This window comes from Thamnophis sirtalis, unplaced genomic scaffold (genome assembly GCF_051295495.1).
Source record: "Thamnophis sirtalis isolate CommonGarterSnake01/CBP01778 unplaced genomic scaffold, rThaSir2_p1.2 scaffold_7, whole genome shotgun sequence".
In the NCBI taxonomy this organism is placed as follows: Eukaryota; Metazoa; Chordata; class Lepidosauria; order Squamata; family Natricidae; genus Thamnophis; species Thamnophis sirtalis.
In genome coordinates this window covers 74,158,484-74,230,572 of record NW_028261387.1, presented here as the reverse complement: position 1 = coordinate 74,230,572, position 72,089 = coordinate 74,158,484, and the positions used below count along the sequence as shown (strand labels likewise).

The following is a 72,089-nucleotide window of genomic DNA, read 5'->3' as shown; positions in this document are numbered from 1 at the left end:
ATTGAAAAGGCAGAATATTTCTCTGGATGTGAAAAGGAAGAAACATGTTTTAAAAGACAGAATAGCTGCCTGCAGCTTCCTGCCCATCCCCCTTTGTCAAAGCCTGAGCTAGTCCACTTTACATAATAAAGAGTTCTCCCCTTCAGCTCCAGAATGACAGGATTAAGGCATGATAATATTGGCCCTTTACCCAACTCACCACATGGCATCTGAGAACTCAACCAAACCTGGATTCAAAACGCAGCCTAGAGAGTTGCCCCTGCATGGCCCCATGGGAGTCTGACAACCAATCAGAATTCAAGATCAAAGGCCAGAGAGGTCATAAAACCAGGGACTTAGCTTCTCCTTCTTCCCTTTTTTTCCCCTTCTCTTCTCCAACAACATTGAAGCATGTGATCACCTTTTCTGTTCAGGACTCAAGCCATGTGGTCCTGTCCACCATTAAAGCCATCTTTCCAAGCAGCCTCCATATCTCCAGTGTCTTTTTCCCCACTTGGAGCCGAACCCAGAAGGACATTTCTTCCAACACTTCCTTATACAAAAACTTAAAACACTTGAAGGAAGTTGCCAAGTTTGAAAAATACTGACTTAGAGGAACCACTGTAGCGTGTGTGTGTGTGAGAGAGAGAGAGAGAGAGGGGTGGGGGGGAGAGAATATCACACAAAATATTTTGATAGTGGACACATTTTGAATTTTGAAAGCATGTTAGACCACCGTAAGTTGATTGATCCATTCATGAAATTGCTATCATTGTAACATGCAAGTCCCAGAATGATGAGGCAAAAGAGAGAACCCCACAGGCATTCTGCTACGTTTCCTCAAATGACCTTTATATCATAACATGCCTTGCGTATGTCTTCACTCTTGAAGACAGTTGCCTGTTTTCATCCAACAGGGCTCACTCCAGAATATTCTGAATTCCCACTGCAGGTTGAGTTAAAAACTGCTGAACCACACATTTTTTCCTTGTGTGATCCATGTGAACTGATTCCAAGACAAGGAACCATTAAATGTTGGGGTCTCTCACACAGACTTTGTAGTTGGCACCAGTGTTTTGTATTCCAGGAAAAGCCTTCTGAGAGTCACATTGATGAAGGAAATTGAGAAATATGAGGCTTATTGCAGAGTAGAACACAGCATTAAAATATGGTATAGAAATATATATAAATATATATAAGCATTGCTGAGTCCTGTCCGTTTAGACAGCTGAATTGATAAAATCCTTGACCAAACAACATGTGGGCTGAAAGGGGGGGGGCAAAATGCACTCTTGATAAAGCCACATGAATAGAAAAGCAGTGAGGCAGCAAGCTTAAATGTGACCTGACCTGCATTCTGACACTCTTTCACTGCAGGACGCACAGCAGCACATTTTGGCTTTCGATCTGAAATGGTCATCTGTGAAAATACCACATACTGTGGCAAGGAGATTAAATTTTTGCCTACAGAGAGCTTTGAAGACAGTCATTTCTAATTATTAATGTTGTGGTGTAGCTATTACAGTCAAGGCCATGACTGCTCCCTATGTCTGCAAGTAATGTGAATATGGACAGATCAGCCCCTGGATTTTACAGCTGGTGGGACCTTTTGAGGGGCAAAGTACTTCTGACTGACCCTGTTTGCACAGCACTGTTAACTTGTTCTGGGAGCAAAAATACTGCCTCATGCAAACACTCTTAACCCAGTTAATTAACCTCAACAACTAACTCATAGGGCGTTAGCTTCAATGCTAAGCTACCCCAGGACTACACTGACTCACTTGCCCTGGTCAGTAGTGTCAGGCAAACTGCTAACTGGGGAAATAATTGTCCTTTCCCACTTCTGAGGCAGAACTGAAGCTCTAGAATTGCCCAGGAAAATGGGAGTTCACCAGACAAAAGTCTTCCATTGCCTGTTCATCCTTTATTTCCTTGGTCTACCCTGGGGATGGATGAAATGGAACTGAAGATGTTGGTGGGATAAGGCCCATCTGATACAGCCTCTGATGGTGCTAACCTTGAATACAACCGGAGAAAATCTTCTTTACCCTGGTAACCAAAATAATACAAATACTATGGTATTCACCTTCTTTTGCAGTTTCTGAACTGCATACTTCAAAATGACAGATCCCCAATTAAACAAGCTAATAGGACCCCCCCCCCCCAAATAGGAACTCTTGATTATTTCCTGGGAGAAATACTAATACACCTGGGAGTAATTTGCAGCTGGCAACCAAATTGGAAACTATAATGGCCTACTGGAATCAGTATGACTTCCCAGGTGGAAAAAAAATACTATTTTGAGAAATGAGGGAGCATGATTTATTGGTGGATTGGTGGAACCTGTGGATTTTCTTAGCAGTAAAAAAAAATATGCCACAACTAAGAGCTAATGATTGGCTTAATCATTCAGGATGGAATAATAATTGAACTTATTTTTGCAAATGCAAAATTGTAAATGGGTAAAAACTGTGATATGCATTTAAGATGAGTGGTTGAGATTTTTTTATCTAATAAAATGATTTCTGGGGATGTTGTTTTAAAAAACAGTTGGTAGGAAGGGATGATGTTCCCGACACTATTGCTGTATTCTGATTTCCTTGCCTAAGTCTGCTTATTTCCCATTACTCTCAGATTAATGCAGGGATCCCTATGCCCTGTGTAGGATGATTGTGCCCCAGCTCAGCTTCCTTGCCTAAAAAGAAGCTTTTTATTTAAATAAGCTGCTGTAAGCAGTAATTTACTTTTCGAACCAGGGATGTTGGCACATTAAAACTGAGTGTAGGTTTAACTGCATTACCAAAGTTCTCTTGACCTTTGACCATAACATATAGGCACCTGCTGTGAAGCATAGGCTTGTTTAGTCAAATTGCCCTCATTTGTATTTGTGCCTTTAATAAAAGATTGGACAACTAAACTCAGCAAGTGATTATTTTCACACATGTGTAAAATTGCTAGTTAATAGGTAACTACAAAACAAGTTGCTATTAAAAATACAGTTACAATGACTGCAGTGAAAAGTCAGAAACCTGAAAACCTGAGTATATTTTAAAAATCTTTTCTATATTGAAGGAAAATTGAACAGTATTTTGAAATGGAAATGAATACAGTATACTGTAAAAGCAAATCAAAGTATCTTAATTTGATTGAGCATTTTACTTTTGGTAAAAAGTAAAATATTGTCTACAGCCAACATATGTCACTCTCCTTTCCAACTAAGCTCTGATCATTGTTCCTTCTCCAGCTACAGAATTTAATATATATCTTCTTTATTTAATGAAAAGAGGACAAAGGAAGGAAAAGAGTAGAACAGAACTATTACAGTAAAATTATATATTATAAGCCCTGATTTGTATTTCATCTTTAAAAAGGTATCTTCAATGACAAAGAAAATACCTCGCAATATATTTTCCTGTATATATCTGCATATACATATACAGTCACTTGGACATATATATATGGGGTTCCTACTGAAATAAACTACAATTGACTTGGCTACAGTGGTCTGTACAAATTAGAGGATGCATTTCTTAAGAAGATCAAATAACCCTTATATTTTTCTTCTCTCCTATTAAAAATCACAAATTAATTTATAGCTCTGATTCTTTAGAAGGTATATCTATATGTGATCACTAAGAGTTGACATAAACATGCTAGTATATACATTTAATAAATAAATAAATTAAAATGATGGCTTTTAATGATAAAACATCAAATACAAAACTTAAAGAAGTAAAGGCAATGCAATTGAAAAATTCTTCATTTGTGCAACATCTGGGCAATGTAAATATCACAAAGTCCCTTTTGTATATACTGCCAGAGATATCCTAGTTGTTAAATGACTTATATAACAGCACCAACATCTTGAAGTAGTGAGGTGACCAGATTTAAACATTGGTAAAGTGGGACACCATTGACCGGGGGGGGGGGTGTTTCTTGATTAAAAATTTAAAAAAATCAGGACTTTTTAAAAACGCCACGGGATGCAGGACAAATTGTTAAAAATCAGGACTGTCCCACCAAAAGCGGGACGTCTGGTCACCTTAAGTAAATGTGAAAATCAATGGGAAGACGGTGAGCATCACAGAGAATAAGTATCATGATTTTGATGTGTATTATTTTATAACTTTGCCAAAGTAATATTCTAGCCAATCTAAAGTCTTCAAAAAGTATCCCACAACACAGGAAAGAATTTATACATCAGTGGGATGCACAGACTCAGATGTTTCATTGGAAACTAAGAAGAAAATATTAGAATATTGTTTGTTTCATCATTAGATCATCCTTTTATTTATTGTTGTGTTCTTTGATGCACCTAATATATTGATTTTTAAGTGCTGTATTGTGGCCATATCATTTTAAAGTAAATTAATAAACATTTTATATTGGGCGGTTCAGACTCAATGTTTTGACTGATCAAGATGTACAATCTAAACTGCTGCTATAGATGGTAGAATCCTACAACTGGGCTCTCTTCTTTTCTGGGGATTGGCAGGGGTATGTCCTGCTGATTGGTGATACGGGAGAAACAGTGAAGTGCAAAGCTAGAAGAGTCAACCAACCACTTTGCTTATCATGTGCTGCATATGAAAAATAGGGAAAGCATAATACTGGCATGACTGCAAACAAATGCCATAGAAGCTGAATAGAGATCAACAATGGAGGCAGTAGCATAGTAGGACTAATAGTACAGTTTTATGTAGGTAATGTTATACATCAGCAGTTGGAAAAGATCCTGTTCCAAAAAGTTGAGCATAGCTTACCTGGCACTTTCCAAAGTCAACAGAGCATTCTGAGATGCCGTCCACAAGCAGTTTCATTTGTGACTGTATTGTGAGTTGAGGATTTCCTTCTTTCCAAATTAATCCAATAATTATTCAATCAAGCCTTCCCTGTGTACACCTCCAGTATAAGTTGCCGCTTCAACACACTGTGATAGAATTGTTTTACAGCTACTATACAATTCTATCCCTTCCCGCTAGTATTCCCACCTCTCTTACTGTTTAGTTATGTAGGAAGAACAAAGCTTGATTTTTGTCTAATCTTACTTTTGTCTGTCACAGTTACAAGGTTTGTTTATTAATCTCTAGAACGTGTGCTAACATGGGGTGCTGCAGGGCTCGGTCCTGTTCCCCCTCCTATTTAACATCTACATGAAGCCACTGGGTGAGATCATACGTCGGCACGGGATTAAATACCATCAATATGCGGACGATACACAATTGTATCTGTCCACCCTGTGCCAACTCAGTGAAGCGGTAGAAGTGATGTGCCAGTGCCTGGAGGCTGTCAGGGTCTGGATGGGAACGAACAAGCTTGCACTCAATCCCGACACGACTGAATGGCTATTGATGCTCCCTCCCAAGGATGGTCCAGCCATTCCATCTCTCAGCCTGGGGGGTGAAATTATTCGCCCCTCAGAGAGGGCCCGCAATTTGGGAGTCCTCCTGGACCCACAGCTGACCTTAGAACATCATTTGTCGGCTGTGACCAGGGGGGGCTTTGCCCAGGTTCGCCTGGTGCACCAATTGCGACCCTATTTGGACCGGGAGGCCCTTTGGATAGTCACTCACGCCCTCGTCACCTCAAGACTGGATTACTGTAACGCGCTCTACATGGGGCTGCCCTTGAAGAGTGTTTGAAGACTTCAGTTAGTCCAGAATGCAGCCGCGCGAGCGATTGTGGGTGCACCTAGGTACACCCATGTTACACCTATCCTCCGCAAGCTGCACTGGCTTCCCATTGGTCTCTGAACACGCTTCAAAGTGCTAGTCGTTACTTTTAAAGCCCTACATGGCATCGGATCTGGCTACCTGAGAGACTGCCTCCTGCAAATTACCTCCCTAAGACCGATTAGATCACACAGACTAGGCCTTCTCCGGATCCCATCTGCCAGCCAATGTCGGCTGGCGACACCCCGGGGGAGGTCCTTCTCTGTTGCAGCTCCGGCCCTCTGGAACGAGCTCCCCGTTGAGATCCAGACCCTTACTACCCTTCCGGCCTTCCGCAAAGCGACTAAGACCTGGCTGTTCTGGCAGGCCTGGGGCTGTTGAGTTGTCCAGCCCCACTTCAGGTTTGTGACTGTTGTGCAATTTTAAACTGTTGTTTTATTTTTTATATCCCCACCCCCCTTTTACTGTAAGCCGTCTTGAGTCTCTTTTGAGAGTGGGCGGCATACAAAATTTAATAAATAAATAAATAAATAAATAAATAAATAAATAAATTATTATTATGTATAACATAAAAATGGGGAAAGAGAGTTGTTTTCTTACTGTGGAAGGGTTTTTTCTAACTGTAAACACATCAGTGAGACAGAAGGCAAATCCAGCTGATAATTGTCCCTCGCCCTCTGATCTTTCTATGCTTTGATCTCTTCTTCTATTTCATGATAAAACATGGCATGAAAGTGGTATTTTTTTTCCTTTTGCCTGTAGCTGAGATTCTCTTACTAGCTCCCTTGTTGAAGTGACTGGTTTTGCATTGCCTCCCTGTTGTCAATTTTCTCTCTGTTTATGGAACGGAAAAGCTGTGATGTTTGATTTTTTTGTAATGTTCCAGTTATGGTAAGGTTTGCTTATGTATAAATTGTTATTTTATTAGAAAAGTTTTGGGAACCAAACAATTCTCTTAAATTACAACTGTTTGCTGCACATCTCACCTTCTTATTAGCCGCAAAGTCATGTCTAACCCATCGTGACCCCATGGACAACGTTCCTCCAGGCCTTCCTGTACTCTACCATCCTCTGGAGTCCATTTAAGCTCATGCCTGCTGCTCCAGTGACTCTATCCAGCTACCTTATTCTCTGTCGTCCCTTTCTTCTTTCCCAGAATTAGACTCTTCTCCAATCCTTCCTTCTCATTTGGTGGACAAAATATTTGAATTTCATCTTCAGGATTTGCCCTTCTAAAGAGCAGTCAGGGTTTTTCTCCTCTAGGACTGACCTTGCAGTCCAAGGGACTCGCAGGAGTCTTCTCCAGCACCATAGTAAAACACCTCACCTTACATGCATAAAATAAGTGAACACGTGTAAATAAATCCTTGCATCTGGACATTTAGAAGCATTCATAATCCCCAACTGGGTTATTTTAAAATATTGTATGAGTCTAGAGACCTATTCATTTCTGGGTTAGGATTCTGCTCCTATTAAGCAGAAATAACTCCATTGTTCTATGTGATTTACTTTAATTCAGACAGTTCATGTTGTCCCAGTGGTGGGTTTCAAATTTGTTTAGAACCTCTTCTGTAGGTGTGTCCTGCTTTGTGGGAGTGGCTTGGAAGTCATGTGACTGGGTGGGAGTGGCTTGGCAGTCATGTGATTGGATGGGCGTGGCCAACTTGTAAAATGTGGTGAAACTGACTTCACAAAGCTCTTGCTTAGCAACCAAAATGTTGGCTCAGAAACTCTAGCATTTGAAGCACGCAAGTCTTAAAGCTGTCAGGTTACAAGACCCTTGCACCCCTAACCCTTTAGAAAAAAAACCAGGGGTGTTCAAACTTGACAGCTTTAAGACTTGTGGACTTCAACTCCCAGAATTCCTCCTCCAGTCATGTTGGCTCAGGAACTCTGGCATTGAAGTGTGCAAGTCTTAAAGCTGCCAAGTTACAAGACCCTTGCACCCTTGCACACTTTAGAAAAAAAAACCCAGGGATGTTCAAACTTAACAGCTTTAAGACTTTAAGGTTTAGATAGGACTCTTAAGAGGTGGGCGGGGAAATTGGTGACCCAGCCAATCAGTGAGCGGCGGGCGGGGCAAGTGTAGTGCAGATGGGCAGGGGCAGGGAGCTGGAGCCAGTTGTAAACAGCACGGTAGATTTGTGGAACCTCTTCTATAGAAGAGGTTAGAACTGGCAGGAACCCACCCGTGTTGTGCATGGAAAAAAATGATTAATATATGATCATTGTCTGAAGAAGCCTTGGATTACTCTACAGAAGGAAGTCTTTCAAGGGATGCCCATATAGTTTCAAATGCCCCTATGAGTTCTGAAATTTTCCCACCATAAGCTATAATTACATCCTGGTTTAGGAGTTGCAATAAATTTACACATTTTCCCTTCATTCCCCGCCCCCCATAAAACTCAATGTTTTTTTTAAATATGTAAGTTAGCCTTTGACATGGAAAATATACCTGCTGTCATAGCTCTAGTAATACAGCTTTGATATTTGTACAGGTTCTGGCTAAGATCTTTTCAAATAGAAGGATCTTTGTTACACAAGAGCAGCACTGCCAATTGTTGCCAAATTGTCTCAGTGTAGAATCAGTGCTTCCTCATTCTGAATGAAGAGGTTGAACCACTGCCTGGCTGCCACCAGCAGAATAAGTGAATGGCCGGAGAGCATTAGGATCATATTCTAAATGGGTTAATCAATAGAAGTACTGTAACCCAAATATTCATTTAACAAAGCAACTTAAGTATACACATTCAGTCTTTTGCAATGGAACTCTTTGTTTACAGGATGCCTTATCACCTGTTTATATATAACCTTTGACATATATGTGTTCCACTGCCCTTTAACCCTTCTTTTCATTCAATAGTCTCATATTGTTCTCAGTGGCCTTTGAGTACTGGTGGTTCATCTTAAACTCATCTTGATTTGCTTTTTGCCAGTTGTGGTGCAAAATGAAAGCTTTTAATTAATACCAATACAGTATAAAACATCTCAATAAATCTCTCATTCTATCCCTTAAGATGTGTCCAGGTGGCACAGTGGTTAGAATGCCACTGGGTAGGGTAACTCACTGCTCACTGTCAGGAGTTTGATCCTGACCAGCTGAAGGCTGACTCAGCTTTTCTTCCTTCTGACATCAGTCAAATGAGGACCCAGATTGTTTGGGGCAAGATGCTGATTCTGTAAACTGCTTAGAGAGGGCTATAAAGCACTATGAAGCAGTATATAAATCTAAGTGCTATTGCTATTTTTGAGACACAAGAGAATGTGTATTCTAACTATTCCATCACATGTACGATGTTGTATTTTCCTTTCCATTTGCATTGATGATAGTGATGCTTGATTTAAATTATAATGCTGCAATTTAAATTGTGTTATATGATTACAAATGCAACTTTTCCCATTGAAATCTCAGTCAGACATTTATGTGTGTGTTTGTGTGTGTGTGTGTGTGTGTGTTGCAATTGTGCTGATAAATAAATAAAGGGAGACTAGTATATATCTATTTCAAGCTATTTAGCTCTCATCAGCTAGCCATACCCCTACTGGGAATCGAACTGATGAGAGCTAAATAGCTTGACATAGATCTATACTAGTCTCCCTTTCATTTATTTATCAGCACAATTGCAATACAAAGGCAACATTAAAAAAAATGGCTTTATGCCTGGATGGCTCCCAGAGTGAGCCGATAGACAGAAAAGGGAAGCAGTATGCTCCCTCCCATATTTGGGCATACCAGGGGTTGTGACACAATACATACATACATACATACATACATACATACATACATGTGTGTGTATGTATGTATATGTGTGTGTATGTATATATATATATATGTGTGTGTGTGTGTATGTATACACACACACACACACACACACACACACACGGTAAGCATTTACTTATTTATTTGTTCAATTTATGAGCTGCTTCAATCACTGCAATGACTCCAGATCAGGGGTGTCAAACTCATGGCCCGGGGGACTGGATCTGGCCCCGCAGGGTGCTTAGATCTGACCCACAGGACCACCCTGGAAACAGCCCATTTTCACTGGCAGAGCTTTAGGGCCACCACAGGCACACCTAACACAAGTGACATGTAGCTGGCCACCCCCACCCTGCCTCCCGAGGTCAAACGCAATGCCCTCAATGTAATCGAATTTAGCACCCCTGCTCTAAATTATTGCTGTCAAACTTGTGGCCCGCGCTGGCCACGCCCAGTTTAGCAAAGGGGGAAAAAGTCCCGATACTTCACATGACAACACGAGTTTGACAGCCCTTCTCTAGATGATATATAGCATATTTTAAAAGGTAGGAAAAAACAATGACAGAAACTCTGAAAAATGTTTTGTTTTTCATCCTTTTAGATAATATTACTGTTTCTTTTAACCTCGTGAAGCTGTCCAGAGTTGCTTTGTTCTAGAAAATTGTCAAAAATCAATACGTAAATGATTAGGTGTTTATTTTTATCAAGCACAGACAAAAGATACCAATCTATATCTTCAATTTGGAATTTGATGATTCTGCATGGGCTCCCATCACTCTTCCAGTTATGTTGGACATCAGGTCCCATAATTTCTACATTGACTGGCATTGGCTTGGAGTGTCCTGATTCTGAGGACATTTCATCTTTAGTTTTGAATTCAGAACTGTTGTGTCATTTGGGGGGCCCTGTGAGACTCCTGGCTCTTGCTGGAAGAGCAAACAGTACCATGCCAAGATGCAAATCTATCTGGTGTAATAATTATTCTTGTTCCTAGGTTAGGAAGCCCTGCTCACTGCTATTCATTTGTCTCCTGTTTGGACTATTGAAAAGCACTGTCCATGGGATTGCCTTACAAGAACATGTAGAGCTTGCAAATGATCCATAATATGGTAGCGCAGAAAATATGGGTTCACAATGGCATATCCATATAACACTGCTGCTACGCAAATTGTGTTAGCTTCCTATAAAATTTCAAGTTTAATTCAAGGATTTAGTTACTGCTTTTAACACTATCCATGGGATAGGGCGCAATTATTTGCCAGGCTGCCATTTTCTGATTCTTTGCCTGTCCCATGAGATCTGGCAGGGTGGACATGCTTCAAGTCTCCTCTATGAGAGTGTCACCCAGGAAACATCTTCTGCTGAAGTGGCCAGCTTCTTGGAATAGCAAATCTTCTGTGATGCAGATGGCTCTAATGCTGTTGGAATGCCAAAAAAATTTTTTTCTTCTATTGGGCTAGTTGGATGAGTTCATTCTGTCCTGGTTTTAGAGTGGAATATATTGGCAATTTGGCTTCATTTCTTTTCTTTTATAAGCCCACCAGTGCTTTCTCCAAAAATTGAATGGTGAGGGATGGCCACTGTCAAGAATGAAGACCTACCCATGCAGACAGACAGACAGACACACACAGGATTCATGCTGAACAGAAATAGTTTTTTTTAAAGTGGGGAACACATTTACTACAAGTAGTTCTTGACTTACAACCATTTGTTTAATGACAGCACTGAAAAAAGTGACGTAAGACTTCACTACAACCATGGCAGAGGTGGGTTCCTACCAGTTCGCACCTATTTGGTAGAACCAATTCGTCAAATCTACTGAACCGGTTAGAAGAGGTTCCACCAGTGGACCCGGAAAGCAGGCCACACCTACAGAAGAGGTTCCAAAATTTTTTGAACCCCACCACTGGTCCTTGGATATGATTATTCTACACTATCATGCTCATATTTATAAAACTCAGTGCCTCTATAAAAGGTAAGGATGACTACTGCGTTTGTGGTGCAATCAGAAAATTGCGTGTGTTGAAGTTGTTTTAACGCAAACCAAAGATGCCTTTTAAAAAACAAGTTTACATCATATTCTTATGCATGTCAGTGCTGTGTGTGAGGTAATTTAAGGTGGTTCCGACAAGTGTTATCGGCATCTTCATATCCGGTCACATGGGTGGCAAGCCACTTCCATCCGGTCACATGGGTGGCAAGCTACTCCCACAAAGGAGGCCACACCCACAGAGTAGGTTCGAACAATTTTTGAAACCCACCACTGAACCATGGCATCATCCCTATGATCATTTTTTAATTAAAATGCAGGTCTTTGGGAACCAATATCTATTTACAACACCTGCAGCATCCCAGGGCCACATGATCACCATTTGGGAACTTCGCAGGCAGCTTCCAAAAAAGTTCTATGGGAGAAAGCAGGATTCCCTTAATCACTGTGTGATTTGCTTAATGACCAAGACAAAAACGGTTGTAAATTGGGCATGACTCACTTTGTGATGAAAATTCTGATCCCAATTGTGATCAGAGCCTGAAGACTATCCATATTACATCTTTCATTTCCCATCTTCTTGGCCTTCTGGTATTTTCTGTCCTAATTCATTCATAAACTTTCTGAGACTCTGGGGGTTTCTTTATTCCCCAGAATCAAGCAAAAGAAAGTGACCATTTCCGGACTGAACATTATGGCTTTGGTGGAGGCAGAGGGGAAGGCATGAAAAGAGCTGCAGATCAAAGTGTCCTTGTTGCATTTGGATACCTGCCCTGTGGAACATCATGTCCTCTGATGTACCGTGTCTTTCCTCCCCTGAGATAAAACCTCGGTCCTGGCACTGTAGCCGGTCAACCTTAAGCCAGTCCCGTGGGGGTGTTTGTCAGGATACGGCAGAGCTGGGAGCTGTAGTGAAGAAAGTGTGGTATATCCGCCATTATTTGGTGCTTCTGTGTGCTCCACTGGTGGTGCTGCCCATCCACTTCAGCCTGCCCCCCAGGGTAACGCCTTGCCTGCCACCCTTTCTAGGGTATGACTTGCACTTCTGATTACCCTCCCCCCCGGCCCATAAGAAGCTTCTTTACCTTTGTGCTTTCTGTGCCCTGATCTCGGACTCCGTGTTCTTACAAGCCATCTGGAGCATGCTAATAAAGAGTTACCACATCCGTCCATAACCCACTCAGTCTAGTTATATTTACAAGTGAGTTACTAGGTTGTGTCAGATTAATTCCAGACTGCAAGGTGACAGTAAGTGAAGAAAACACACTTGCTTGGAATGTATGATTTTTCACACTTATCATTGCATTACATCAATACATCTTATATCTTCAGGGATTATATCACTATCTCTTGGGAGTCTGTGTTCAAGTCAGGTTGATCTGATTCAATGTCCCAATATATATGAAGTTAATATGGGAGCAACCACAATTACAGTGTCCCATTACTCCCCACAGGTGTGTATCAGTTTACAAGTACAACAAGAATAACAGTAATATTCAGTGATACAGTTCCAATCACAAAATCAACACAATCTGTAGAGTGCAAAGTTGTACAGCTGCTTTTAGGATCTTCAGGTGGAATAGAAGAGGCCACCACTCAGGCCAGAAAGACCAAAAGTTGCTATTACTGCAATTAGAAAAAAAATAACAAAAAAAAACCCTTTGCATACCACCATGACTACATCAGTTTTTAGAAATGTTCATTCTCAGTAGTCTTCTCCAGGAACCACTTTCCACAGGTGTAGTGATTTGCCCTTTGTCTCCAGTTTGGGCTCCTGCTTCAGTGGTTAGCAGGGCTTGGTAGGGTGTGTCCCAGGCTTGGCTAAGTTTTTTTCCTCATGTCAGGTTTTATCAGGACTCAATCACCAGCAGCAAATTCGAGAGTTATGGTTTGAGCTAGCTGTTTCTGAGGTAAAGAAGAGGAGAAGCCAATTATACAGTTCTTTACAGACATATTTTTAGTCTCATATTGTGGAATTTTCCCCATTATGTCAAAGTGTGGAAATCCAAACATTATTTCAGAAGGCAGACGGTTTTCAAAATTCAGAATATCTCGTATAAAATGAAGTAATCATAGATATAGTCAAATAGATGATTAATAATGATAATAATGTATACATATGTGAGATTTTATATAAATTGCAAGTGAGGATTATGGAGAGATGCACAAAGGTTTGTAACTAATTGACACACTGTATGTAACTGGAAGATGGTTTTATATTTTATGTTTTATTTGTGCCTGTGTAAAAAATAATAATAATAAACTATTTTTTTTAAAAAGACGGTTTGGCATTCCACAGAACATGACATTCCCACTGCCTCTATGATTGAAAAACTTTTTTAAGTAAAATGAGTAAATTTCATATATTTGTCACAATTCACAGCATCCAAAAATTTCCAAAAACAAATCACATCATAATCTAACTACATTGTAAAACTCAAGTCATATACCCTAATTTAGATTTACATCAGACAGATTCCTTTCTGGCAGTGTTTATCTTTTGTTATTCCTGATTGGCCTATCAACAGCACAAAAGGTGTGAGGATTGCTCTGGCAATTTGAGTTAGTGCCAAATCCTGGAGGAAACGGGGATGGCATTTATAGAAGAAGGAAAAGGACCCATAAAGGGTCCAGATCCCAATGCAGGAAGGACACAACTGACTGCAGGCACATGCTTTCACAGAGGCACATGTGCCACAAATGCCCAACAACCAAATGCTCAAAAGGAAAACACCTTTACAGCAGCACAACACATATACATACTACAATAGAACAAATGTCTTCCAAGCCACGTGCATTTGGCCTTAACAACAGCAGATCGGACTGGATAGGTTGGGAAGTGGGGGGCTGCTTTATCATGCGAATCCTGGATCCCCTCCCCTGGAGCTCAATTAAACAGAAACAAAGTCAATCTTGCTTTCAAACAGAGGGAGAGAGGAAACATGCTTTTCTAACTCTGCAGGATCTGCTTTTTCAGTATATCAGAGGAGAAACAAAGAGTCTAACCTGTAAGCATTCTCCCACAAAAAAAACAGGTTTCTCAGAGCAGATTGAGCCAACTAGGTTGTAGAGGCTACTTTTCTCATGCAACTCTTGCCCCCCTTTTAGCACATTTTCTTAATCACAACAAAGTCCTTCATCTCAGGAGAGTTAATCAGCCTTTCTCACTGAAACGGGATGTTTGCCTTTGCTCCAAGAGGGAGTTGGGGGAAATCCCGGCAGCTATTCTCAGTTAAAATGCAAACAGAGTTTGGGATTCAACTCCAATGTCCTTTTTACTTGGGGGAGCTCAAAGAAGCATAATCTTTTTACTATTCTGCCTAAAGCATTGTAGGATTGCTGGGGCATGTAGTTAACTCCACGTTTAGGAATCTCATTCAGATCAAGTTTATTATCAGGCATTCTTAATAGCAAAACTCACAGTTCAGTGTTAAGATACTTCTGACTTTCCATAATCTGTCCTATCCCGTGATGTAAAAAGATGATGATTTCGCTCCCATGCTGAGCAGAGACACAAACATTACTTCTCTGGTTCACAAAAGCGTTTAAAATGACCGGCTATACTCTCTGCAGACAGGCAGAAAGCCCCAGTGGCCAATCAGAAACACAGATGTGATTCTATGTCATGGAACTACATTTCCCATAAGGCAGTCTCTGTCTACATTTCCCAGGAGGTAGTTTCTTAAAGGAGACAGCTCTTAAATCCTACACTAGCTATATACTGCTGGGGCAACACACCCTTGCTCCGGTCCAGCCCGCTACTCCCCCCTCGCCCGGTAAAAATCCTGCCTCCTCCTCCTCCTCCTTCCCCTGAGATAAAACCTCGGTCCCGGCAATGTAGCTGGTCTCTCTTAAGCCAGTCCCGTGGGGGTGTTTGTCAGGGTATGGCAGCGCTGGGAGCCATAGTGAAGAAAGTGTGGTGTATCCGCCGTTATTTGGTGCTTCTGTGCGCTCCGCTGGTGCTGCTGCCCATCCTCTTCAGCCTGCCCCCCAAGGTAACACCTTGCCCGCCACCCTTTCTAGGGTATGACTCTCACTTCTGATCCCCCACCCCATAAGAAGCTTCTTTTCCTTTGTGCTTTCTGTGTCCTGATCCCGAACTCCAGACTGTCACCATTGGCAGGTCTTAGTTAAAGCAGCAGGGGGAAGAGTAGTATGTCCTCTACTTTGCTGAACTAATATCTCTGCCTTAATTGTTTCTTCAACTTTTGTTAAGCAAAAGTAAAGCAATATTAGCTTTAATTAAGGGCCTCCCTTTCGTAAAGGACTTGTTCTCTGGAACAGCCCAGAGATTCTGAGAAGCAACTCTTTGACATTGGTCCCTGTTCCTCTTCCCCATCTCTTCTGGTAACTTGATTTTTTCCCTTCCTTTTCCTCTTTATCAACTGTCCTGCTTGCCACTTAATCTGTGCTCTCTCCGGATTCTAAAATATTACTATCATACTTCTGTGGTAATAATTACTGGTTTTCTGATTCCTGCAAACTTTTTTTTTTTTTTATTTCAAATATTTTTATTTTCCCTTAACAATTCACAGGAGCTTAAAGTTGTTGGCGCTTCATTTTGGTCTCCTACAATTTATTGATTGTACACCCCAGCCAGTATGAGTTTTGATGACCGAAAATCATAATGACTCAAAACAGTTTTAATCCAGTCTGTCTGAAGGGCAGCAACTTTGAGACAATTGACGTTGCTAGCTAAGAATCAATCTTTCAAAATACAAACTGACTTTCACTTATAGTTGTTGTGTATCATATACACCAAATGTATTTCCTCTCTTCTTTTCCAGGTTTCTTCCCCTTTCCCTCAGCATTTTTATTACTATTTGCCTCAAAGGAGTATTTTTTCAAATCATTACTCTCTCTGTAGAAAAAATAATATTTCTGTGTCTTTAAAGTTCCAGTTCCCCTCTGCTATGTTAGAAGACTTGCAGCTGTAGGAGAATAACTCTTCTCTACCAGCCAGTCAAGAATACTGTGGGCCATGTATTGTTCTCTCCAAAATTAATTCTCTCCAGCTAAACATTGTAGTCACTGTTTTCTGGCCTGTTCTGGTATGATTCCCTGGTACAAGATTGTATCTTAAATCTGAATATTTTAATTGAAGAAGACTATTTCAAGTTATTGGAGAAACCTTCATTCCATTCTGTAAATTAATGGAAAATCACAGTTCTGGAGTGCTTTTTCATTACAAAACTAATGTAGTTACTTTGGTTCAAGAACTGCTTCTCATACCTAGAGCTTGGTCATTATTGTTTTTTCAGATGCCAAGTCCGGACAAACATTTTTGTATCAATAAAAAAGAATATTTGTAGTTGACATAAGGCCTCCTTGGTGCTCTCTGAGCTTGGTTGTTTTCTTACAGACCGTTTCATTACCTGTACTTGGTAATATCATCAGTGCTGTGACTTTTTTGTTTCCTCGCTTCAAGTGAACCTGATTAATAAAATAACATAGTTTTATTCCAATTTTTGTCTTTTCTTTCTTGGTTATTGCTTCCAAGATATCTTGTTACATTATATATTTTGATCACAAAAGATGTTCCAAAGAGAATGCTCAGACTAGAATAAGTAAGTCCTGTACATTTTAATATATAAGCAAGTAGTTTAAGATTGTAATCTAGTGCAATTTATTTTTAAGAAAAACTGTACAAAACAATGTGATCAAGAGTTTTCTAAGCAATTATTTGGCTCACTTTCTAAAGTTGTCATTCCATGCATCATCTGCTGTGTATTTGTATATTATTTTTGGCTATTTCATTACATCTATAGATGATACGTATTCATGTACAATAATACTAGAGGTGGAATAGGATTTTTTTTTAAAATAGAATCAAACAGAGAAATATGGTACAGAATTTTCTTACAAATGCTAGGATTATCATCCTCTTCTTTTTCCTCTTGCCAAGTTCTAATTGAGATATTCAGAGTTTTATTGGCACAAGGGAGACCAACAATTAGGACACCCAGTTCCAATTCTCTGAGAAAGTTCCTGTTTCATCTGCAGCTTTAGTCTTTAAATGTTTTTTAGGTTAAAGGATCTGCAATCAGAGTGCAATAAAATCCAGCACTAGTGCTTTCAAGGACTGTGTCTCTCACTGTATATTGTATTTTGACCATTCCTGAATATGTTGAGGACAACGTTGTGGCGCTGCTTACACAATTTAATGTTCTTCAGCTAAACTGCATTCCCATCAATCAGATAGAAAGCTGGTAGTATTTTTCCTTAGACCATGAAAATCATTTTTTTCTACAGGTAGTCCTCATTTAGTGTCTGCATTTAGGTCTAACAGCTCAATCATTAAGCAAAGTGGTTGTTAAGTGAAAAATCATGTGACTGCAAATGTGCTTATGATTTTATACAGGATGAGGTATATTAACTGACCATAATGTGAATACATGACTGAGAAAGAGAGAGATGCTGTGAAGATGGTAAATGTGGACCTGAGGCACAAAAGTTTTTCCAGCAATTGTTGTAATTGCAAGCAGTCACTGTCTGAGAGAGCTACTAAGTGAGAAATACCTATATCAATATAACTCTTAATATCATTGGACTCCCTGTTAAATTTCCTCATCCATTGATCTGTTTGCTTGGCAGAGCTATAAAACTCACAGGGAATGAATGTTTTTCTTTTTTTAGTGCCTTTAATAGCAATAGCAGTTAGACTTATATACGGCTTCATAGGGCTTTCAGCCGTCTCTAAGCAGTTTACAGAGTCAGCATATCGCCCCCACAGTCTGGGTCCTCATTTCACCCACCTTGGAAGGATGGAAGGCTGAGTCAACCTTGAGCCGGTGAGATTAGAACCGCTGAACTGCAGATAACAGTCAGCTGAAGTGGCCTGCAGTACTGCACCCTAACCACTGTGCCACCTCGGCTCCTTAAGTCAGTCTGCACTCCTGCCACTTTCTTAGGACATTTTCAGAAGTTGTTTGCCATTGCTGCCTTCCTAGGGCTAAAAGAAAGTGACTGACCCTAAGTAACTAAGTCAACTTTGCCAAAAGCAGAGCTGGAATTCCCGATATCCTGGTTTCTAACCTGGTTAGAAAGTTTCTTATACCTTAGCCCTACAGTGAAGCATTATATTGTATTCTTATGTTAGGACTGAAGTAGATATAATCTAAAATGAGTTTAAACCTGCATGTAGAATAACAGAGTTGGAAGGGATCTTGGAGGTCTAGTTCAATCCCCTGCTTGGGCAGGAAACCCTTATACCAGTTCAGACAAGTGGTTATCTAACCTCTTCTTAAAAACCTCCAGTGTTGGAGCGTTCACAACTTCTGGAGGCAAGTTGTTCCACTGATTAATTGTTCTAATTGTCAGGAAATTTCTCCTTAGTTCCTTAGTTCTAACTTGCTTCTCTCCTTGATTACTTTCCATCCATTCTTGTGTTTAAAATAATGCCAATATTATCAGGACAGTTTAAAGGACTGATAATAAATGAGATCATAGTGGCCAAGGAGACAGGTATAATTCTTTCCTGCAATAATGCTGAAAAGAATCCCTACTCTGAAGCTGACACTTGTGTTTTAGAAGAATAAAACCATTGGCATAAGTGAATGAGGTTTCTACTGCAATAAGTCAAGTTTCTGCATTTGCAACCAGAGAAGAAAAAGGTTGACCACTTCCTGCCCTACCGTGTTCTTTCTTTCAATTTGTCCAGTGCTTTTAAAGCCTGCGTGTTTGAAGGAGAATCTGATTGTGGAGAAATGTGAGGTGGGATATTTAAACTTTGAGTGCTGAATTTTGTTCAACTTCTTCTGTTATGGATTATTAACATTTTAGTGTAATAAAAATAATGGGTTCTTTTCTAATGCACATTAGAAATTTGGGTTTATTTCCTACTCAAGAATGCTAGTACTGTATAGTGCAGGGATGTGAAACTCATGTTGTCACGGCATTGTCACTCGATGTATTGTGACTTTTCCCCCCTTCGCTAAACCGGATGTGAGCGTGGCCAGCATGTGACACATCTGGCTTGCGGGCTGCGAGTTTGACAGCCTGGTATAGTGGTTAAAGATGCTGTACCAAAAGAAGAGAAACCCAGAATCCAGCCCTTTCAGAGGCATGGAAGCCAGCTGGCTAATCTCAGCCCAAATCAACATCAAGTTCTACAACAACCTGTGGAATAGTAGAACCCCTTGTCACATCAGATATTGAAACCTTTGCTATGTGAACTGAAGCAATTGTAGGGCAAACCAAGCACTCAATTGAGACATGCTAGGAAAAACAACATTTTAATTTTTTTAAAAAAATCTGGCCTTTATAGTTTTTTTTAAATAAATAACTCCAAGTGATAAATATACCCAATACTATTTCTTACTCCTATTTTCTCAACAACAACATCCCTATGTGGTGAGTTGGACCGAGAAGACTAGTCCAAAATCCCCCAGCTGTGATCCACAATCTAGTTTCCATCTAGTTTCTAGCCTGATAATGCTTTAATCATCACACTGCCTCAGTTTCCCACTCAGAGTTTTGCCACACATACATTTTGCTAAAATAAAACTGTAGGGACTGGTAGAGTTCTTCCAAGCGACATTATGCACAATGTTATTTATCAAATTCTTATGCCCCTTATCTTGCAATGCAGGCGACAATATGGTAATATCATCAATGTACCAAGCAATATTAGCAAAAATCCCTGTCCCATGAAGCTTATAATCTAATTGCAAGCATGCTCCGCAATTGGTTGGATGACAAAGTTCATATGTTATCTGTCCCAGCAATAAGACTATCTATTCTATAGGTCAATAGCACCATCCATATTTAATATAACATCTCAGCAGTAGCTGGATGACGATGAAAATCTTTAGTATGAATAATCTTAATGTCTGTACTTTTGAATGAGATATACCAGACAGTTTAATTACAGTTTTCCTCCAAAAGGTGTTCTCTAAAGGTGTCTATAGGATGCCTCCCGAGATTTAAATCTTTGGCTTTTCTTCTATCTTTTTGAGGCCAAAGACTCCTGGCTATTTATTTCCCAGCCTTGAGTATTGAGAACATTGGCCACGTTTTCTTTAACAGCAACAAAAATATCTGTCTGGGCTAAGAATTAAGACTTCCCAATTCAATAGTTTCAGCCTTAGAGTATGATGAACTTAAACTTTCATAGTTTTTTTTTCATGACCTCACATTTGACTTCATAAATATGGTGCCCTAAATTCCTGGTGAATATAAAAAGTCCCATTTTGCTTTTCATTTATAATTCAGTCCTTTATAAAGAATTTGTGCCGATGAAAAAGGGGCAAGCTGATTTTTATCTTGGAATTGCCTTTATTGTTCATGTGTGATGAGTGTTTTGTTTACATCACATATGCAACATCTCTGGAAAAGGGATTATGAAATGTACAAATAAGATATGAAAATTATATAAGGCAGAAACTAGAATTCTTGTGTTTTCTGCAATACCAGTGGCCAGATATACCTCCCATAAGTTTACAGATCTCACCAACAAAATCTAAAGGAGTTTCTGCTTTATTTTTCTTGAATGGAACCAGAAACACCTTGCCAATCAAAAATCCTAAGAAAACAAGTCCTTGACTCCCAGGAAATATATTCTTTATCTGAGACAGTTCCTACTGAATTAATGATGTGTAATAACAAAAATAATTAAGAAAAATATTAAACACTAACTACTGTTTATATATAATTACAAATAAACATGATAAGAATTTAAAATTTAATATCAAGGAGGCAGATAACTTCCTCCTCCGAAACCATTCTTTCCTGAGTAGGAGAAAAGAAAAAGAAGTAAGGTAAGTAGTACATTTTAAGGCAGTATTTTTCAACCTTGGCAACTATGCATTTCCCAGGAGTGACTGGAGAATTCTGGGAGTTGAAGTCCACGTATATTACAGTGCGAAGGTTGTAAAACACTGCTTTAAGGGAAAGTCTAGTTTAAATGTTGAATGTACATATCCACTCTTTTTCCAACATATAATTCATAGAAGAATGCAAGAAATCGGCACCATTTTCTTGAAATACAATTTCTATGGAGCTCTAAGCTTCCTCTGCATTGTTCCTATTTTGTGCCTGGCTGTGATTGATGGGATGAAACATCCTGCAGGCCTGAAATCTCTCCATGTCTGCATACAAAGGTCTCATACAGAGATTTATGCTATATAAAGGAAATATTTTCTGTATTCTTTAAATAAATAGATTTCTTTAGTTTGGGGAAATGCCTTGTTTTTTTTAGCAGCCAAATATTCTTTGTTGGGCTTACTGTGGGACCAATTTCTGATTTTGAGAATCAGAATAGTTTTGTATGGCCACACCGAAAAGGCTGCTGTTGAAAAAGGAGAAATATACAGGCTGTATATTTTAAAATGGTGTCTTGAAATGCCAAAGGTGTTAGGAGAGGTGACGGCACAGTGGGCCAAGGCTGTATATTTTAAAATGGTGTCTTGAAATGCCAAAGGTGTTAGGAGAGGTGACGGCACAGTGGGCCAAGGAAATTCATATGGTGGTTGGATCTACGGTATGCAGCAGGAAAGAAAAAAGGTCTGTTAGGCATATTTTTCTAAACAAATGAAGCCTGGTAGGATTTGAACTCTAGAATTTTCACTTGCTAGGGAAGATGAAATAACCGTTCTGCAATGAATGAATTGTAAATGCAATCTCTCTCTCTCTCCTTCCCCTCCCCTTCCAACAAACTGCAGAGATTTCCAAGTTTTTTGATCTGATAGACACTGGGGATTTGGGGTGCTGGGTCCTGATTATCACCTTTCTTCCTAGATATATTGTGAATTCTTTCCTCTTGGAATATGATACTTTTGTTATGATTGAATTCATATATCTGCCCAGACACAGGACTGCAAAGTTACTTTCTGATTGTTACACACATATTTAACCTTAGTTTGATTGCTCAGAGTTGCAGTGGCATGTAAGTTTCATAAAACAAAAACATTTCTATTTATTTCAGTATAAAATGTCAGGTGGACTGTTGAATTTGGCATAGTATATGAAGGAACCTGTTGGGAACCCTAATATTCATGAACCTATTAAGTATGCTGATGAAACTTTCCATTATATTACTGCTGGGACTTGGATTATACCCTGATTGAAAAACAAACAAATAAAGCTTTGCTGGATTAGACCAAAGTCTTGCCTAGTCTAGCACACAATTGCATACAGTGTTGTTCATTTATCTCAAGTGATACAGAAGCAAAGCTTAAAGTTCCAGCTTCTTCCTGTTATTCCAGTAACAGATAATTCAGAGGCAGTTCCTGAATTTCAGTTCCTGAAAGTGGAGGCACCACATACCTAATAACAGTGGTGGGATTCAAATAATTTAACAATCGGTTCTCTGCCCTAATGATTTCTTCCAACAACCAATTCTCTGAACTGCTCAGAAAGTTAACAACTGGTTCTCCCAAAGTGGTGCAAACTGCCTGAATCTCACCACTGCCTAATAAGCAGTAGCCAGTAATTCTCCATTGATTGTTGATTCTGTTTTGAAGTCCTTTGCACCTAGTGGCCATCAGCATGTCTTCTATTATTATTATAGTGATTTCACAATATTAATTCTGCCGAAAAATGCCTTTTTCCTCTTTATCCTGACTCTTGCCAAATAGCTTTATTGGCAACCCCCTACTTTTAGTGTTTGCTTTGCTGTGAGTATAACACAGAGATGAGTAATCTATACCCTAGAATTGTATGCACAGACACAGACACAAACACAGACAAAGGCACAGACATGCACATATACACACCCACAGTGTATTGTAGAAGTTTCACTGATCACTTTTGCTGAACATCAGTTGCAGGTTTCCAGCTATTTTGAGTTGGCAAATGCACAAATATTGCAACGGAATCCACAAAAAGGACTTAAAATAGAGATGGAATTCTAATACCCATATTATCATCTTGCCCACTGTCCTGTAAAGTTAAAGAGGATGGCAGTCTACAATAGCATAGCCCAAGGTTTATTTGGAGATGGAAGGGAATATACCCCAGTTTTGTTAGTCAGGTTATTAATTGTAGGCAGTGTTTTTCAAGCTTGGTACCTTTAAGATGTGGGGACTTCAAATCCAAGAATTGTTCAGCCACCATGTTCATCTGTTTCTTTACTCTGAAACAATCTGAAAAAAAGGAAGATTTTGGAAATTCTAAGATTTGAAATTTCACTGGCTAATACCTAATAAGAAAATAATTCATTTGCACCATTATTAAACAATTTATTTATTTTTCTATTTTAATTGTGTTTACTTTTATCTTACTCTACCACATTCATAGTTTACAGTAAGCTATGTTTTAGCTATTCTTGATGCAAGAATTTTATTTATATATCCTACAAATAATTAACAAGATCCAATATAGCAATAGCAATAGCAGTTAGACTTATATACCGCTTCATAGGGCTTTCAGCCCTCTCTAAGCGGTTTACAGAGTCAGCATATTGCCCCCAACAACAATCCGGGTCCTCATTTTACCCACCTTGGAAGGATGGAAGGCTAAGTCAACACTGAACCGGTGAGATTTGAACAGCCGAACTGCAGAACTGCAGTCAGTTGAAGTAGCCTGCAGTGCTGCATTTAACCACTGCGCCACCTCGGCTCTTATAAATAGTCATTAGTCATATAAAATGGCTAATCACATTACTTATCTCCCACCACCATACAACATGTAATAAGTACTTCAGAACTGGGTTTTGGTACTTTCAATTTATTTGCCTTCTTGTCACCAACCATTTCAAGTTACCATATTCTGGGAGTTGAAGTCCAGACATCTTCAAGTTGCCAAGGCTGAGAAACAATGTTCTATTGCATTGTAAATAGTTGGAAGTCACTGTTTTTTTCCTTTTCCTTTTTACCTTGTACCCCATTTCCCCTTCTTTCTGATCTTTATTTTCATTTATAAAAATGAGATTACAACCTCTAATAAATATGTAAAATGAGAGAACATTGAAAGGGTGAAATCATTATGGACTCTAGCCTACTGGGAAGCTGAGTTTCTCAGTCACTCATCTCATCCCAATCCAAGGTGGAGTTATACCTTTCCATCAATGAATTAGAGACGGAGACCGAATACGCCACAATAAAAGGGCACCACACTCAGATTTTGGCAGTGTCCCCATAAAATCACACTTGAGCAATCAATGGGGAACAAGGTCAAAAGGGGGCATCAAAAGATATTTTTAATGTAGGCTTCAATGCCATTAAACGAAGAGTCAGAGTAATTCAGAGTAAACCTTTTGCTACATATTCTAAGTGTTAGTAGCAAGAACATTACATCTACTGGTACTTATCTATCATTTCAGGGAATGTGATATGCATCTAGACTCTACTAATTCTATACAGTGCTTCTGAAAAGGAGCAGCAATATCTTCAGAAGCAGCAGCTCCCATTTCAATAAATTCAACACATGCATTATTTGAGTATTATTCCCGACCACATTCCTTAATGTTAAACCTCACCTCTCATCTTTTCCAAAAGAAAGTCAGAGACAAGTGAACTCCAGAAACTTTCCCACACTTAATATATGTGTTCATATATATTGTTGATATAGTTTATGTATGTTAATATATACTATATACTTTTTTGGGGGAGGGGGAGAGAGATTTGAAATTGACTACAGATAGGCCTTGACTTAACAACAGTTCATTTAGTGACACATTCAAAGTTACAATGGCACTGAAAAAAGTGTTTTTCACATTTATGACTGTTGCAGCATCCCCATGGTCATGTGATCAAAATTCAGATGATTAGCAATTGACTCACTCATATTTATGATGGTTGTAGTGTCCTGGGGTCATGAGATCCCCTTTTGCGACCTTACAAGCAAAGTCAATGGGTAAGCAAGGTTCATTTAACAACCGTGTTACTAACTTAACAACTGCAGTGATTTGCTTAACAACTGTGGCAAGAAAAGTCAGAAAATTCACTTAACAAATGTTTCCCTTAGCAACAGAAACTATGGGATCAATTGTGGTCGTAAATCGAGGACCACTGTACACTGCTACTAAATATCCTTTGAGAAGAGGTAGGGAGTTTACCAAACAGACCACTGTGATTATTGGTATTGAGGCCTTCACTTGAGCTTGCACAAGACTCTCCAAGGAGACCCACAATTTGTTCTGATATTGAAAAAGTTCTTGTCACAACTTTTCTGCCATCTATATACTATAATTCTGGAAAAAATGATGCCATACAGTGACTGGGTGGGTGGGATGGGGAGGGAGATAGAAAAAGAGAAAGAGCACAGAAGGAGGAAGGCACAGAAATAACATAGTCTCTTTTAGAGCATTCTATAGATCATTGTCCTCTTCTATAGTAAGATGTTACTCAGCTCTGAGTTGTTCAGCTGGAACCCAATCATCGTTGCAATTGAAAACTCTTTGCCGTTGTTAAAGTTACAGCAAAGGTAGACATTAAGACATATTTTGAGTAATGATTCTCTTAATATTGGTATTCTGTCTGCACTGATGGGAATAGAAGTCCAAAATAACTAATTAGAGTTTAGAGTTTTAGAGTTTTATTAGTATTTGTAGGCCGCCCTTTTCCCTGAGGGGACTCAGGGCGGCTCACACAAAACCGGGAAGGGGGAATACAGACATTAAGATAGAAACATATAATAAAATAGTAGGCAACATACATTCATCATTCGGGAGGGGTAACTATCCTTATCCCCAGGCCTGACGGGCGAGCCAGTTCTTCAAGGCTATGCGGAAGGCTTGGACGGTGGAGAGGGTACGAATCTCCACGGGGAGCTCGTTCCAAAGGGTCGGGGCTACTGCTGAGAAGGCCCTCCTCCTTGTAGTTGCCAGCCGACACTGGCTGGCCGATGGGATACGGAGGAGGCCTAATCTATGGGATCTTATTGGTCGCAGGGATGTAATTGGCAGAAGGCGGTCTCTCAAGTATCCAGATCCACTGCCATGTAGGGCTTTATGGGTGACTAATAGCACCTTGAAGCGCATCCGGAGATCGACAGGTAGCCAGCGCAGCTCGCGGAGGATAGGTGTTATGCGGGTGAATCGGGGTGCACCCGCAATCACTCGCGCGGCTGCGTTCTGCACTAGCTGAAGTCGCCGGATGCTCCTCAAGGGCAGCCCCATGTAGAGCACATTGCAGTATTCCAGCCTAGAGGTCACAAGGGCCCGAGTGACTGTTGTGAGAGCCTCCCGATTCAGGTAGGGTCGCAACTGGCGCACCAGGCGAACCTGGGCGAATGCCCCCCTGGTCACAGCCGTTAAGTGGTGGTCAAATGACAGCTGTGGATCCAGGAGGACTCCCAAGTTGCGAACCCTCTCTGAGGGGTATAAAATTTGACCCCCCAGCCTGAGTGGTGGAATATTAGCCAAATCTTTGGGAGGAAAACACAACAGCCACTCGGTCTTTTCTGGGTTGAGCACAAGCTTGTTAACCCTCATCCAGTCCATAACGGCCTCAAGGCCCCGGCTCATCACGTCTACCGCTTCATTGAGTTGGCACGGGGCGGACAGATACAATTGAGTATCGTCCGCATATTGATGGTATCTAATCCCGTGCCTGCGGATGATCTCTCCCAGCGGTTTCATGTAGATGTTGAATAGTAGGGGGGATAAGACCGGGCCCTGAGGCACCCCATAATTTAGGGGCCTAGGGGACGATCTCTGCCCCCCCACTAACACCGACTGCGACCTGTCCGAGAGGTAGGAGGAGAACCACCGTAGCACGGTGCCTCCCACTCCCACCTCCCGCAGTCGTCGCAGAAGGATACCATGGTCGATGGTATCGAAAGCCGCTGAGAGGTCAAGGAGGACCAGGATGGAGGAATGTCCTTCATCTCTGGCTCTCCAGAGATCATCCATCAATGCGACCAAAGCGGTTTCTGTGCTGTAACCGGGCCTGAAGCCTGACTGGAAGGGGTCTAGATAGTTTGCTTCCTCCAAGGACCGTTGGAGCTGGAAGGCCACCACCTTCTCAACAACCTTCCCCAAGAAGGGAAGGTTGGAGACTGGACGATAGCTATTAAGAACAGCTGGATCCAAGGATGGTTTCTTCAGGAGGGGTCTCACCACCGCCGCTTTCAGTGTGGCGGGGAAGTTCCCCTCCCGAAGGGAGGCGGTTACAACCGCCTGGATCCAGCCTCGTGTCACCTCACTGCAGTTAGTAACCAGCCATGAGGGACACGGATCCAGAACACAGGTGGAGGTACTTACAGCTCTCATGGCCTTGTCCACATCCCCGGGGGTAACGTCCTGAAACTCAACCCAGAGCTGTTCTACTTGGTCCCCCTGTGCCTCGGCTGGAACTGCGGGGGTGGAGGACAAGTCCGACCGAAACCGAGCAATTTTGTCCGCTAAGAATTGGGCATACTCTTCAGCTCTGCCCTGCAAGGGTTCCCCCGCCTCCCTTTTGTTCAATAGGGAGCGGGTTATCCTAAACAGGGCGGCTGGACGGGACTCAGCGGATGCTACCAGGGTGGCTATGTGGGATCTTTTTGCTGCCCTAAGTGCCCTGGTGTATTCCCTGGTGCAGGTGGTTACCATTGCTCGGTTCGATTCGGACTTATCGGACCTCCAACGGTGCTCTAGGCATCTCCTCCGGCGCTTCATCTCCTGGAGTTCCTCGGTGAACCAATTAAGGGAGAACAATAGCAATAGAACTTAGATTTATATACTGCTTCATAGTGCTGTACTCTAAGCGGTTTATGGAGTCAGAATATGGTCCCCAACTATCTGGGTCCTCATTTTACCAACCTTGGAAGGATGGAAGGCTGAGTCAACCTTGAGCTGGTGAGACTTGAACTGCCAAATATTCTTCTTTTTCCTCTGTGGTAACAGATTGTGTAAAACATGTCTTGCGTAACTGAGGAAAACACAACTCAGCTGGCAATTATTATATGGTTGGAAAATTAACCCAGTCACAAGACTCGTAGGAAAGTTTGCGTTTGTAACAAAAAAAGGTCATTCTGAACAATAATTATTTTTTTAAAAGGACGTTTGAACTAATTCAGAGGCTGGATCAAAACTAATTGGTCGTTGCCATAGAGAACAGTAAGGCAGATGTCAACGCTGGTAGAATCAAGAAAGATGCTATTTACATCTTTTTTTCTCTTTCCATGGGAACTGATGCCCTTTGGCCAAATTCACCACACGGCTGTTTTGTGCAGTGACTTTGGTTCCCAATTTATGTTAAAACTGAGAGATGGGAAATTTGGTTGCTTTGATAGATATGTTTGAAAATCTGTTTGGAAACCTAAGGAACAGGTGGACAGCACAAACAAACCATTTGTGAGGACTGGAAATTTCCATTCCCCCCCCCCCCCCAAATTACATATGATATCTCTTTGCAGGCAGTTTTCAAAACTTTAGAATTACATTGCCTAAAGTTGGAGATCCTGTGATTGTGACTTCTGTATTTGAATAAAGATTAATCACCTCATATGGTTTGTGGAAATGTAGGCGATGTGACTTGGAATAATACTTATTTACTAGCACTTTATTTCAGTCATTGACCAATAAAAGTGCTAGTCAATAAGTATTATTCCAAGTTTCTGTCTCTGCATGCTGCACTTACAGTAAGTGGGTGATTAAGTAGATTTCTTGGTTCAGCTTGTGTAGTTTCCATTCCAGTATATGCCCAGCACTTCTGAAATATTGAATGATGAGCTAATGATAATGTTTTTCTTTCTTTGGCTCTTTTCATGCTTTGGTTTTTTTTGCCTGAATGGCTGTTTTGTTTTATTTTCTTATCTGATTCATTCTACCTGATTTCTCTACATTAATGAAATTAATTCTTCTGACGTATATTGTTAAACCTGAAATTTTCTTGCAGTCATAAATCAAAAAAAAAAAAAAAAAAAGAAACCAATTGAGTACTCATGTAGGCAATAAATAACTTATCATACCGGTACATGTATAATAAACCACATTTCTGAAGCACCTTTTGCGTAATTTATGTTTATAGTCAAACTTTATGATAATAGATCACTATTATAATAAGTATGAAGGTATGCAGTGGCTTCAGTCTTCAAAAGGAAATTGTACCTAGTTCTGCTGAGCTGCAGAACTGGCATGTACCCATAGAGAATATCAGCATTTGCCTAGGCTGGCACAATGGGTAGGGGCAAGAAAAGCAGGCTGTAAGCGATAGAGACCCTCAAGCGGGTGCTGCTTAGGATAACTAATAAGCACCCACTGATTTAAACCCACCCATGGCGTTAAAGAAATATTTAATCTTTGTTTCTATCTAAGGGTTCATCTGGGTGCAAACGTTCAGCCCCCACCCTTTTCCCCAAGGGAACCAGAGATGCCTCACCACAGATATGCTTTCTCAAAGGCAGCTACTCTCAATGCTGACAAATGTTGATGACAAGAAGGAAGACCTACAGACTAGACCAGTGATGGCAAACCTTTTTGAGACCGAGTGCCCAAACCGCAACCCAAAACCCATGTATTTATCTCGGATTGCCAATACAGCAATTTAATTTGAATAGTTTAGTTTTAGTTTAGAAAAAACAACTCAAACGCATCTTTTCTCTGAACCCTCCCCCAATAACAGCACTTACAGAGTATAAGAAGCACCTTTCCCCCCTAAAAGAGCGTGGAAATGTTGGTGTGTCTTATACACCGAATACAGCCATTTTTGCCTCCTGAAGCCCTGCCCCCACATCCCATTTTTTGTTAAAAATGGATGAAAAACAGGCCTTTTTTCACCAAAATAGGGGTGTTTTTGCCTTCCCCCCCCCCCAGAAGCACTCTGCAGGCTTCAGCAGGGGAGCTGCTGGGGAAAGGGAAAAATGCCCCATTTTTGGTGAAAAATGTGCGGGGTGTGGGAGGGCGAGGGCTTTGGGAAGCAGCTAGCAAGGCTTCCAGCCCCCCCCCTCACCCCGCACTAGCCCAGCATGGTGTTAAATGGCTTCGGAGGTGGAGGGCTTAGGAAGCAGCTAGCAAGGCTCCCCCACCCTCACACTAGCCCAAGACAACTTACAATCAAGCCGGCGAGGAGCAGGAGCAACAAATGGAGATTCATAGAGCAGCCAAACGTTCAGCTTCTCACACAAGGTAAGAGGAGCTGAATCAACTTTCGGTTTCTGCGCGCATGCGCAGGCACCAATCAGCCTCTTGATGTACGCTGCTCAAAGGCACTTGTTGAGATGGGCAACTATAGAAATAATAAAATAATAAATAAAACAAATAAAATAAAATGTCTTAACTAATTTTTCAAGTGATTTTGGGATAAGCCTCATTCAACCCAATGGGTAAACTTGAGTAAATATATAAATCTCCCTTTGAAACGATGGAACCTTCATGATTTAGAAACATGGAAACTGGATTACAATGAAGATATATCTTTTCATTTTTAATGTATTTCCCACTTGGGGGAAGGGAAGTGATGAAAATCACATATTGCTAAACACAAATGTCAAAGATTAAGTCACAGTGATAACTCTGTAGCCAAGAGTCACAATCAAGAGCGAAATTATCTCTGTGACCATTTAGCACAGTGGTAATCAACCTGGTCCCTACAGCCCACTAGCGGGGGTTCCAGTTTTCATGGTGGGCGGTAAGAGTTTGCTGTAACTCGGCTTTATAAATTTTATAAAGTAAAGTTACTTCCGTACTTTATAAATCAACATTACTGTGGAACCGGTTAGAAAATTTTACTACTAACAGAGATACAAAAGTGGGCGGTAGGTATAAAAAGGTTGACTACCCCTGATTTAGCACAAGGAGTGAATGAGAAATGATTCTAGATAAAAAGTTTCACAATTCAAAACCTGTGTTAGGATAACTAATCAGCAGCCACTGATTTAAATCTACCCATGGTGTTAAAAAAATATTTAATATTTGTTTCTATCTAAGGGTTCATCTGAGTGCAAATTTTCAGGCCCCCCCCTTTTCCCCAAGGGAACCTGAGATGCTTCACCACAGATATGCTTTCTTGAAGGCAGCTACTCTCAATGCTGACAAATGTTGATGACAAGAAGGAAGACCTGCAGTCTAGACAATGGCCTAATAAATGAAAATTGAGTCTGAAAGAGGAGGCTTGATGAAAACATGACAGAAAGCACCCGCCATAGGTTTTAAGGAGAGGGAGGGGCGGTACCATCAGACTTGCAAATTTCTGTTAAAATAACCAATAATAATATATACTGCAATGGGATTTAAATATTTTTCATACCTGAGGTTTTTAAAATGTAGTTTTACCTATTAGTTCTGTGCCACTCAGAGTCATTTCGATGAAATGAGCAGCTCTATAAAGGTAAAGGTAAAGTCGTGCTAGTCGTTCCCTACTCTGCTCATCTCTATTTCAAACCCGAAGAGTCAGCCCTGTCCGGAGACATCTCCGTGATCATGTGGCTGGCATGACTCAATGCCGAAGGCGCACAGAGCGCTGTTACCTTTCCCACCAAAGTGGTCCCTATTTTTCTACTTGTATTTTTACATGCTTTTGAACTGCTAGGTTGGCAGAACCTAGGACAAGTAACGGGAGCTCACTCCATTACGTGGCACTAGGGATTCGAACTGCTGAACTGCCGACCTTCTGATCGACAAGCTCAGCATCTTGGCCACTGAGCTACCATAGCAGTTAGACTTATATATCACTTCATAGGGCTTTCAGCCCTCTCTAAGCAGTTTACAGAGTCAGCATATTGCCCCCACAGTATGGGTCCTGATTTTACCCACCTCAGAAGGATGGAAGGCTGAGTTAACCTTGAGCCGGTGAGATTAGAACCGCTGAACTGCAGATAGCAGTCAGCTGAAGTGGCCTGCAGTACTGCACTCTACCCACTGCGCCACCTCGGCTCATTACCCATGTCCCTACCGCAGCTCTATACATTTGATAAATAAATAATTTTTTAAAAAAATCTTGCAAAAAAGTTATAGTGCTCCCAGCTGCGTTAATCTGCACTACTTTGCAAGGCTAACAGAAATCTAATTTGTAGCATTGCTGTTGTAATCAATGAAAATAAAATAAGAATTACAAATGTTTTTTGCAATTTTCCAAGTGATTTAGAAATCTTTTATAATGCTTCCCCCTCCCCCTTTTCCCCCCTCTTCATTGCAGGAAGGAAAATGCCTCTATGTCATTTTGGTGATGGCTATATATTGGTGCACCGAAGCGCTGCCTTTATCAGTGACTGCTCTTCTCCCTATAATTCTATTTCCTTTCCTTGGAATTCTCCCAGCCAGCAAAGTTTGTCCTCAATACTTTTTAGACACTAACTTCCTCTTTTTGAGTGGCTTGACCATGGCAGCTGCCATTGAAGAGTGGAATCTGCATCGTAGAATTGCATTAAGAATCCTTATGTTAGTGGGAGTCCAACCAGCCAGGTAAGTAACTACAGAAAAAACTAAAACTAGAGTTTAGTTGTGTGCAAAATAAGAAAACAAGGGTTGACTCGCATTGCACTTGACATAGTGATCTATCATATAGCAGAAATGTGTGGATCCCAAATACATATTATTTGTTATATTTATTTCCTATCTTTTCTCCAGGAACAAAAGATGGCATAAGTTTGTCTCTGTTTCCACTGCCTTCCTCCCCAAAACAACAATGCTGTGGTATAGATTGCGCACAATCATGCCGTAACTTTGCCTGCCCTTTAACCCAAGTTTTCTTAGATTGAGCCTAATGCCATTATGCCACCTTTTGTAAACATGTCAAGTTTGGATTTAGTCAGGTTCTTTTGTATTTGTTGAGTTTGGATGATGAATAGCAATAGCAATAGCGTTTAGACTTATATACTGATTCATAGTGCTTTACAGCACTCTTTACAAAGTCTTTACAAGGTCAGTTTACAAAGTTTACAAAATTTACAAAGTCAGCATGTTGCTCCCAACAACCTGGGTTTTCATTTTACCAACCTTGGAAGGATGAAAGGCTGAATCAATCTTGAGCCGATCAGGATCAAACTCCAGGCTGTGGGCAGAGTTAGCTTGCAATACTGCATTCTAACTACTGTGCCACTGTGGCTCCTGTAAATTTGTATAAAAAGACTTCTATAGCATTTGCAAATAAGCTGGTATGGTATGGTGTGAGGTGTGGTGTGGTATGGTGTATGATATCATATGGTGTATGGTGTGGTGTGGTATGGTGTATGATATGGTACAGAGGTGAGTTCCTACCGATTCGGACCAGTTTGGCTGAACCAGTAGTAACTTGGCGGTCTGGGTTGCTGGAACTGGCGGCGACCCAGGTCTGCCACACTCCCGAACCACTTCTTTCGGTGGAACCATCTTGTTTTTACTTTCTGCACATGTGCAGAGGAATTTTGTTGCACTGCGCATGTGTGCACAGAGCATAGGAAGCGCGCACACAGCTCCTTCCTGAGCGGACCGGCAGTAGCGGCAACCGGAACCCACCCCTGATATGGTATGGTGTATCGTGTACGGTGTACAGTGTATGGTATGGAGTGCCCAGACAGCTCTGGGTGGCTACCCACATAGGAAAATACAATAAAAATAAACACAACCACTTGAAAGACTATGATAATGTAGCCTTACAATAAAGTAGAATTAGTTCATCTGATTGTGTTCCCTGTCTGGTTTACCTGGGAGAGCTGCCATTAGTCTTGCAAATCTGAAAGTACAGAATTCCCACCACCACTTTTAACTGTTTGATCCCAAGGGTGGGTCGTTCCTAAGTTTCTTTCTCTGATCGCTAAGTCTTTGGGAACTCCTGCCTCTCTTAACTGATTATTTCCTAGGCAACATCTCTTCCCCAAGATCACCCGCATATTCCCTTACATTTTGAGACTCAGATTTACTTCTTTGCGATTTCATTTAGAAGTACCCCACTTACACTTACGTTGGAGTTTTCGGTGGAAAGAACTTCTAAGTAAACATCCCTAAAATTATACCATTCAACTGTCCCCTGCCTCTGGAATAGTCTCCCTTCAGATTTCAGGATGACCCTGGCCATGTTGCCTTTCACAAGATTGCCAAGTCTTGATTGTGTGCCCAGACCTGGACCCTCGAATCTGTTAATGCTTGTAATAATACCCATAGTAACTGCTTTATTTAGTGCCATATGCATTCATTTTGTACAGTTTAGTTGGTTTTAATTGTTATTATGTCTTATGATGTACACTGCTCAAAGTCACTTGTTGAGATGGGCAACTATAGAAATAATAAAATAATAAATAAAACAAATAAAATAAAATGTCTAAACTAATTTTTCAACTGATTGTGGGATAAGCCTCATTCAACCCAATGGATAGACTTGAGTAAATATATAAACCTCCCTTTGAAATGATGGAACCTACGTGATTTAGAAACATGAAAACTGAATTACAATGAAGATATATCTTTTCATTTTTAATGTATTTCCGATGTGGGAAAAGGGAAGTGATGAAAATCACATATTGCTTAACACAAATGTCAAAGATTAAGTCACAGTGATAACTCTGTAGCCAAGAGTCACAATCAAGAGTGAAATTATCTCTGTGACCATTTTTAGCACAAAGCATGAATGAGAAATGATTCTAGAGAAAAAAGTTTCACAATTCAAAACACGTCTTAGGATAACTAATCAGCACCCATTGATTTAAACCCACCCATGGCGTTAAAGAAATATTTAATATTTGTTTCTATCTAAGGGTTCATCTGGGTGCAAACTTTCAGCCCTCGCCCTTTTCCCCAAGGGAAGCTGAGATGCTTCACCACAGATATGCTTTCTTGAAGTCAGCTATGTCTCAATGCTGACAAATGTTGATGACAAGAAGGAAGACCTACGGCCTAGACAATGGTCTAATAAATGAAAATTGAGCCTGAAAGAGGAGGCTTGATGAAAACATGACAGAAAGCACCCGCCATAGGTTTTAAAGAGAGGGAGGGTACCATCAGACTTGCATAATTCTGTTAAAATAACCATTAATAATATATACTGCTGATGGGATTTTTAAATGTAGTTTTACCTATTAGTTCTGTGCCACTCAGAGTCACTTCGATGAAATGAGCAGCTCTATAAAGTTAAAGGTAAAGATTCCCCTGCATATGTTTGCTAGTCGTTCCTGACTCTGCTCATCTCCATTTCAAAGCCGAAGAGCCAGCACTATCTGAAGACGTTTCCATAGTCATGTGGCGAGCATGACTAAAAGCCGAAGGCGCACGGAATGCTGCTACCTTCCCACCAAAGTGGTCCCCATTTTTCTACTTGCATTTTTACATGCTTTTGAACTGCTGGGTTGACAAACGCTGGGACAAGTAACGGGAGCTCACTCCATTACGAGGCACTAGGGATTCAAACCGCTGAGCTGCCCACCTTCTGATCGACAAGCTCAGCATCTTGGCCACTGAGCCATCACGTCCCTACTGCAGCTGACATTTGATAAATAAATAAATACAAATAATACATTTAAATAATAAATTCAAAAGAAATCATGCAAAAAAAGTTAGACTTCATATCCCCAGCTGTGTTAGTCTGCACTACTTTGCAAGGCTAACAGAAACCTAATTTGTAGCATTGCTGTTGTAATCAATGAGAATAAAATAAGAATTAGAAATGTTTTTGCAATTTTCCAAGTGATTTAGAAATCATTTATAATGCTTCCCCCCCCTTTTTTTCTTCATTGCCTTCTCTTCAATCAACACTGTCAGTGTTGGTGGGGATTCCATGTAGTGTTAAGCCCTCATTTTGCAGGTTTTCTCAGGACCCTACTCTCTTCCCATCTCACACCTATATGGGATGATGGCATCAGTTGGAATGGGTTTAATCATCATCAGTATGCTGATGATACTCAATTACATATACTACATCTACACCAGGCCAAGCAAGTGATGACATAAAGGTTTTGTCTACAATTCCAAAGAGTGTGAGGGACAGGAGGGGGAAGAAGAGGCTCTGATTTAGTCCTAGCGAGATTGAATGGCTACAAGTCTTAGGGCTCACTAAACCAGAGGATTTTCCAGCATTTGCTGTGGCTGGGATGGTATTCTCAGAAAAAGTATCACAAAGAGTGTACATTTTCTCAGAACCTCAGCTCCAACTTGACAAACAGGTGGCATAAATCCATTACAGCTGTTCCTGAATTGAGAGACCCTACTTATCATGCCTTGGTCACTTCCTGTTCAGATTACTGCAACACAATCTATATGGAGTTGTACTAGAAGACTTATCAAAAGCTGTAACAGGTCCAGAATATGGCGGTGTGAATAGTTAGGAGTTCACTAAGCTATTTTCGGGTAACTTTACTTCTGCACAAGGTGCACAGACTCCCAATAGGCTTCCAGATGCAACTGAAGATGCTGGATAATGATAGTTTCATAGTTTCCTTTGTGGTGTATGTTTGGTTATAATCTCTTATTAGTTTGACACAGAGCAACACAAGGTACCCACAATTACTCATACTGCTGCAAGATTTCCTAGGACAGACTTGCTTAGAAACATAATTCTCACTGAAAATAATTGCAAAACATCAAACCTGTTTAACATATTCTATGGATGTGACTCTCACCTGGACAACAGGAAAGGTGTTTCTATTCTCACAGGTTTCATTTTGTGCTTTAATCCCTGTAAATAAAGTCAGAGAGCCAGTCTGTCCTGGTGGTTAAAACATCAGACTAGAAACTAGGAGATTGTGAGTTCTAGTCCTATCCAGCACAAAATCAGTTGGGTGACCTTGGACCAGTCACTTTCAGCTGTGGAAACGAAGCAATGGCAAACCACTCCAAAAATCTCTTGCCAAAAAACCTGCAGAGACTAGTCAAGGCAATTGCCAAGAGTCAGAAAGTAAAATAAAGGCATTTTTGAGTCAATCTTAGTTCCCGGTGAGTACATGAACACACTTGTATTGCTGCCAATACAAAAGAGCTTTGTCATTGCCTTCTTTTAGGATCTCCCTCCCCCAATTGTTTAACTTATTCAACCATCCTGTGGTTTTTGGTATCTTTTATCCTAATACAAATTGGGTCTGTCCCAGCTCAGATTTTTTGAGATCAGCCAGGATTGGCTAATGTTGACATTTGGTGGGTTTTTAATATTTGTGTCTGGTTTTAAATCCTTTTCCTGTTAATCCCTTATAATTTGTGTTGTGCTCTGGCTCAGTTTTGCTTATTCACAGTCAGAACAGAGATGGTATCAGTTATAGTCCAATATATATAGAAGTATAGAGAGTAAAGAAGGGGATCTTGATGGAGCGAATAAAGGCAGCAAGCAGATAAATATTGTGGAAGCCCAAATGTGGCAGAGGAGATCTGAAAATGTCTCAAACAACAACCCTTCAAGTGAATTCACATGGACATAAAAAGACAGGACAAGAAGCACATTCAGACTTGCAAGACTCTGTTACTATAGCCATTCTTAACAAAAGTAGTTTTAGGCATATCTGACATCTGTTTCTGAGTCTAGCTATCTGGTAAGACTGACAGTAAGGCACCTAATTAGTATATTTAGTATATGCTGGTAGGTGATATTGCACTGTATTGATTAATCTAGAATGATGTCTCCATGGCATTTTCTCAACTGAAATAAAAAAAAAGATTCTATAAGATCCTGAATTTTAATCTATTCTCGTCTCTTCTTTCAGGCTCATTTTAGGCATGATGCTAACAACTTCCTTCTTGTCTATGTGGCTGAGTAACACAGCCTCTACTGCTATGATGCTACCAATTGCATTGGCTGTTTTAAAGAGCCTTTTCGGAGATAAGGAAACATCTAATGATTGCAATAGGGTAAAAGAAGAAAATAAAGGTAAGTCTGATGTGTTCTTAAAAGTATACATCCATTTTTGGCGTGCATGTGTATATGGTATTGTATAGTATGGTATGGTGTGTATATGGTATATGTATATGTACAGTATATGTATACGTATATGTATATGCAAAGGGGTTCAGTGGCTCAGGGGTTAAAGATGCTGAACTTGTCAGCTGGAGAGCTGACAGCCCGGGTTTAACCCAAGAGCTATGCAATAAGGTGAGCTCCTGTTACCTACCCCAGTTCCTGCCCACCTAGCAGTTCAAAAGTGGGTAGATTAATAGGTACCATTTCAATGGGAAAGAATAGCATTCTGTGCATTTGGCCACATGATCACAGAAATTGTCTTCAGACAACTCTGGCTCCCTCAGCCAAGAAACAGCGATAAGCACTGTGCCCTAGAATCTTTATATCAGAGCGGGGTTGCTCCCGGTTATGACCAGTTCTGGAGAACCGATAGTGGTAATTGGGCATGGGTTGCCAAACTGGTAGTGATGACTGGCTAGCCATGCCCCCGAACCGGCCCGCTTAGATGCTCACCCTACCTTGCCTTCGCCACGTGCATCCACACAACTGCCTCATCCTGCCTACACACAGTAAGCAACATTCGCGCTAGCCTAGTCCTCCTTCCCCACTGGCCAGCATTTTCCAAACCACCGCTGTTGCAGCCTGGCAAACTTCGCATGCTGGAGAGGGCAGCAGCAGGAGGAGAGGACAGTGGGAGGAGAGGACAGTGGTGGCAGGGAGAGCAAGATTAGCGTGCTCCCAGCCATGCCCTGTGGTGCCTCCATTCACTGGCTCAGGGCAGTGGCTCAGCTGCAGCCTGGACGAGCTGAGGAAGTGTGGAGAGCCTCCTGTGTGTTGCAGAGTGAGACCAGCCTTTTCCTGTGCCTCCGCGTCTCCTGAAGCTGCCACCGTTGTAGCTGCAACGGGCACAGGGGCAGCCTGGAAAATGGCACAGGGGTGTGGGTGAAGGCTGGGAGGGGGATGCAACATGCAAGGGGCTCCCTGCAGCCTCAGCTCATCTGGGCTGCAGCTGAGTCCACTGCCCTAAGCCGATGGAGGCACTGCAGGGCGCAGCTGGGAACTCACTAACCTTGCCCTTTCTGAGTGCCGGACTTTGCTGTTGCCATCGACCCTGCCAGCTTGCCCCCATCTGGCTTCCAAATTAGGGGGCAGCCGCCATTTCCCCGTGCCCTCCTGATTGCCAGCATCTCCAGGAGCCCGGCAACAACGTGAGAACAGAGCACTTTTCAGCTCTGATTGGCTGGCAAGAAGAAAGAGCCGCAGTCGCTGCCATCTTCATGCATACACGTATCATTTGGACATGCAGGTTCAAGGTATGTGCATGCACAAGGATGGTGACAGCTTTCTGTCCTCACCCGGCACCACCATGCTCCCGGGGGTTACCCATTTACCTACGGGGTCTGCGGTGGCTGAGAAGTGAACCAGGCAGGGTGCCACTTGCACTCCACGAGACTGTCAGACTGGAGGAAGGAAATGGCCATTCAGACGGTCCTGCCCAGCATCCCTGGCCCGGGACCCTTTCAGAGACAATGGACCCAACAGAGGCAAGCACTCCTCTCAGTGGGGCAGCCATGCTTGTCTGCTCCTGGCCCAAAGCCTCACGATTCCCTGTTCAGCCAAGCATGGCTCACCTGTACTGGGAAGCACCTGATGGCACCTGGTGGCACCCTCATGATGGGTGTTCGGTTGTGGTGCTGCATCCTCCAGCCCGGATAGAGCCAGAGCCAACTGAGCACTCTCTGCACATGGGCCGATCTGGAGCCTCAAGGCCTCAGCTTGAAGGCACGCACCCGGGCTAGAAGTGCCACGCAACTGCCCACCCATTGCCATGGAGACCCACCAGTGCTGCCGGTGCCTCCTGGCGCAGGTGAGCTATGCTTGGCCGGGTGTGTGTGTCACGAGGCTTTGGGCCAGGAGCAGACGAGCACAGCTGCCCCACCGAGAGGAGCGCTTCCCTCCATTGGGTCCATTGTCTTCAAAGTGGTCCTGGGCCAGGGATGCTAGGGCCAAGCCCATTGGCCACAGCTTCCACTTCAAGAGCAGACTGTTCAACTCAACCCCAGAGCTGTCTGGGAGACAGTGAAGAGCCCCGATCTGGCACCCTCCTGCTTGTCAAAAATGTTCACCACTATTTTGGTGGACGTGGCTTAATGTGGGGGTCATGTGACTGAGTGTGCATGAGTGATGTCAAGTTGGCCGTGCCCACTCAGTCACTTGTCCCCCCCCCCACCTAGCCATGTCCACTGAACTGGTCGAATTTTTTTTGAAACCTGCTTTATATGTATATGCATATTAGTTCCCATGGTACTGCAACAAGGAATAAGAAGGACATTAGGTTTTCAGATGTACACAGTATTCAAAGCGCCTGCCTACACACAGACAAGCAGCATTCTCACCAGCCTAGCACCCCCCCCCCCTCTGGCCAGTGTCTCCCAAAGCCACCATCATCACAGACCTATTTTCAATATAGGAATGATGGGTTTATGATATTTTCTACATGACATGAGGGATGTCAAACTCAATTTCATTGAGGGCCACATCAGGGCTATGTTTGACCTTTGTGGACCGGGGTGGGTGTGACCAGGGTGGGCGTGGCCAGCATGATGTCACTTGTGTTGGGGATGCTTGTGATGGCCACAGCGCTCTGCCAGAGAAAACGGGCTCCCAAGCTCTGTTTTTGGCAGCTAGGGTCTCCTGCATCCCTCTGCCAGTAAAAAACGGAGCTTGGGAGGGCCAGATCATGGTCCCCCTGAACCAGGGGTGGGTTTCTCGCCCCGTTCCAACCGGTTCGGTTGGAATGAGGCCGGCGGCGTCCTCGCGCACGTGTGCAGCGTCCTCGCACACGTGTGCGGCGCACGCATGCGTACTAGCGTCTGTGTGATGCTCCAGCTACTCCTGGAGGATCGCGCAGGCGCTGTATGCGTCCTGCACATGCGTGGAAGCGCAGAATTCATCAAAACTGGGTAAGGAGCGGGCGCGGGCACGCGGGCGCGCGCGGGCGTGTGGGGGGCCTTCGCCGTTCCCGGAAGTTACTTACTTCGGGTTCGGCGACCAACCGGTTCGCAGGGACCGCCGCGAACTGGTTGAAATCCACCCCTGCCCTGAACTATGTTTTCACTGGCAGAGGCACTGTGTGTCAATCCTTCACTATTTCCGGGGTGGCCCCGTAGACAAAATCTAAGCACCCTGTGGGCTGGATCTGGCCCGTGGGCCTTCAGTTTGATACTCTTGTTCTATATGGTAGCAAATTAGCTAGCTCACTGTGTCAGGTTTTGGCTTGACACACAGTTTGCTAACTAAAGCTTTTTGTTATTCTTCAAGGATAGTCTCAGAGTTCTGTGCAACCAAGACATGGATAACTGTGGCCAGATCCAACCACCTCAGGTTCAATCGTATCTAAGACAATCCTTCCTGGCATCATGACCCTCAGTAGATCTAAAATAGCCAAGGACAAGAAGTTCTTGATTATAGACCTGCTGTTCCAGAGAACATAATCCTTTCCGTAATGATTTGAACAAACTCAAAAACTAGATTGTGTCAACATTTGCCCAGTTTGAGACATACACTTTTGTACAGTCGAATGGAAAATGCATCCGCGGTATATTATTGTTTTAATTCCTTCCCTGTTGTTCTAGTAATGAGCTGAAACACCATTTTATTGCCTAAATAAGAAAGAATGCCAGGATTGGTGAAATGGTGAACTATAAAACATGACAGTGCAAAAGTCACAGGTTCACTGAGCAGTAAGACACATACTTTCAACAAGCCGAGTGAGCAGGTTCATAGACTTTGTCCACCTTGTGCTTTTTTGTAATATCCTGTCTGTCCTAGTATGAAGAAAGAAGTAAAAGAAGATGACAGTTCCAAGTGGAAAAGTTTATACAAGAAGATTTAGGGTCAAAAGAGCACAGGTTCTGTTACAATTAAAACTCTATGGGGTATTTTAAACCCTAGTGATCCTAATTATGTCCCTCTGCAAAAAATAAGATTCTAATAAATACAAAAAACAAGCATTTCACTGAAGTACAATACCAATAAGTATATTTTTCTAAAAAAAAGGCAACAAAGTTAAAGATGATTTTTGTTAATTATGAATCTTGAAAAATCCCAATAAGATGAATAAAATAAATATGGCACCATCAGATGTAAAAGTTTCCAGGGAGTTTGGAAATAGATATAGTAGATATGCAGTTGCATATCTGCTATATCTGCTGTAGTAGATATGCAACTGCAAGAAGATTTATTGTTTCTTTAAAAAAAAAAAAACGCCAAAAACATTAATGTAATATTTATAATATCCTTGGTGCTCTTTGAGCTTGGTGCCGTAAACCAAAAAGCAACCAAATCATATTCTGAGCCAGTATAATTTGTGAACTCTCTTATGATGCCATGATTGCCCTGTGGGTACTCAGCAAACTTTTAAAATTACCTTAGAACCTCAAAAAAATCAAAAAGTAATATTCCATGCAGCATAGTGAGACTAGCAACTCTGCTTCTACAAATGGCAGAGATCAATGTATATGGAATTTAAGAGGTGATTAGATACATTAATGGAGCTCTAAAGTATAAAACATAATTTTATGAATGACCAGAATATGCCTTTTTTGAAAAGCAGATATCAAAGAAGACCACTTTTGATAATGGTAGGAATCAATGCAAGTCACATACACTGTATAATAAAGTTTAATAAATATGATAATAATATAAATATAGTTTAAGAATCATTTTTCTGTTCTGTTTAAATACTCATTTAAAATGTTTATTTTTTTAGGTTCAGTACATCAGAATAAACTTCACATGGTGCCAACTGAGATGCAGCTTCTGACAAATGCTAATGAGTAAGTTGCTATTGAAAAGGAAGACACTATCATTATGAAATATCAAATTGCTTACTTGGCAGTAATCTCCAAGGCATATATTGCTGTTTTTATGGAAAGTAATCTTCCATATCTTGCTATATTTTGTAAGATTTGGGGAACTAGTGAGATGGGATTTTCTAATTTTCTTAGTAGGGAATGACATTTTGTAAATAAGGACAGGAACCTTCACAGTTGAGAAATAAGCACAGATTTTGATGCAAAAAAGATGTTAAGAAGACAACTAGGGTTTGGATCTGGGGATGAATTTATAGAGAAGGTAGGATTCCAAGCTGCTATGTGGAGAAGATCTTTCTATACATGTTTTTGTAATTCTGTGCAATAAATCTACTGATCAACAGCACACCCATCCTCTTTAGTAGCATTTCTAGATACTGCTTGCAGATCGCAGTTTCCACAATTCTCAACAGCACCAGAATTCTGGGCATGGTTCCATATAACTGGATGTCCCTTTTTGAGAAATCTGGAAAGAGAATTTGGGGTTTGTGTATGCATTCTTCCATTTTCCTTTGATATGGTTGCAAGGGGAAAACCACCTGCTTCCATTTTCAAGGAGCTGCTGTTTATCAGGATGTCCTCATGACCAAGATTAATCATGGTTAGTTTTAGTACTGGTTTAGCCTTACAAGTCAAGATTAAAATATGGTTGTAATCCTGGCTTGCTTAAACGGTGCCTGGGGAATCTTTTTAGTTTTCTTAAAAAAAAAAGTGTCTCCAAGTTCCACCAGTTTGAATGCTGCTAAAGAGATTTCTCTTCTGTCCATATGGAATTCATTCAGTAGAAAGGGAGATTGCTGTAATGGTACTATGTTTTTTCCGGTCAATTATCTGCCGGAAGGATATTGTCTATATCAGGGTACCAAGTATAATTATAATGGTAGGATAGCATCACACCACAGTCCTTCCATCATTTGTTTGTCTGATTGGAATAAAAGGCTTCTGCATTGGGGAGAAAGCCTTTTGTTGGGAAGGCAAAAACACACTGAAATGCAACATTGGTAACTGTGGCTACTATAGTGGCCTCCAGAGCTGAAAAGATTGTGTTACCTTGATTAAATTTTGGTTCAGATCAACTACACTTGATATAATCAATAAGAACAATGCTGTAATTAATTGGAAATGGAAGCAAAACTTACCTCTTTGCTATGCCGGTATAAGAAAATGGAAAGGAAAGCAGGTTCACACATGTATTATTAAATCTGTTAAATAGTAGTTTTACACAAAATCCAATAAAGGCATTGTTCAATAAGGCTACGTGTAATAGTGATATTGGGCATCTCCAGAATGAGTTATTTGAGAAGGTTCTGCAAATCAGTGTTGATTGTGTTAGACAAATGGACCTAGTCTATAGTTTACCTATGATTCAGCTATGGCTAAGCTATTGGGTATGAGGCAGCGTCTTCTGTTCCTTCTGGCAAACATTCCTTGCTCTTTTATTTCTTTTTACAGTAAATGTTAAAGAGTGAACTTTGAGCCCTCTGCAAGTTAAGTGCATGCTCTGACACCGAGTTTATGGCCCATCAAATTAACTTTTCTCCTATTGTCTTTAAAGGAAACAAACCTCCAGAATTTAAGTATTTTTCATACTTGCATAAAAGATAACAAAAACAAAAATGCGGAAGAAAGAAAAGTTGTGTCTGCTGAATTTTCATGTTCTACATACATTAAAAGCAATGATAGGCAAAATGGGGGGGGGACCCTAGTCTAAGTCTTCCTGTTCATATAAAATAGCTTCAACCCCTTTACATTATAATGTTCTCCTTCAAAAAAATATTGAGCATGTCCTCTGTTTTCATTCCCATCTCTGTATTAAATGTAGAGTTGACACCATTTTTACTTTTCATCTACTTAAAGATAGTCACAATCCTAAACAAAAAAAGATTAAAATTAATCAAAACATTGGATGTCACTGGTGCAGTCTATTGCTGCTTCAAACTTAATCCAGCCTGAACCCATAGAGGCTTTACCCCTTTGCAGAAGAATCCTATTAATTACAATATACAAAATGCCCCAAATATTCATCTCGGAAGGTAACAGTAGACCTATAAGCAAAAATGTATTTCAAATGCTATATTTTTATTTGGAATGTTTTGAAGGAAAGATATGACTGAAGAGAAGGACGTCACAGTTAACATTTCCTTGGATGTAATGAAGGAAGAACAATATAAGGCAAATGTATGGAAAGCATTTCTGATTTCCATCCCTTATGCTGCTAGTATTGGTGGAACAGCAACATTAACTGGGACAGCCCCGAATCTCATTCTTTCAGGACAATTAAAGAGGTACAGTTTTTGCCAGAATTGGGCATCTGGTATTTGTAGAAAACTAACAACACTGGCAATGCTAAAAGGAAATCCTCAGAAACTAGCCAGAGTTCACACAATGCACAATGTGACTTTTTCTTATTGGCTTAATATATTACGTGAATCTAATATTATATTATGTGAATCTAGCGACAATGGTTAGACCAACTTATTGTGACACTGTTTAAAAATGTTTATTATGTACAGCATAGATTAATGAAATCTATGAAGTCAGCCAGTATGTGCGTCAGGAATTACAGGATTAGGACTGTTGAGTAGGATTTTCCTAGAGGATGTGGGGAAAAATTCAGATAATCATGGCTAATCTTTTATTAACTGCATTTTATACATTGGTTTTGGAAGGCTGTAAGATATATTGTATTGGCTACATATTTCATAGTATTTCAAAAGTATTCAAAGACATCTTCTCTACTTTGTATTAATTGGTCTTTTTCTTTCTCTAAGTTATTTTCCAGGATGTGATGTTGTGAACTTTGGCTCTTGGTTTGTGTTTGCCTTTCCCTTAATGGTACTTTTCCTTTTTTTTGGATGGCTCTGGATATGCTTCCTTTATGGATGCATTAGCTTAAGGTATTGTTACATCAAAGTTATATACATAATTTGAATTTGTTTTCATTTGCAATTCAAATAATTAATTTAACTGCGTGTTCATCCAAAAGCTGGAATGAGGGACATCTTTAAATTGAATGTATATTTAACCTCTTTTCATTTATATAATTTTCTGTGATGGCCTTCATTTTGTAAAATCATTTTTGTTTAAACGATGGTGCTTGTTTCCTTTCTTCCTAAACATGCTGACTTTTAAAACTGGAATTTTTCATTACACACAAAAGACACATAGCAAGATATTTCAACTGGGAAATGGAAATAGTAGAGATGCTTTTAATCCTGGAAGAATTTTCAGTTCTTTCTACACTTATTCTTCCATCATGATTAAAAATTCTGAAACTGATGTTGACATAGTTTTGTTGAGAGCTGCAGGGAGTTTCACTAATTTGCTGTAATGAGTATTGGGTTCAAAGACTATTTTTTTTAAAAAAAAAACCTGTTGAATATTCAGTAACTAGAAGAAATGTTCTGTTCTTGTAATTATTGGTTTTCTTTACATGCACTGTGATGACAGTAGACATTCACATTCTATGAAAGTAAAAAGCTTGTGGGTTTTTCCTTCTTTCAAGCTTCAGTGGTTTTGCAGAATTAGAGTTAAACTATCTCCCTGGAAATTTGGACCAGGTCATGTTACATTTGACAAGGATTAAACTTCAATGATTTTATTATGCAATTTGTTAATTGGTAACTGTTTTATTGTAAGCCTTTTGTAATCTGTGTACTTACAACATCCTCTTCTCATCTCCACTGATGCCTTTTTCATTTATTTTCAAATTGAAGGCATTTCTAAGGAATTCAGGGACATTTCTAAACTTTAAAGACAATCATCATAATAATAAACTGCCTATAGTACAGGATAAGTTGTCTGAGCTAGTTCATAGCTAGTTTTTAATTTGGTTTTCTTGACATTTTTTATGTTAGCTGCTTTCACTGCCAAGATGAGGTGATGAAGATTATGATAATGCAACCTCTGTATTTTAAATAATGCTACATTTAAAATAATCTCTATTATAAAGTAATGTAATTTGACATTCACGTATTCTTTCCCAAAAGTTTTTTTTCTTTTTAAGAAATTTACAGATATTTCTAAAATTCTATTTTCACTTTGTCATTATGGGGTTCTGAGTGTAGATTACTGAGAAAAAAATGAATGTCAACAACTGTAGAATGAGGCTGCAGCAAAACAAAATGGACAAAAGTGAACTGGTGGTCTGAATACTTTCTGAATGCACTGTAACTAGACTAGCTGTAAACTGTGAGAAATCTCTTTGAAATGGATTAACTTTGTGATAAAGTGAGAAATAAGAAGTCATTCAATGCACAGAGATAATGCGTAGGTGCAGAAGATTAGATATTTGTGAATATAGTTTTTATAGTGACAGTGACATTCTTTTTACAATTGGGGAGGCTGATTGTTTCTTTCTTTATTTTTTTGCATATACAGTACAAGTATTGTTGCTGCTGATAGGAGAAAAGAAAGATGTTCAGTTATTTTACTAACTAAAAATACAAAAATATTGAGTTTCTTAGAATGTACCCGGAATAGTTCTCAACATGATAGCTTCTTAAATTCCATTCTCACTTTGTTTTAAAGAATATTTTGTTTGCCACATTTTGTGGAAATTCTCAACCATTTCCACCCATATTATTAACTCTTTCCAATTTTATAATTGGCGTTTGCCAAAAATGCCAAGATGAATATTCTCAATGAATGATCACATGTACCAATGTCCAGGCAGACAAATCTAGACCTTGTATCTTCTTCATAGAGGCATTTTCTTTAGAATTCTTTCTTAGAAACAGGATTTCATAGGTATTGAACAGAACCTTTTAAAAAGTCATATGGCTGCTAAAATAATGATAATATATATTCTTTAAATGCCCCAGTGATGCTGAATATAGCCATATACGTAAATAGTGTACTCTCATGGCATGACAGAATTGTCATTCAAAAGTATCTCTTAGACATATACCATATTTTTCAGAGTATAAGACGCACCTTTTTCCCCTCAAAAAAGGGGGTGAAAAACTGGGTGTGTCTTATACACTGAATACAGCATTTTTAGCCTCCCCAAACCGTGCCCACTTTGCAAAAATCGCTGTGTATAGCCTTTAGGAGGCTTCCAGAGTGCTCCTGGGACTGCGGAGGGTAAAAATGAGAGAAAAATGGGCTGTTTTTTGCTCATTTTGCCTCCCCCCAGCCCTCAGGAGCACTCTATAAGCCTCCTAAAGGCTATGAACGCCCTTTTTAGGACAAAAAACTGGCCCTTTTTTTGCTACTTTTTGCCTCCCCAGCCCCCAGGAGCACTCTACAAGCCTCCTAAAGGCTATGTATGCCCGTTTTCATGAAAAATGGGCTATTTTTGGGAGGTCTGCAGAGTGCAAAAACTTTTTTTTTAATTTGCCTCTTCAAAATCTTGGTGCATCTTATACTCTGAAAAATACGATAACCTAATTTCTCTAAAGTTAAAAAACAAATTTAACAAAATGTTACAAATAATCAACCAAAATTTTATAATTACAAAAATCAGAAAATAGAATCATATTAATCAACAGCATTATGAATTCTTTTCTGCAAGCCAGGATCTTAACCTTACAATAAATATTGCGGATGATCTGGAGAAATGGCTTCACAACTTAAACTGAGTAACTCCCCCCCCCCCACCGCCCACTCTTTTCTGATTATCAGAGACTGCAAAAAGAAGAAATCTGAGATAAGAGCTGATGCAGAAGGCAGAGCTCGAGCAGTTATAACGGAGGACTATGAGAAACTGGGACCAATAAAGTAAGTCACAATGAGAATAACAAACCTCACAAACAAGAAGATGAAATTATTAGGAAAGGACACATGTAATCAAATAGATGCATTATAATGGTAACATTTCTATTCGGTCACATTTAACATCAAAGGTATCTGCAGGTTTTGTCAAAAAAGTTATAATGGTGGTTGAGATGAAGCAGTGGAAGCCCTGTCTATTTTTTATATGCAATATGTGTTTAAAGGTCTTTGCTTATGATTGTACATCTAGGTCAGAACTACGGACTCTAGAATTAATTTAATTCTAATGTCTGTACTGTCATCTAATAATGGGGATTTTTCATAAATTTCAGATTTCAATGTATGTCAACAGCTGTGCTTAACACTTTTACAAGCAAAATCACTGTAGCGATAAGAATGTTCATGAAATACACATTCTCCTATGGGTGTTTTGCTTCTATTTTAATGTCTTCTTTTCATTGATCAAGAATGCTTAGTTGGAGCCATGCTTGAAGAGCAGATTTCAAATAACAGACTCCGTTTGAAATATTGTCACTGTTGTTGTGCTTAATTATCTCTGCTAAATTATTTAAGTAAAGAGTGAGCTCATTCTTTAATTAGTTAATTTTCTGAGTTTTCAAAATTTATAGCTCAGGCACTCAAGAATGATCCTAGAGAGGAATAAATGATGTCCTTCATGAATTTTTATATAATGATCACAAAAGCTGAAAAACTTCAGCCCACGTAATTAGCGGGCTGTTCTATAAATTATTTATGACCATTGCTTTCACTTTTCTTGTTGATAAGGTAGTTAGCTCATGCAGCTTCAGTTGTTGTGTATTGTACCTATAATTATGTATTCTTAGATAGAACAATAAAAGGGACAACTTCAGAAAAAGCCAGACAACCTTTTTAATTTGTTCACTTTCTTCAGATTTTTTTGTTTTGTTTTTGTGTTATACTTTTACCTTTTTAAACCTGACTTAAAAATCTGCATATAGATATTACATAAATACTGCAAAATAAGGTAGGACAGATTGCTTGAAAAAATACTTATAAGATTTCACCATTAAGGGATGGTTATGCAAGAAATTAGTCTCCTACTCCACCATTCAACTGATTATACACCAGGAACCTGCAAAGTGTCACTGTAAAAATCAAAGGCTTTTTACGCTTTTAAGAATATAAAAACTCCATTAAACCAGCCCCTGCCAATTTAATTAGCAATTTCAGATTTCTTTGAAATGGCTTCTGTTTCTTGTTTCTTTCCTTAAATGTATTGATGGTTTTTCTACTTTTTTTTAATTTATTTGTTTTTGATGCTTTGGTTGCCTTTAGAGTACTTTTTGATGCTATGGTTGTTTAGCAATGAATCTCCTTTTAAATACTCATTATGAAGTAGCTTTCCATTCTGCTCCCTTCTTAGCATCCAAAGGCTGAGATTTTAATTGATTATTAAATTTGATTTTTAGTACACAGTGTTGTATTTAATGTAATCAAATTAAATATAAATCGTTTTCACATTCCTGAAAAACAATGCTCATATGTAACAAAACAATGATTGTTTTGTTTTAATGGTCTGATTCTGGCCATTAAATGCTATACTCCTGTAGGAATTTTGAAACATAGTCTCCACATATTAAAAATCAAAACAAAATTCACCTTTTGGAGTGCTATCGTCAGTCACTGATGTATAAATCACAAAGCATTTGAAAATATAGGTTAAAAATATACACACAAAAAAGCAACGATGATTTAATGCATCAAACTTAACTCTACCTGCCAATTTATTAGTTGTTTCTGTCTAGCCAGAGAATGTCTTACAACCCATTCTTAAAATATCAACAGACTCATATACTGACGTTTTTAAAGCTCAAAAACTTCACTTTGAATGGTGACTGGAAGCAATAAGTAGCCAATGTAATCAATAAAAGATTATCTTCATTGCCACAAGCCTATTTGTACTGTGTTCCAGTGGTGAGTTCCTACTGGTTCAGACTGGTTTGGCTGAACCGGTAGTAATTTAGTGGCCTGGGTTGCTGGAACCGGCAACAACCCAGGCCTGCCGTGCCCCTGAACTGGTTCTCTGGGCGCTGCCATAGGCGGTGCCATCTTGTTTTTTGCTTCTGCGCATGCAGAACTATTTTTATTGCACTGTGCCTGCATGCGCAGCGTGCATCAAGTATGCCTGAATGTGCAAAGCACACACACACGCTCACGAGCGAACCGGCAGACTGCCGGAACCCAACCGTGCTGTGTTCCGTATCTCCTGTGATCTCTGAACTATCTTCAGGGCAGTCTCATGCATAACATATGACAATCATTTAATGTGAATATAACTAAGGTATGAGACATCATGGCAAACTGATTTCAGGTATAAATATAGGCAAGACTCAGTTGAGCTTCCTAGACATATCCATTCATGTGTCTTGGCAATAGTATGGAAGTGGATTGCTGATGCCTTCTTCTGGAATGTTTTTGAGTAACCCTAATCTTGTCTAGACAGTTATATACAGTATTTCTCAATGATCACTCATTTAAATACTACCCAAGTCTGGCTCTGCTTATGTTTTCACAATCAGCCCTGATCAGCTGTTGCTGCTGCTGTCTACTCAAGACCTTCCAGATATACATTTAGCCATTTCAGACATTAGTTCCTCAAAAAGAATGATATTTATTTATTTGAATACCTGAAGATAGTGTAGGAAGTTAAAACCCAGCCCTCTCCTAGAAAACTGAAATACCTGGGAAATATTAAGAAGGCAGAATATTATATTTCCCTGGATGTGAAAAGGGAGAAACATGTTTTTAAAGACAAAGTAGCTCTCTGCAACTTCCTGCCCCGCCTCCCCGCTTTGTCAATGAGCCACTAAACCTGAGCTAGTTTACTTTATATAATAAAGGTAGGATTAGCCTTCTACAGAAACTCACCACATGACATCTGGGAACTCAACCAAACTTGGACTCAAAACACAGCCTAGAGAGTTGCCCTTGCATGACCCCATGGGAGTCTGACAACCAATCAGAATACATTTCTTACACAGGAACAGGAAACAGGAGTATTAAAAACCCAGCAAGTTCTTCTTCTCTCTCTCTTTCTTCTTTACCGAACATCTGGAAGCATGTGACCCCCCCCTTTTCTGTTCAGGACCTCAAGCCATGTGGTCCTGTCCACCATTAAACCATCTTTCCAAGCAGCCTCCATTCTTCCAGTGTTTTTTTCCCCACTTGGAGCTGAACCTAGAAAGACATTTCTTCTAACAATTGCTTATATCCATGCTTATGTACAACCAAGATTCAAATAAGAAGATGTAGTGGCTCTTGGCAATTAAATGAGGAAATTGCTGCAGGTTTCTTGGCAGGATTTTCAGAAGTGATGTTTCCACTGCCTTCTCCTTATAACTGAGTGAAAGTGACTGGCCAAAAACACCCAGTTGGCTTCATGCTTAAAGCAAGATAAGAGCTCAGATTGACCCATGCCTAGTCCAATAAACCAAACAGACTCTTGTTATATGACATGTGTTACAAAACAGATGAATAACATTTGGAGTTATATTCATTTTATAGGTTTCTCTTGCATTTCGTTTGCCTATCACATAAAAAAACACCTTAAATCATTTGTTCCTCTTCATGTTTTCTACCATTCTGACTGAATTTAAACTTCAGGCCAATATTTAAGCTAAGTGCTTAACTTAATTTTATTCCAAAACAGGTTTGCAGAGCAGGCAGTATTTGTTCTCTTCTGTTTATTTGCCATCCTGCTATTCTCCAGAGATCCAAAATTCATCACAGGTTGGGCAAGCTTATTCAAACCAGGGTAAGTCGTTTCTTTTAGTTTTTATTCAGGTAAATAGGAGATTTAGGAATTCTGTCCTATATTGAATGGAAAAATTGACCAAATGTTCATACAGGTATATGATGCCAAATTTTGATCATGTTTTAGTTGAAGTTCCTAGATCTACCTTCTTAGCTGTGTCTGTTGCAGAAAGATAGAAATTATATCTCATTATATCCATAGGGCACCATGTTAGTGAAAACTCTCATATTTCATGTATCAGGTGAAAAGGTCATAAGTTTTTTTTATTTCCTCTTAGATAATGGTTCTATTGTAGAACACATACTTTACATGAAAATTAAATACCTAATATATCCAATTAAATATCTAGAGTGTTTAATTGTCTAGAGGTTTGAAGAACTTAAGGTCCCAGAGTAAATGCTGACAAATGACCACAATTCATACTTGCAGGGAAGGTAATTTTCAATTTTCATCATGCACTTGGACAGGACCATGATTTGATGTTCACCTGACTTTTGAAAAAGCTGTTTTTGTTTTTATTTTTTCAATGTTTTAAAAGATGTGCTAAGCCTAACTCAGAGGTCCAACTTCATCCCTGTGTTGAAACAGTTGCATTGGATATACAGTATCTGACTCTGAAATTCTTTGGCCTGTAGCTGGTGTATTTCACCATTTGCCTTGAATCTCTTCATTTTAGAATATGTTTATTTCAATTATTGTACCCTATAATTTGTCAGTTATCAATAATCACTCAATGATTAAAAACTAGTCTTGATTTTAAAAAATAAAGGCTATTTCTCATGCTTTCTCGAATTTGTAAATTTGTAATTTCCAATTAATTTTCTAATTTAGGGCAGTAATTTGCAGGGTTTTTAAAAAATAATTATAAACTGTAAATGTTCATGAAGCCTGACGTAAAAACTTATTCTTCGATAAAATCTGGTTCGCTTATGTAGAATCCTCTTTCCATTTCTGTTAGGTTTGTCTCAGACGCAGTTACTGGAATCACAATAGTGACAATACTGTTCTTCTTCCCAGCGAAAAAGCCATCTCTTAAATGGTGGTTTGATCTAAAAGGTAAATTGCTGGTTTACCGAAGTTTGTTCTCAGTTCTCATATTTTTTAAATTCTCTCTAGAGCAGTTGTTCTCAACCTGTGGGTCGGGACCCCTTTGAGGGGGATAGAACGACCCTTTCACAGGGGTTGCCTAAGACCATCGGAAAACACATATTTTTGATGGTCTTAGGAACTGAGACACCAATTTTATGGTTGGGGGGTCACCACAGCATGAGGAACTGTATTAAAGGGTCGCGGCATTGGAAAGGTTGAGAACCACTGCTCTACAGTGTATTGTAACACTGGCTTCCACAGCCCTATAGAAAAGGTTGACTGATAGGTTTTCCTCTTTATCCACCATCCGTGATGGTGAACCTATGGCACACATGCCAGAGGTGACACGCAGAGCCTTCTCTATGGGCACACGCACCTGGTCTTTGGGTTTCCGGTATATGCATGTGCGCCAGCCAGCTGCTCTTTGTGCATGCCGGATCACCAGAAACCCAAAGCTGGCCAGGGTACATTTGCGCGCTGATGTGCAGTCTGGTGTTTCCAGCAGTCTGGTGTGCAAACATTTCCAGCAGTCTGGTGTGCAAACATGCGGTGCACACACGCATGCACGTTCTGGTTTGGGCACTCGGTGCTGAAAAGGTTCCCAATCATATACAGTATTAAAAACATTCAGTTAGGTAAAGAGGGACATGGGAAAATACTTAATTGATATTAGGACTGTGACTCACTTTGGACTCACTAGAAAGGAAAAGGGTGCCTTGGAGTACACAGAGTCTTTCAGCTAGCACCTTTCAGCACTTTAAAAATAACTGTACTTTTCCCCAGGATCACATGGTTGCCTTCTACAATGTAATCCAGGGGGGAGGGAGAGGGCCCCCCTCATTTGACTTAAAGAGATGTAGGCAGATGTATTGAAGAATCCTTGGTACTCTCTGTGCTTGCTCTTTGGCATTATAGCAATACTGCAAGAAATTGCCAAAGAGCCATTAGTAAATAGCCCAACCAAAGAATCCCTAAGACTGCCCCTCCTCCCCACACAGACAGGCAAGCCATCAGAATATCAACTGACAGCAAACTGCACTCCTTATTAGCACTGTGGTTGTTACCTAGTGAGGGTAATGAAGCCTCTGCAAGAAAAGAAGCAAGCTCAGAAAGCACCAATGATCCCTCATTTCAAACCTGAGCTGAACATATTTTCCTTTATTGATAGGCCAATATATTGCATATTCAAGCTTGCCCTAAAGAATCTTGAAGAGGGAAGAACAATGATGATCCAGAAAGGTGGGGTGGGGACGACTATCAATGACAGTGGGTTCATTGATAGTGTGTTCTGTCAGGTGCCAATTTCCCTGTACACCACGAAACACCAAGTTCTCTGCTCTTTTCAACACAAACTGTGGAGGACAATGGAAGCAAAGACTTTTGGAGATCCTCGTTCTAGTTCCCCAAATATAATTGTTTGCCTTTCCTTCCAATAGCACCTGTTCTGGTGAAGTATATAGACATTGATTAATTTACAGACATTTGGATAATTCATATAAAGACAGTGTTGCAGAAAATCATGTGACTTGGCTAACTTTGTCCTCAGGATAAGGGAGAATTGTAGTAATGACACAAAACAGCTATTTCAATTGTTTTGTGAGATGGATATAAATTGGACAAATAAATGTGCTTAGTCTAGTAATACAAATTTTCTTAGTTAACAGGGTGCCTTGCCTTGGAAAAATCCATTTATAAACCTTTACTGATAAGGTTTGGATTATTTGTTGCGCTAAGTGTTATGTTTGAACTGTGAGTAGAAAATTAACCCTCTAGATCCAAAGTGCGAAATATTTTTTTAAATGCCCGCTGACTATGCATTGGATTTTTAAATACTTTTTTATTTGAAGCAAAGAAAACATCAAATTCAAAACCTCAAATAGCAGATAAGTAATAAGCAAATGATAAAAGTAAAGCCAAAAAGGTGATTTCAAAGACAAATGTAAAAATGTTGGTCATACATATTCAATATTTCTATTCTGATATTTGTATAGACAAAGGTCACCAGATAAATATTGAAATTAAAGTATATCTGCACACTACATCCTAAAATATACAGTATTTGACTAAAAGGATAAGATTACAGATTCAATTAGTTGGATTTCTCCATTTTTTCTTTGCAGCAAGTGACAAATCACATTTACTGGAAGTGTATTTATCTATTCATGCATGTATTCATGCTTTGTTTGACCAGAAATTGGAATAGGGTAGATTTTCTGATCCATGTTTTGTTTAAGCTGAAGTTGTTTCAGTAAAAAAATGCTCATATATAACATAGTGATATATAACTCAGGTTTACTATCTGGTATCCTCCTTGCATTATTGTTCCTTGTTTCTAGCAAAACAGCCAATGACTGAATAAGCTGATTGAATGGATGCTGGTTATGGAAATCATAGCCCATCATATTTGGAATGCAACAGTATGGTGGTTTAAGGAATGAAATAGAATATGCTTCTATTTTCGTTCACCTCTGGGGCTTTTTAAGCCCAATCCATGTACTACTTTTCAGTGTTTTTGTGAATCTGAAATGCTGGTGTTAACATTAGCATTTATATTATGCTGAAGAACTCTGTATCAAATCAATTCCTGGTTCATTTGTCTGTGAAATTTTGATTTGCATACTATATCTCATGCATAAAATATCATAACTGGGTTTCTTTAATGGAAGATAGTTCATGACACAGGAGATGCCCCTTACTGTATAATAGGATAGTAATTCAGAGGTTAGCATCATGAACTCAGCTCCTATGACTCTTCCCCTCCCCCTCTGGCATAGCCATGAGCATTCCAGAGGATTTGCTCTTATATTTGCTTTGACACTGTTTATCATGTTGCCTGAACTAGGAAATCTTAGTTAATATTAACTAGTTTATTTGAAAAGACCCAGTTTGAGGCTTGGCAAAAGACCCAAAAACATCTGAATGTATCATGGTTGCCTTGGATTCGGAGAAGAGCAACAGACTGTCAGCTCAGCTCTATCTAGGCTCATTCACATCATATTTAAGCTATTATTTACAGCAGGAGTCCCCAATCTGAGGTCTGTGGACCGGCACTGGGCCACAGCATGACAGAAACTGGACTGCTCAAACAAGCAAAGCCCCATCCGCATGATGCAGGCAGCATGCAAAACCACACCCGATATGGCCCACGGAAAAACCTCTCTCCATGGAACCGATCCCTAGTCCCCAAATGATTGGGGGTGCTGATTTAGGGCAGCCTTTCCCAACATAATTCTCTCTGCTACATTGAGTTTCCAGAATTCCTACACAGATTGATGATTCTGTTTGATTATTTCTTATATATGATATATCTGATCCTCTAGACATATACGAAAGAAAACCAATTTATAATAACCATACTGTGCAAAAATGCAGAAAGGATACCAGTTTAAGGCTACACTAAAGTATCCATGACCTGCTGGGTCATCCTTTCAGAGATATTTCTTTACCTAAACAGAGAAACAGAATGATCATGGGTAGACAAAAAAGCAGTAGCAGTGGGAGCAACGTCTCACTTTCTGCTGGCCTCACCATTGTCTTTGCTTGTGGGAATCTCGATCACTGACTGTGGCTACAATGATGTGGATACAACTGGTATGAAGATCCTTGAAATTTCAGTCCTGGATTTTGTATCCATTGTTTAAGTTAGCAGATTTAAGGTACCTCGATGCAAAAAAATAAATAAATGTGGTACCTTGGGACTGTAACTTCCATCCCTCCTAACCACTTTTATCCCTGGGCTGAGTGGTTAAAGATTCCAGGACTTGTACTCTCAACACATCTGGATAATCCCAAGACATCTGGAGGTTCTAAATTGGGAAGGCAGTTATAGACTGTATTGCTAATTTCTGTCCTTCTTCATTACAAACCTTTTCATCTAGCATCAAATGTTGAGAATGAACCCTTGCTAACTTGGAGCAAAGCCCAAGAAAGTGTGCCTTGGAATATAATCTTGTTGCTTGGAGGAGGGTTTGCAATGGCAAAAGGATGTGAGGTACGTCTGTTAAAGTGCAGCCTATGAAACATTTGTCTGTGTGTCTGATTTTCTATAGGCACTGTTGTGATATATGACTTTACATGATTATATTATGCTACGTATACATACAGTGGCCTGGTTCACACATTACACTAAATTCAATTCAATTTGGTCAATGTTGGCTTAGTGTGATCTGTTTATCCCTCTCATTTATGGATTTAGTTGTATGTATGAAACTGATGACTTTATTTGCTTGCTTGTTCAATTTCTATAGCTGCCCAACTCAACCAAGTGATCTGGGCAGCTTAATATAGTTTGTTTAACTAGCCACAATTCAAAAAATCCTGCTATAGTGTGGTGTTATAATTGAACTAAAAACCAATTTGGTTTAGTGGTTAAGATGCTTGGCTAGAAGTGGGGAAATTTGACTTCTAGTCCTTTCTTAGGTCCAGAAACCAGCTGGGTGACTTTGGCCACTCACTTTTTCTTAGCCCTATACAGACGTCCGGGGCAAACAACTAGACAGGGACTTGTTCATATAATTGCTAGGAGTCACATTTGGCTGAAATGCAATATAAATAGATGATAGAAAATTCATTACGTGAATTTTTCTGAAGGGGAGAAAGTACTGTAGTGACTGCTCAATTGAAAATAATCACAGACATTGGTAATAATTCAAAACAGGTTTATTGTTTGAAAGCACAAATGTGCTACATCTTTTGCAATTAATTAGCTGGTCCCAAGCAAGCTTGGGTGTCTTTATTATTCTAATAGCATAAAGTGATATTTTGCCGCACAATATCTCCTTGTGAGGCAGTAAATATGAAGGGTAAAGTGGCCACCTTCATTCATCTCTCTGGATGGAGTCCTCCAGGGATGCATGTCTGTTGTCAGTTAAATTGTCAGTTTCCCTCCGAATGCCATCATTCTGCTAAACAACAACACTATCAAATCATTTACTAAAACTGTATTACTATTGTTTATTAGTATCCTATGACTAAGTGTTTGTTATATCTTATGATTCTTGATGAATATATTTAATTTTTTCTTTATGAACACTGAGAGCATATGCATCAAAGACAAATTCCTTGTGTATCCAATCACACTTGGCCAATAAAGAATTCTGTTCTGGTCTGTTCTATTCTATTCTATTCTATTCTATTGGACTCTACTCTATTCTATTCTAAATGGTCTTCCCCAAACATTGTCATTGCATGATAAGAAAGGAAGCAGATTTTTAGGGGTTTAAATATACTATACAATACAATACAATACAACACAACACAACACAATACAATACAATACAATAGCAGAGTTGGAAGGCACCTTGGAGGTCTTCTAGTCCAACCCCCTGCCTAGGCAGGAAACCCTATACCATTTCAGACAAATGGCTTTCCAACATCTTCTTAAAGACTTCCAGTATTGAGGCATTCACAACTTCTGGAGGCAAGCTGTTCCACTGATTAATTGTTCTAACTGTCAGAAAATTTCCTCAGTTCTAAGTTGCTTCTCTCCTTGATTAATTTCCACCCATTACTTCTTGTTCTACCCTCAGGTGCCTTGGAGAATAGTTTGACTCCCTCTTCTTTGTGGCAACCCCTGAGATATTAGAACACTGCTATCATGTCTCCCCTAGTCCTTCTTTTCATTAAACTAGACACACCCAGTTCCTGCAACCATTCTTTATATGTTTTATGATATTATTGATTCTCTTAAATAACTTTGGGAAATTTCTTTCCTTGCTACAGGAATCAGGTTTGTCTGTCTGGATTGGTGGTCGTCTTGACCCTCTGGAGAATCTCCCTCCTCCTGTGGCTGTAATTCTCATCACAGCAGTCATAGCAATGTTCACAGAATTTGCCAGTAACACAGCTACAATCATCATCTTCTTGCCTGTCTTGGCAGAACTGGTAAAATACTCTTATGTATCTTTTGAACTGCTTGCAGCATAAGCTCTCTTTTCTCTTATCAATGAGGAGAGCTTGGCCCTGGCAGTAGCCAGCAATAGCAATAGCACTTAGACTTATATACTACTTTACAGAGCTTTATAGCCTCTCTAAGCAGTTTACAGAGTCAACATATTGCCCCCAACAATCTGGGTCCTCATTTTACCCATCTCGGAAGGATGGAAGGCTGAGTCAACCTTGAGCCTGGTGAGATTTGAACTGCCAAATTGCAGACAGCCGACAGTCAGCAAACGTAGCCTGCAGTACTGCATTCTAACCACTGCGCCGCCATGGCCTTCCTTACTTTCATTTTTTCTTCCGGGTTGTGGTATATCCTTGCAACCCTTTTTTGATAAGCACACATTGGTAGAAGCCTTTCCATAGGACTTGGAACAAAACTTTGAATTTGTGTAGATCTCACATTGGGACTCCATTGAATTTGAAGAGGAATGGAGTTCATTTTTTTCTTGATGCAATATTAATAACAGGGTCTTATTTAGTGATCCCATGAACATGATGCTTTCCTTGACTTATTCCGTCAAGTGGGTTCCTATGGGATCATCTAGTGAAAGCATGTACAAATGCTATATATTATTTATTTGTTAAGTTTATCTTGCTCCTAAAAATCTGAGTGGCTTAAAATGATATTATAAAAGATTAAAAAATAAGATAATAAATACATTCAAATTAACAAAAAAAAATAGCCAAGATGAGGGCTGTGATGGTGAACCTATGGTACATGTGCCACAGGTGGCATGCAGAGCCGTCTCTCTGGGCATGTGAGCTGTTGATCTAGCTCAGCTCCCCTGGACATGTGCACACGCCTCTTGACAGCCAGCTGGTTTTTGTATCCCTGCCGTGCATGCATGGAGGGCGGGGCACATGTGGGAGATGCGCACAGGGATCATGTGCACATGCATGGGGTTGTGTACACATGTCTGTGGGGGGAGTGCATGTGGGAGGGTTGCGCACATGCATGGGGGGGTGGAGTGCAGGGGGTGTTACGTGTTCATCTGCGGGGAGCGGGGAGCGGGGTACACATAGGGCAGGTCAGGCATGCATGCATGGGATGCGGGGTGCACGGGGGGTGCGCACGTGCATTGCATTATGGGTGCTCGCATACTTTTGGCATGTGACAACAAAAAGGTTAGCCATCACTGTGATAGAGGATATACAATAGAATGGAAATGGGATCTTCTAATTCAGAACCCACTTACAGGATGACCTCAGGCCAGTTGACAGAGCCAGATTTTCTGGCCTTTATGGAAGGTCAAAAGGAGCAGATGTCATGTTGGGTAAATATGATGTTCCAAAGGGTTGGTGCTGTGGCAGAGAAAGGTCTTCTCCTGGACCTCCGTCCCCAGCCAAAATTTCTTGGCCAATGGGGTCCACACCATGTCCTTATTACTGCTGCAAGTGAGGTGAGCCAATTCCATTGGGGTGAGTTGATTCCTCAGGTAATCTGGATCCATGCCACAAAGGGCCATATAGATAATAATATCTGGTATTGGATCCGGAAGCAAACTGGCAACCAATGCAGCTCACATAATAGAAGTGGAGAGATATATCTTTAATCTAGTGGTGGGTTTCAAAAATTTTTAGAACCTCTTGTGTAGGTGTGGCCTGCTTTGTGGAAGTGGCTTGCCAGCCATGTGACCGGGTGGGAGTGGCTTGCCAGCCATGTGACTGGGTGGGCTTGGCCAACTTGTAAAATGTGGTGAAACTCACTTAACAACACTCTTTCTTAGCAACCAAAATGTTGACTCAGAAACTCTGGCATTTGAAGCACACAAGTCTTAAAGCTGTCAAGTTACAAGACCCTTGCACCCCTAATCCTTTAGAAAAAGAACCCCCAGAGGTGTTCAAACTTGACAGCTTTACGACTTGTGGACTTCAACTCCCAGAATTCCTCCTTTCTCTCTTCATCTTGATGATGTGCAGACGGGCCGGGGGAGGGACTGGAACCGGTTCTAAATGGCACTGTCGATTTGTGGAACCTCTTCTATAGAAGAGGTTAGAACTAGCGGGAACCCACCCCTGCTTTAGTCCTTCCTCAGAGATATGTACTAATATATTATCATTTAAAGTCTCATTTTTTAAAATTTCTGCTTTTCAAAGGCCATTCGTTTGAAAGTGAATCCACTCTACTTAATGATACCGGGAACTGTAGGATGCTCTTTTGCCTTCATGCTTCCAGTCTCTACACCCCCAAATTCCATTGCTTTTGCTTCTGGGCATTTGATGGTCAAAGACATGGTAAGTTGCTTTATAAGGTAATTATTACTATAGCAAAATTACCAACAACAGCGGAAGGTGGATATTTTGGTTCCATAGACTCAGTTAATTTGCAGTACCACATATCACCATAGTTACCATTTCACTTATAGAGGGTTTATCATATGAAGCTCAGAATTAGTTTACAGTAAGAAATAAAAAAAAAACAGTTGAAAACAGGTACAGGTAGTTGTGCCAAATAGAGATTTCAAGCTAGTCCAAAGGTGATGGGGGATATGTTTAAATTAGAGCTATATAGAGATAGGAGTTTGGTTTTCCACCAAATTTGTGAGCAGAAAAATTGGGTGGATGGTTTTGTTGTTCTTGAAAAGAAAAAAAATCCTACCCTCCCCCACTTTCTCAAGGTAGATAATACCACAATGGATGGGGAAAAAACAAATACGTTTCCAGATTTTTCATTTGAAATTTGCCTGAAACATGGGATGCTAGGGAGGCTACAGACATCTGGAGAAATGATTTTCCAATGAAAGATAAGACATTCATCATACACTATAAGGGTGTTGGAAATATTTCCAATTCTAACCATTTTTGAATTATAAGAATGAATTCTGAAATACTGTTCTCTGAGTTTTAAGTACTTCCATAATGACTGGCAAAGCTTGTTTTGTAAAACAGATGTTTTGTATTAAAACCAATTGCCACACTTCTTCCATGAGAATTTCAGATTGATTGTTCGCTCATTTGCCAAAAAACAAAAAAATTGTAAAGCAATTTTCCCATCGAATTGATAAATCTATTTACCTGGCACTAGAATTCATTTGTTTTCTTTTGTTTACATTATAATACACATTTAAGGAAGAAGCGAATTAGCAATGAGCAAGCAATAATGAACTTTTCTGCCATTTCCCCAATCTTTTCCTTCACATGCATAGCTTTGATTTACACCACAAAGGAAGCACATACAGTATGATATGATATGACATGGCATGTGACTCTGCCTGGTAGCTGCATATTTTACCTAATGGGAGACTTCATAACTTCATCGCAGTGGAATATAGATAGGGAAAAACAATTAAACAATTCTCTTTCTTTCTCACTGCCAGCTTCCCAATTTAGCTACCAGCCTGTCATAAGTTGACATGGAGTCTTTGGACCTTTCAAAGACCATGTGTTCACCAAAGGATTCTGAATAAATATGCACATCTGGATAAAAATATTATGTCTCTTTTGGACTGGTTTAAAGAATATAAAGTAATGAATATTCTTACCCAAATATCTACATGTGGACCAATTCTTACAAATTTCCCCATAGTTGGTCTGAGGTTAGAGTAATTCATTGGCATGATTGAAAATGAGGCAACAATTTTGGGAAGGAAGTGAAAAAAAGGAATTCCAAAACACTCCAAAACCAACTCATGATCTATGAAGCAACTCACAATTTAGGCAGCACATCCTGTCATTATTATTTCCATGACCATGGGAGGCCATTAATAGTAAGAAAATAAAACCTAAGCCCAAAACCTATTGCTTACTTCTGCCCAAATTGCAAGATGTTCCTGTGTTCTATGATTCTGCAGAGATTTCCTTTTTGTCCAATGCTATCCATATTCAGCAAAATGTTGTAAGTATATTACAGTAGGCACCAGCTGGAACTCTCAGGGAAGAACTTGGGTCATCTCCATATCTTTTGTAGCCACTACACACCTTGCTTTATAGAGGTGTGGGGGTTCAGTGTCTTAATGATGCTGGAGATGGTCTCTGCTCTACTGGTCCAAATCCTAGCACTGTCTGGCGAGGTGAACTCTCATCACTCACCTCAATGTCTTCTATCCACCTAACAGTTCGAAAGCATGTTTTATGAGCATAGATAAATAGGTACCACTTCGGTGGGGAGATGATCTGGTGCTATGTGGAGCACTCAGATTCCTGTTGGCTCTGAACCTTCCTGATTGGGGTACCAATTTAGTAGGTGGCCCCAGGGAAGTGGGGGAATGACACTGTAAGGAAGAGCTGCTCATCTTTCTTTCTGGTGCAAAGCCAGCTCACCCTCCTGTGCCACACTTGGGAAGCACATGAGTGTGTCCTACAACACGGCTAGTAAATTTGTATCCAAACTATTATTCTGCAATATCATTATGGTCTGCTGGTTAAAGTAACAACACCGTACGCTAATAGTAATAGTAATAATACAAACTCGCCACCAGTCAATTGCAAAAGGCAACTTTACTCAGAACAGCTTCCACCCTGCAACAAAATCTGTAACACCATCAAGCATCCAGATCTGCCTATCCCAGGTCCTTGGAAAGGGCTCCATAGGTAGACAAAAATGCCCGACCCAGTTTGAACATCTGGATGACTGTGCGACCAACCATAACAATAACAACCTTGCTTTATACGTACTTCATTAGGAACATAGCCAGCAATATGAGCTCTGGTGGCGCAGTGGGTAAAATGCACTGCTGCAGGCTACTTCATATTTTTTATCCAATGTTATGTTTTATTTGTTAGTTCTCTTCTGTTTATTCACCACATTCCCCCTGCTTTTTTGGGGGGTTGAAAAGGAAAGGATGGAATAATTTATTGAAATGCCTTTTCTTGGTAATATTAGTATCAGGCTTCCTTTATCTGGAAAACCCTCCTTTAGGAAATGCTAAGATATGAGCCGTGGTGGCACAGTGGGTAGAGTGCAGTACTGCAGGCTACTTCTGCTGGCTGCTAGCTGCCGGCTGCCTGCAATTTGGCAGTTCGAATCTCACCAGGCTCAAGATTGCCTCAGCCTTCCATCCTTCTGAAATTGATAAAACGAGGACCCAGATTGTTAGGGTAATATACTGACTCTGTAAATCGCTTAGAGAGGGCTGTAAAGCACTGTGAAGCGGCATATAAGTCTAAGTGCTATTGCTATAGTATGGCTATATCCCAGTAAGAGCAAAGATATTAGCAAGTGAAGTCTAAACAGCCAGTCCTGGGAAAGTTATCCCTAGCATTGGCAAATATCTAACTGCATGTAACTGCAGTTTCCTCACTCAAAATTGCCCCATTTTATTAATGATCAGGTTTGTAGGACCTGAGGGTATTAATTTATCACTCTCTTGTTTTAAAATAGAAAATAGGAGTATAGTAATTATTTGAACTTTTATCCTTTAGCAGCTCATTATCAAATGTTCAGTAAAAGACACCTTCTCTCTCCCATCATTGCCTAAAGTGCACATTTTCCACATTAACTCATTGAATACACTGGAGTTTAACTCACCATGAAGTTCCTGCACTGAAATATTCTTGGCTTCCTTGATCTGAAAACCTATCCTTGCACAGATGATTTTTGGGAAGATGAGATGTAGGAAATATGGGAATCTATTCATGAAAACAAATAGCACAGACTATTTTGAATTAATTCTAAATTTAAAATGATGTATTTCAACTGAACATTAGGAGAAACATCCTAATGGCAAAAAAATTCCAACTATAGAAATAAATACCTGGTATGCCATTGAATCTCTTCCCAGATCAAGGTTGAACAGCCATGAATTGTAGATCATGGAGCTCTAAATGTCTTAAATTGGGCAGTGGGTTGGGATTGATGACTTCTAAAGCCTGCTCAGTTTTATAAGTCTGTAATGAGCCACAGCCTGCATTCTAAATCAAAAATATTTACTCTCTTTGCTTTCTTTCCTTGCAGGCGAGAACTGGCCTACTGATGAATTTGATGGGAATCTGTCTTCTGAGCTTGGCCATCAATACTTGGGCTATGAGCATCTTTCAGCTAGGCAGCTTTCCTTCCTGGGCCAACATCCATATGGAAAATGCAACCACCCTACTAGGAGATGCTCAGAACATTTCTTTGAACTTAACTATAAATAAACTTATATAACTATTACTTAACTATAAGTAAAGCAACCTTATTGATGAGATTGGGTGAGAAAACGTCTGTCCTCAAATCTGAGCACTAAATTAAATTGATATTGAACACAGGTATGCATGGAAGGACACACTGTGGATGCGCCTCCACCTTAGGACCATCATGTATTTTCATTTGTTTTTACAAATCTTTATAAATATTCGTTGACTATTTGAAAGACATAAAAGACTTTTTCATTTTTCATTCAAAGAATTATCAAGTAGCTCTAGATAGGTCTAGCTAACCTTTCGCTGTTTGAGCCCTGGAAGATCTTTCCCCATCTTTTGTTGTTCAAATTATTGTAACTTAGGAGAAGCAGCAGCGAAGCAGTTCCAGGTAGACTGCTATGTTTGGCTGTTCAGTTGAAGAATCAGTTGACAGTTGGAAGAGCCTGCCTTTTATAGGCAGCTCGGCAACTGACAGGCGCGTCTGATTGGCTAAGACGCGCCTGGCTGCTACCGAGCTGTCATTCGTAACTGCGAGGACTTTCTTTCAGTATACAACACAAATAAAGAGGATTATTTTGCTTTACTAAAGATGATCATTGCCTAAATATAGATATATCTGGCTATTTAATGTAGTAGCACATTGCATCTGAATACAGAAGTATGTGAGTAATTAAAGCAATGAATCAGAAAGCCTATTGCCAACTATATATTCTCTGCCAGACACAGGCACAGCAGGTTATCAAATCAGAAATGTTTTTAAAAATCGCATTATCCTGTTTTACTAGGGTAGCGACAACTTGGTTGAATCTGTGATGTTTAGAAGAGATCAGGAGGACAGATAATATTATAATATTATAGATCTGAGTTGTTCTGAAAATGACAGGTAAAATGGAAAAGGTTTGCATATATGTGCAAATATCGGTGGGAAAGTACTGAATATAATCACAAAGAAAAGTGTTGATCTTCCTTATTTTCTCTGGGACATTTATTGACCATCCCATAATAAGATCAAATAAGGATATTCGGAACTGGCAGGACAGCCAATTCTGTTGAACATTGATAGGAATCTGTAGTAACTTAGGCCAGAGTTTCCTTTCTCGAAATTGTTGAAAACACTGATATGTATTAAAGAGCATATCAGTAGATCAATACACTTTACTTAGTGCCTTTTGTGTCTGTTTCTTGAGGCCAAAATATAGTATTAATATTGTGTATTTTTTTAAAAAAAAATGTTTGAACATGTACACTCTCTTCTACCAGAATTACACACTTAGGGATTTTAATTATATTCTTCATAAACTCTATATGTGCACGGTGATTCTAAACAATTTATCTAGTGATGTAAAACCTGAAGTTAAGCTGTATGGAAGAATTGGGATATTGCACCCCAGATATATGCCAAAGTTGCTCTCAAATTGTAGTTTTTTACGTGTTAAAAAGGGACAATTGCCAAATATATGGCTAGGAAACAGTCATTCATTATAAATATAATTAATGTTAATCACATGTAAATATAAGTAAAATGAAATTATATATGGTTTTTGCCATGAAAATGTCCATTAATGTTGGGACTCAATGTTCAAGTTCTATTGAACTTGCAAGAAATAAAATGTTTCATGCCCACAACTGCCTTACACAAGCTTATTAGTCCAGTAAACAATAAACAGTTTATTGAAGAAAAAGAGGAAGATTGCAGATTTTATGAATTTTAAAATGATCCTTTAACAAAAAGCAATTACTATGAAAAATTGTCAACAGTAAGAATTTGAAATGAGAACCTGGGAAGTTCTAGACTCTACCATATCCTATTGTCTTATTGCAGGGTTGCCAGATTACTTCAGTGCAATCTTGATCCCATAAATGTCAGGGATTTGAGGTAATCCAAAATAAAGTGGAAAGAACAGTTGAATGCTGGTCTGCTTTCATTCAAAAGTAATTGAAAGTGAAGCCGAATGTTGGTCTGCTCTCATTAAGCTTAAGTCAGTTACCCTTAGCATCATTCTAGATTATTTTTACAGTAGATAGCAATGCATATGAAGGAGATCTGAATTGGTATTAGGGATTGTTTTATATTGTTGTCCTCAAGATTATTTTAGATTCCACCAAATGCACCATCTGATTCCATATAAAATAAATTAGTGTGCTGGGCATAGGATAGAGCAGTGTTTGTCAACCTTGGCCACTTGAAGAGGTTTGGACTTCAACTCCTAGAATTCAGTTCCCCATGTTAGCTAGGGAAATCTGGGAGTTGAAGTCTACACATCTTCAAATGACTTACATTGAGGAAAAACTGGAATAGCGTGTGGCTTTTTAGACTTGCCATTGTTCACTGGAGAAATTTATCTGCTATAAAGTAAAATGACAAAACTCATGTAGTGGTGGCATTAGTTATTGGCAGCATCATACCTGAGAATGCTTCATCACAGGTCATATTCACTATCTAGATCTCTCCTTCTATGTGTCCAAATCATGAAAATGCCTAAAGTTTTGATTGTTGCTCTTCCCATGTCCATTAGTCTTTTGTGGGGAATTATTTGTTGCTTGGATTTGAGAGATGGATGTTAAAATCTGATCAGTTTTTTTTTTATTGATTGATGATCTGTGTACTTTCAGTGAAAGTGTTTGTGTATGAACATTGATTCCAATCCACACTGTAAACCTGATTCTGTGTTATATTATTATATGTGTGTGTGCAAGAAATGGACTTCACACAAGTATAAGATCACTGTTGAATGCATGCTTTGGAAGATTTAATATAAGGAAATGTGCTGAGAATGTATGGAAGTTCAGGCATGAATTTTACTATGATTAATTTGTTATTCCTTGCCTAACTTAATTCAATATTTGTTTCTGGAGCATATGTGGCAAACGGAATCCTGGGTTGCCTTTCTTTCTCTCTTGTTAAGGTTCATGTTACTATTAAATCAACATCACCGTTGTGAAAGTAGGAAAAGGTCAAACTAAAATCATTGACACAGAACCACTCAAGTATTAGATGACACAACTCCAGATACGTAAGGTGCATAATTGTGATGACTGAGAATAAAATGCATTAATTAGTCTATGGCATTGTTATGTTCTACGTTTGTGACTCACAAGGAAGGGATGATGTCTAGCCTTTTTTTTTTATGAACATGATGTCCAAATGAACGTTTCTATTAATTTCCACACTATAAAACAAGATAATTATGTTGACTAGGCTAGTTATATAATTGTAAAAGTTCTGGGCAGAAAAAAATCCAGGAAACCACTAGATGGCAGTGGTTGTCTGAATTTTTGCAGGTTGGATCTCAAGTCTTAAGGCACGGGTTTCAAATTCGCTGCATCACATGATGTTTCATGTTCCATTCGCGGAGGTGGGATGGGTGTGGCCTGCACATGATGCATCCGGCCCGTGGGCCACCAGTTTAACACCCCTGCAGGCTTAGGGGAATGGAATATTTTTGCTAAAACTGCAATACTGTATTGATTTTTTGACACAAGTATTATGAAGTTTCTAAAAAATTACTTAGGAGAAATATCACTATAAATCACCATGCTTATAAATTACTAATAAAAACAATAAAATAACTGCTTTAAAAAATACTAAGGCATCAGTAATGTCAGCATTTTGAATAAAAAGTCTTAAAGCTGTCAAGTTTGAACACCCCTGGGTTTTTTTTTCTAAAGGGTTAGGGGTGCAAGGGTCTTGTAACTTGAGAGCTTTAAGACTTGCGTGCTTCAAATGCGTTTCTGAGGCAACATTTTGGTTGTTAAGCAAGAGCGTTGTTAAGTGAGTTTCACCACATTTCACAAGTTGACCACGCCCACCCAATCACATGGCTGGCAAGCCACTCCCACTCAGTCATATGGCTGACAAGCCACTCCCACCCAGTCACATGGCCAGCAAGCCACTCCCACAAAGCAGGCCACACCTACAGAAGAGGTTCTAAAAAAAATGAAACCCACCACTGGTTAGCTTATATTATGGCTGCCATTCACCCCTGACTCGGGAGTTTAAGCATTGCAATTTTTACTTCTATGAAAGCATGTATGGAAAATAAACTAGCTATTTAATCTTTAAATATTGTGCATGATTACAAATGCAGCCATGAAAAAAACCCTTTAATTTGGTCTCTATAAACTTGGTATCTGGTTTTTTCCCCCAGAAATCTTGCATCTATCATATTGCATAGCTTTTACTTTGAAGAGAGTGGGTCCACCTATTTTTAGTTATGGGTGCAGCTATTAAATGGCATGTTGTGTTTGGTGTGTGTGCTTTCCCAGACCCTAAAAAAATAAAGGCTTCTGTGATCAAGCTTGATTCTTGGAAGTTTAATTTATTTGGTAATAAAATATATTTGACATTCCTTTTTTCTAAGATGTGTTTTATTTTCCTTGCCTTAAAGAAGCTATGCAGGCACGTCTTTCTCTTTTTAAGTTTGTTTTGCTGCTGGAGAATTTTGAGATAAGTATTGGTTTGAGCCTCATATAGAGGCATCAAGATTGTTTCCCCTTAAAACAGAGGGTGGGGGCATCGTGCTTTAAATGTTATATTACCTATTGCACAGAAGGAGTCAGTATGTGGCTCTTAGACATAGATATCCTTCATGCTAGATGTTCTGTTTAACCCTTGAACCCAAAACTTAACTACATGGTGCATTTAGCTTTAGGCCTATTTTGGCCTGGTAGTCATTAGCCTACACAAAAAGTTAAAGGGTTGTAACTGGTTGTGTAGTGCCTCCTATTGGTCATTCATATTATAACGTTTAATATAACATTTCCTTGCCTAGCCAACAATCCTGTGCTATCTTGGTGGTCTCCCATTCAGTCCCATTAAGATCCCCTAATCAAGTCCAACTTTGCTTACATTTTCTATTTCAGCCTAGGTTCATTAAGTGCTGCCGAAGTTTCTCCACCACATGATTTATGATGACTATTGAGTGCTCTGTAATGCAGGGTATAGTAACTTTTGGAGACACATACTGTACTATAGTAGCAGGCGTTCAGGAATGGGCTGTATTCCAAACAAATATTATCAAAGCAACACATAGACATTGAAAGATAACCAATTGTTCTACTGTTATAAGCTTCAACTCCTGATTGAGGACATCTTCTTTCATCAATTTTAACCTCTGGGATAGATGACAACGATTGTTTTTTGAAGCTGGATTAAACTTCTGAGATCAACAAGTAGTCCCTGACAGTTCACTTAGTGACCGTTCAAAGTTACGTCACAGCAGTTCTGCAGTTCGGCTGTTCAAACCTCACTGGCACAGGATTGACTCAGCCTTCCATCCTTCCAAGGTGGGTAAAATGAGGACCCGGATTGTTGTTGGGGGCAATATGCTGACTCTGTATACCGCTTAGAGAGGGCTGAAAGCCCTATGAAGCGATATATAAATCTAACTCCTATTGCTATTGCTATTGTTTTCCACAGTTACCATTGCAGCATCCCCATAGTCCCATGATCAAAATCCAGATGTTTGCCAAATGGTTCATCTTTATGGTGGTGGTTGTGTCCAGGGGTCATGTGATCACCTTTTGCAACCTCCTGAGAAGCAAACGGGGAAACCAGTTTCACTTAACAACCGTGTTACTAATTTACCAACTGCAGTGATTCACTTAACTGTGGCAAGAAAAAATGGGGCAAAACTCGCTTAACAAATGTTTCACTTAGCAAAAGAAATTTTAGGCTCAATTGTGACCTTAAGTTGACGATTGGCTGTACATGTACTGTGAAATTATCTTGGCAACAGCATGGAAAAGATTTGCCATGGCTGCCTTCTGGGGATGTCTTTCTAGCATCCCCATTTTGCATATCATTGTAAGATTCTTGGTGGTCTTTTATCTCAGTTCTAACTTGGTTGAACTTCCTTAACTTTCTTTGAATTCCTGGCTGCTGTCATGTTAGTGAATATTTCTTTACTGAAATGATTTATATTGTCACTCATCTTACAAAATATATTCCTCTACAGCTAAAAGCAATTAGACACTATAAACATATTCACTCTCTTTTTATGACCCCATAATTCCTTTAAAAAAAAAACCTACAGAATTAAAACTATCACATATCAGATCATATAATAAGCCTGATAATCTCAAGATCCCTGGTTGTTTTACATGACTGGGTAAATACATTTCTAGGTGATTGGGACTTTTATCTCCTAAAATGCTATCTTTTTAGCATACCTATTCAACCATTAGCTTTAAAACAATTGACTGATGTGACTTAGCACTAGTTCATCCTATTGTTATGACACAACCACCCAAATTGGAGATGCGACTTTTAGCTGATAATCTGAAATGTTCCTATTTAAACAATGGAAATAATTGCTACTTGGTTTTGTGATACACACTATTGCTTTGCATTTATTCACACAATACAATGACCTCTGGTTGCAATGCAGAACTTACAGTATGTCTCTGCTGTTTGGATTATGCATTTTCAGACAGCATTGTAATAAAATTACACCATTTGGCCACAAGCGGCCAGTATTGTGTTACATAGGAGGAAATACACTGTTGATACTACTACCATAGTATACATTTTTTCACATGCTTTGGCCCCGTGATGACAA

At 39.8% G+C, this 72,089-nt stretch overlaps 1 protein-coding gene across 1 annotated transcript; it reads left to right on the top strand.

Annotated features, from left to right (window-relative positions):
• Nucleotides 1-15,239: 15,239 nt before the first annotated feature.
• Nucleotides 15,240-68,360, top strand: SLC13A3 (solute carrier family 13 member 3). The gene is made up of 13 exons (XM_087720418.1): nucleotides 15,240-15,396; nucleotides 32,401-32,666; nucleotides 37,862-38,025; nucleotides 42,827-42,893; nucleotides 45,029-45,214; nucleotides 45,701-45,826; nucleotides 48,555-48,650; nucleotides 52,336-52,440; nucleotides 53,399-53,496; nucleotides 57,408-57,520; nucleotides 59,251-59,412; nucleotides 61,567-61,704; nucleotides 65,363-68,360. Exons 1-13 carry the CDS (start codon nucleotides 15,286-15,288, stop codon nucleotides 65,552-65,554), a joined length of 1,824 nt encoding a protein of 607 aa, XP_087576544.1. The 5' UTR covers nucleotides 15,240-15,285; the 3' UTR covers nucleotides 65,555-68,360.
• The last annotated feature ends 3,729 nt before the right edge of the window (nucleotides 68,361-72,089 follow it).

Bases quoted from the DNA above. Each gene is read 5' to 3' on its own strand.
- SLC13A3 (XM_087720418.1), top strand. From the start codon at position 15,286: ATGGCAGCGCTGGGAGCCATAGTGAAGAAAGTGTGGTGTATCCGCCGT. The intron at 32,667-37,861 runs GTAAGTAACTAC...CTCTTCTTTCAG, and splicing joins GTGGGAGTCCAACCAGCCAG to GCTCATTTTAGGCATGATGC. The intron at 57,521-59,250 runs GTACGTCTGTTA...TCCTTGCTACAG, and splicing joins CAATGGCAAAAGGATGTGAG to GAATCAGGTTTGTCTGTCTG.